This window comes from Mytilus trossulus, chromosome 4 (assembly GCF_036588685.1).
Source record: "Mytilus trossulus isolate FHL-02 chromosome 4, PNRI_Mtr1.1.1.hap1, whole genome shotgun sequence".
NCBI classification, from domain to species: Eukaryota; Metazoa; Mollusca; class Bivalvia; order Mytilida; family Mytilidae; genus Mytilus; species Mytilus trossulus.
In genome coordinates, this window is record NC_086376.1 from 11,762,039 (window position 1) to 11,834,127 (window position 72,089).

Sequence of the window (72,089 nt, forward strand, 5' to 3'; positions counted from 1 at the left end):
AGTTACAATAGACATAACGGTTATTACAGTAAGAACACTAGTCTTGTTTTGCGGCTTGGTCATCCCCTTCAATACAGTCCACACATACTTTAATTTTCGTTATTAATGACACTGTCAAAGTTTCCTTGCTTTGCGATTTTTTCTGAGAAACATCCATCATTTTAATGATTACAATAAGATTAAAACCGCTGATGTCTACATTATGTAACATCGAAATTAATTTTTAAACCTTATCATTACGTATATTGTGACCTGCTTCAAGGCAACCTGCATGTAATATTAATTATCTTACATTTTCCATAAACCGACTATACATGTTGTTAATAAAACGGGTTAAAATGGGATGTCAAAAGAGACATAAAGATATATAATAATTACGCAGTGTCAGCTGACAGTTGTACGTCAAGTAATTTGTCAATTTAATAATATTTCGTCCAAAATGACGTCACATTCAAGTTTTTGTCAAATTCTTCAAAGCAATTCTTATTTTCATGACGAACCTGGGATAAGCAAAAAATAGATATACATTATGCGTTTCTAAGAATGCAAGGTTGATTTTCTTTGACACATTTGCTAGGTATTGTCTATCATGGACAGTGAAAGTATACAACCTTGTGAAATCAAGGAAAATAATGACAATATAATGGAAAAAAATATCAAGGAAAATGATGATAATCTAATGGACAAAAATATAAACGAAGATTCTATATCACAACATTCAAACAGCAAATTAGCATTAGGTACAGAGGATAATGAACTATGCTTATACCAAACTAAGGAAACAGAAGATATACATGAACAATCAACGGAATTATATGATAAACATGACACACTGCCAATGTCAGAGGAAGAATCAGGATCAAACGCAGGAAGTTCAATATGTGAATCTAGTTTTATATCTAAACCGAGGCCGCAAAGAGTATCAGAATCGGCTAAACCTGGGAGATCTATTAAGGAAGCCTTACATTCTCAGAGAAAAATTTCCTTAGACCCAAGGCTGATGTACGGCAGAGGAATTGGACGGGTACTGTATGAGGAAGCACCGTCTAGAAAAAGCTCTTTGGAATCTTTTATGTACCCGTATGTACCGAAAAGCCGAAAATCGTCCTTAGACCCTTTTTTCAGTGCGCCTTATCCACACCATAAAATATCAGTGACATCCAACTCGTTGTATGGAAGCGGCGGTTATCTAGACTATACAGAGGACACATGTGAAACACTGCCCCATGCCGATCACTACAGTGACGTACTCTCAATAATACCAGATATAAGACAACGAGCAACTTTGGACGAACTGCGGGAGGATGATGTAAGTAAATATATATTCCAGGGTGTCGGTGGTCACTATCTGTCATAACTTCTCTTGCTTATTGTTATTGTTTTGTACTCAATTCATGCCTGAGTTTCCCGTTTCAATTGCTTTACTTTTGTTATGTAGGGCCCTTTTATAACTTTCTACAGTATTGGTTTTGCTCATCATTAAAAGTGATACGGTTACCTTTAGTTGCTGATATCTAATTTATTGGGTGGATAGTTGTATCATTAGGATTCCTATTTGATGTTCTAATTTCTATATATTTTGAAGATACACAACTAGACTTAAACATTTGCTACAAGCAAGAGGTAACAATCGTAGAAAGGATGCACTGTCATAAAATCTCTTTTTTTTCAATATTACCAAATTGCATCATTACGATTCCCTCATGAAAAGTTGTCTATAGAAAGACAAATGTTCGTTCGACCTAGCTATCATCATTTAAGATATTCTTAATATTCTTTTATAAAAAATGTCTCTGTCCAATTGGATGTAAGACGAATTTTTAAAAGCTCAATAAAAATAGTAATGTCACAGAAAAGAAATTACAGATTTAATGTACATTCTTATGCTTTAACCATGTTAACAATAATAATAAAAACTCATAAACCGCACATCATCTAGACAGCGCATAAATTACAAGATTTCACAACAACACATGAATCAAGTTGACCTTACATAAAGTAGTAGCTGCACAGTGTTATCTGAAAGGCTAATTACTCTGATAGATAGACTTATCTATAGTTGTTTCTTTTGAAAAAGAGAACGAAAAGTACAAAGGGACATTCATACTCATTAGTCGCAAAAATAAACTGACAATGTCAACCATCATAATTTCCCCATTTTCATGAGTTTTCCCTCCAAATGGTTTTGACAGGCTGGAGCGATGAACACTTTATGTTTTTATCAGATTGATCTTTGTGGACAGATTATCTAACCTCTTTGATTTGCATTATATCTATTATTGCCGTTTTCTATAAAAGCATAGAAACGATCTTTTAGGCATTTATAGCGTTTAATGAACATTTAAAAGCAAACAAATGCAATGTTTAGGATATTTCTAACCCTCCATACTAGTGATCTCCATTTCTTCAAATTGATCCGAAAATCGACTGGTTGTAGAGCAAGGTAATTGAAATAAGTTTTAGCACGATATATATAGTTTACAAAAATTCATGATTTGATAAACACAGCTGCTGTAGCTGAAAACACAAAATGAATCCTAGCAATAACAATCAGAGGCGGATTTAGGGGGGGGGGGGGGGGGGGCAGGGGGCCTGGCCTTTTGAGAAAAAAATTTGGTTGATTATATAAGGAATCACGGAAGCGTGACGGGATCGGGCCTCCTCTTAGGCAGGCAGTGGGCCCCACTTATGAAAATTTCTAGATCGGCCACTAACAATGGAAAAGAATAAAAAAAATAATAATAATAGGCACAAAATTGTATTTACAATAAAACAATATATATATTATACAATTGCATTTTGAAAGTATAAGGAATGAGAAATACATGATAACTCTAACCTTTCGCGGTTTTATTAAATATTATCGTGCGACAAGCGACACAGTGACTATCTGATTTTTTGTTGATTATATTAATAGTCACATCACTAGCTGTTATAAATATTTACAATTCTGGCTTGAATAAATTAAACGAACTAGTATGCTTTACTCATTGTTAAAAGCCGTATATTGAATTATAATATTTGTTTATTTCTGTGTCATTTGTTTTTTGTTTTGGAGAGTTGTCTCACTGGCAGTCATACCACATCTTCCTTTTTATATGCATGTAAGAATTATCAAATCGAAAATTGTTCACCATATCCATATGAAAATATAATGATTTCGATTTTAGGTTTCACAACCAAGAACCCCATGTACAGTAGTGGAAGGATTATTTGACGAGGAATTGAAAGATGTCGAAGAAGAAGAGAGCAATCCGGTGAAGGACACTTCTGTTGTTAAGTTTGGATGGATACAAGGCGTTTTGGTACATACATTTAGAAAGTAACACAAGAGATAAATGAAAACCTTGATAAAAAGTATATTTTTATTTTTTCAAAGCAAACTTGTAAAAATCCTTTTGGCTTATTACTTTTTTTGTTTTCTAAATAATGAAAATTGTAATAATTTCCTAGAAAATAAATAAATATACGAGAACATAATTACGAAAACCCTGGGACATAATATAGTGTAAGTATGATAGTCCTAGGAATACCACAAAGTGACGTCAATGAAATAACTCAATGAACTTTACTGATGGTGAATTTAAAAGGAGTGATTTTCATAACAACTTTCTTGCTCACGGCTGTAACTATAAAAACAAAAGTAATCATACGAAAGCCATGACCAATGCATACCCTACCCTGTTTACTAGAATTTAAAGAATCAAATTATCTTTTTAGAATAGGATAATTTTTGTAATTTTGCAGGTTCGGTGTTTGCTAAATATTTTTGGTGTAATGTTATTCCTGCGTCTGACGTGGATTACTGGACAAGCAGGAACACTATTGTCATCGGTCATCATACTTCTCTCTATGATAGTCACACTCATCACATCAACGTCAATGTCGGCCATATGTACAAACGGAGAGGTCAAAGGAGGTAGGTATCTTACCTACCTGGGTAAAGAAAAAAAACCCAAGTGAAGTTAATCTTCTGTACAAATCGCCATCACTCATGTTTTTCCTTTTTTTGGAGCTTTTAAGCGTGCATATACCCATTTCAGCTGATTACATAATGATCTTTTTTGGTAAACATTTTCGAAAACAATGCTGCCCTGGAAGAAAAAAAACCTCTTTTTTTAAACTGAAACTTCTTGTCAATCATATCAATAAAATATACACATTGTACCCATGAATCTTCCTTATTCAGAGACCTTGTCGAGCAAGCAGTCACCTAATAAGATAGAATGACGAAAATAAGAAAAACAATAAGACATGTTTCGACACACAATATTATATATGAAGATATATAATACGAAGAATTATATTTATAAGTACGTCTGAGTCAGTGCCAACTCTCAACATATTTATCCATCGGATCACTAGCAATGCTGGTTATACATGGCTGTGTACATTATGTATATACAACTCGTCTAAACATCAACCCAGCAATGTTTGATCTGTTTATTTGCTTTCGCAAAATTTTTGTTCTTCCCTCACCGGGATTCGAACCATGCTACTGAGATATCGTGACACCAAATCGCCTGCGCTGTAGCCGTCCCGCTAGGAGAAATTATATATTCAACATTAGGTTAACATACAGTTCAATAAAAATCAAATCAAATCAAAGATGCACAGATAAGCAATATTGTAAAACACTACACACAAAAAATAAAATTGAATAACATTTCTCGCCAAAAAGACAAAGCTAAATTCAAGTGCGCCTGCATGGTAAGCACACCAGGCTATACTAATGAGTAATGACACCCCTTTTTAACAAACACATGGCATTTCAATGTGTACAAAGTGTGTCCCGGGTATTTTTCATTTTTAGCCGTTGACAGCTTATTTTCGTTTAATGAGTTTGACCGTCCTCTTGTATTTTTCGCCCCTCTTTTATATGTTTCAATTGTCTAAAGTATATAAATATTTATTGTAGGTGGCGCATACTATATGATATCTAGAAGTCTTGGACCAGAGTTTGGTGGATCTATAGGAATTGTGTTTTCATTAGCAAATGCAATAGCCGCGGCAATGTATATTGTAGGCTTTGCTGAAACAGTCAGAGACATAATGTGGGTATGTTTGAAAAGAATTTTTTCGTAGATGTACTTTTTGATATCGTTGACTAGGAAAACGTGATATATAAGTTCGGTAAAGAACTAGTATTTATTCTCACATTAGTTCTTACTTCTTTCTTCTATAACTGGTATTGTTAAGATATAGTCCTTAGTTCCAATGTTATGATTAGCATATTTATTACAATGTGTTGTATGGCGAGCATATTCTTGGGTTAAAATGAGGGGGAGGTGGTTTGAATACCACCTACATTCATGGTGTACTCAGTAATACTTACGACAATATGTTGACATGTTTATCTAAGATTCGTCGTTCTTCGGTCTTTCTATTTATTCTGTTGTTCTTCTTTACATTACTTGAGCTTATCACTAAAATATTAATGTCAAATTTGATAGCTATTTTAACAGCACCACAAAAAGGGATAACAAATAGGAGATGACTAAAAATAAGAATTACATTTAATTGAACTATAATGCCAATCGAAAAGCCAAACTGATCGAAAGGTTGTTAAACTCTTTGATGATTGTCTGCTTATTGAAGGAAAATGATGCTGTGATTACTGGCGATAGTTTACATGAAGTAAGGATCATTGGTGGTATTACAGCTGTGTTGTTGGTGGGAATTGTAGTGGTTGGAATGGAGTGGGAAGCCAAGGTTAGAACTAATCAATTTACTAGTTACGTGTATCTCGAAATTCTTTATATCTAGATATTAGTCAATAAAAATCACACCCTATCAAACATATCTTTCTCAAAGCATTCATTGGATTTCAATATTTCTTATTTAGAGCTTTCTTGAGAAAATTCGTCGAAGCTTTAGATTGTTACATAACATTTTAACGTAAAAGAACTATATTTATATATATTAATGCTTTTAAAAGTTAAGAGACTAATGTTATTTTCAGGCACAGTTGGGACTCTTAGCCATTTTGGTGACCGCTGTTATCACTTTTATCGTTGGGACCTTTATTCCTCCAAGTGATGAGAAAATATCAAAAGGTGTTGTGGGATACAAAGGTACGTCATAATTACTTTTTCACGTATGTCATTACATAGTTACACTTCTGATTGGATTATAAAAAATATATCTAATTCTAATTAAACTGTCAATTTTTTAACAGTTTTAATAAAAACAATCTTGACTATTTTAAACCATAAAATCACATTTTTCAGGTACAGTCTTCATGGAAAATATTGGTCCTGATTTCAGACAGGGCGAGAGTTTTTTCTCGGTCTTTGCGATATTTTTTCCTGCAGCAACTGGTATTCTTGCAGGAGCTAACATATCTGGCGATTTAAAGGTAAGAACTGCAGAGTTTCAATTAATATAACTATCTACTAGTATGCATAGTACCACTGTCAAAACACATGAAATAATTTTGACATACACAGAAGAAAATTTAATTTCAATAAATTTACGTTCAGACTACACCATACTGAAATGGTTAGACCTGCATAGACATTTTTTGTTATCGTTTTAAATAACTAAAACTGATTATTTTTCTTGAAATGTTTGGTTAATTAGAATCAAATAATAAGTAAAAACACACAAAATAACAAAACAGAATGATGGAAAATAACAGAAAAGTCAACCTGTCTTTCACGCTTTGTTCAAGAAAAACAGAAAATGGAAGGCTGTTTTTAAAAGGGATTCATACATATTTGTTGATATTTGTATTTGTAGGATGCACAGAAAGCTATACCAAAAGGAACATTATTGGCTATTGTTATAACAGGATTTGTTTACCTCTTGATTGTATGGACAGCTGGATGTTGTATTCTCCGTGATGCAATCGGACCTGTAGCGGCAGCTCAAATGGCTTATCAGTCAAATACGAGTATTGCTCATGTGTTGTCCAATATATCTATCGTGTCAGATTGTTCCCTTGTTAATGGAACATGCGAGTATGGTCTACTGAATGACAAAGGGGTAAGATAAAATGTATGCATGTTGATACATCTTGCATATAAATAACATGTTAGAAGAATATTTTATTAACATTTAATAAGAGTTGTTGACTTCAACTACACATTAAATTTTAACTACGCCCTTCCTAAAATCAAAATTCATTCAAAAAAAAGAGAAAAAGAGCGTCAGTAAATGTAGTTATATCAATGCTTTGCAATATATAAATTGATAACTTTGATGCAATATATAAATTGATAAATTTGACACAAACGTCAAAATCATTCAATCGCGTAGTGGAATCAACTATTTTTGGATTCTCATAAATTCTACCTATAACTTTTGGACTAGTTTGAATCTCGGTCTATTTCTGTAATTTATTCTTACATACTTTTGACATTTTTTAACCCTGTATGCTTACATTGCCTATGTAAATTTTAAAACTGTTTGTATGCACATTGAACGACAAATTTATGTGACGTATAAAACAATTTATAACGTCAGACACTCAAATCAATTAATGTGTTTGTAGATATAAGATGTCTTTGTGTTATGTTAAATTGTCCCTTTTAAAATTGTTATACGATGATGACTGATGTACTCATATTTTGAATATTTTATTAATTGTGACTGTTTATTTAACGCATCATGTAAATATAACGGAATTTGATGAGACTGTTATTAAAGTGAGAGGGTTAGCGCCATAGAACCAGGTAAATCCACCATTTTCTACATTCGAAAATGCCTGTACCAAGTCAGGAATATGACAGTTCTTGTCCATTCGTTTTTGATGCGTTTTGTTATTTGATTTTGCCATGTGATTATGGACTTTCCGAATAGATTTTCCTCTAAGTTAAGTATTTTTGTGATTTTACTTTTGAATATCATCAATAAGTATTAATTACCATTATACTTATACTGAGTATGATTCACCAACACACGTTTGTTTGACAAAACCATTGTAACCAGTTTGTTTCTCCAACCCAAGTTTGATTATCAAAACCTTTATAACCAGTTTATTTCACCAACCCAAGTTTGATTATCAAAACCGTTGTAACCAGTTTACAACTGTTTGAGTGTTGCATAATGTAAAAGATAATTAAATTATTTAGATTTTTCTATATTAACTGATTAAAATAAAAAAAGTTTCAACTTTCCTACTTACGTGTTTTTATTGTAGATTTTTCCTGATTTCACAACTTTAAAAATCATAAAATTGGTCACTTTTATTAAAAATAATAATTCAGGGAGAAACGATTTCCTTATTAGACGTTGTTTAAACTGCTATTAAAACACAGAATTTAATTTGTTTATTTAATATTTTTATCTTAATTCACATTTCGCCTTAGTTCAATACCCATCTGGCCTTAGTATACTTTTTACCAGACGCGCGTCTGGCGTATATATAAAACAGTTAGGGCGAAACGAGAACATACCGTTTTATTCACTAAGCTCATGTTTGTTTGACAAAACAGTTTTACTCAGGATAGTTCAACAATTAAAGGTTGATTCAATTTTTGAGTTGATTAAAATACCTTCCTACATTTCTGACCAATCTTTACGGATTGGTATTGTGTAACGTTAATAACCTCGTTTAATCTAAACAGTATATAGATATTATAAGAAATATTATTTTAGAAAGCATATTACTCCATAACCTATTGTAGCATGTTACATTTTGCACATTATCTTGTTTCTCGTGAAACAATAAAATTTGTTTTGACTCACAGTAGAGCAATTATGATTGAAAAGAAAATTCCAGACAGACTTCGTTGACTATTGCAATTGTTTAAAGAGAATATAAAAATTTCGACTTCTTGTACGATTGTTTTAAGAAAACTCATATACAATGTTTGTGTATGTAGTAACAATGAATAAACTCATCATATATATCATGATTAAACATTTGTGTATGCCAGATTAGCGTTTCGTCTACAAAAAGACTTACCAATGACTCTTGAATAAATAAAGTAATTAAACCAAAAAAAGCACAACGTTTCGAGAGGCAGCTAATTTAAGTACATTTCCTTGCCATTTCAACATAACATTATCAACAGGGCAGATATAACTGGCGATATAGAAACAGATAAACATTTTGGAGATTTTATGATTTTTCGATCACGGTCAAAACTGTATCGTTGAGGTATCTTGTCATTTTGAAATTTAGAAATTATCATGTTTACAAGAAGCAATATCAGCCTAGTAGTCAGCACTCCTGTGTTGATTTTAGTTATCATTTATATGTTCATAATTATAAATTTACTGTTATCAAAATTTAGAATTTTTGAAATACTAAGGTTTTTCTACCTCAGGAATATATAACCTTAGCTGTATTTAGCAAAACTTTTAGGAATATTGGTCCTCAATGCTCTTTAACTTCGTACTTTATTTGGCCTATTTAACATTTTCTGATTCGAGCGTCACGGTTGAGTCTTTTGTAGACGAAACGCGTGTCAGGCGTAAATATGAAATTTCAATCCTGGTATCTATGATGAGTTTATTATCATACAAAAGAAGACTATCCACGTTTACAGATTGGAACACACGCCATATTTGTTATGATAATCCTTAAAGTTTCATGTTTCAGGCAGTTGGAATTGCGTCTGCCTTTCGACCTATTATCCTAGCTGGAATATTCTCAGCTACGCTTTCGTCAGCTTTAGCTAGTATGATAGGAGCACCAAAAGTATTTCAGGTGAGTGTACAGTCAATAAGACGTAGTTTGACTTAATTCTTCTAATATTATTAAATGGATGCTGATTCATCAAAAGTCGCTCCTTTGGAATATTTGTAGTTGGTCAGAAATCGTCAACTTTAAAGTGAGCTCGACATAAAGAGGATAATAGAATTACTAGTAAACAAAAATATGTGTACAACAGACGTTACCAACTATCAAAAAGCCAGATCACCCGCACAATTACACTAACAAGGCATGGTCTAGATAGCCTGACATTGGCACATTTATGAATGTGTTGGTATTTAACCAGTTGTTCGGGCGAAATGAATACCATTCTCTTTCTATACCAATTAACAATACAAAAAAAGTAAACCTGCACAACCAACCTGCCCACACTAAGCCATTCTCTAAAAAAAATTTATAAAATATGGCACTTTATTTCAAATTTATACCACATTTCCTTTTATTTGTAAAAATGCAATCGACAAATTAACAGTTTAACAGGGAAAAGTAAGTTCTGTAGTAATAAAGAAATTATTTTATATTTCAATTTTGCAGGCATTGGCAAAAGATAAACTGTTTCCATATATTCACGTTTTTGCTGAAGGGCAAGGCAAAAGTAATGAACCAGTTAGAGGATACATTTTAACATTCGCCATTTGTGTAGCTGTTACATGTATAGGTATTATTTTGAATCTATTTAACATTTTATTTTAAGACTTCAATGAGTCTATCTGCTGATGATTTTTTTTAATTTGCAATCAACTATGGCAAGACAAATATAATAAAGAACATACATATTATATGTTTAAAAAAACTAGTATTTCTATCAAAATAAAACTATAGGTGGATGCACATTTGTGTCTGTCTTATTTGTTTATTTGCCAATATATCTCTTCGATATTTTAATTAATAGTAACTTAAAATTCAAGTCCTGAGATTCAAAAAACAAACATTTGACTAAAATTGATCGTACGTATACTTAACTGTTCATGGCTTTTAAGTTATTTATTATGTAAAACAAATGGCATAAATGTTCCTTTGAATCTGCTTTTCTTATCTTAGCTCGACCTTCTTTATGGAAGGATATTTTTTTGATTGTGAATATTTACATAAAATGAAAATTATTTTCATAAAAATTTTGTTTTTCTTCTTTCTTGGAAAGTTTTCTTCCTAACTTTTGAGTGTCTTAGTAATTGATATGTTTTGCTTTTTTTTGATAATCGCCATATGTTGCAGGTGACCTTGACGTAATAGCGCCAATTATTTCCAACTTCTTTCTGATGTCATATACCCTGATAAACTACTCTTGTTTTAATGCCTCAGTTGCAAATACTCCAGGTAAGTGTTCTTTAATGAACTTGAAATTTATCTCGGAATTTCAGTATATTTTGACGAAAACCTAGTTGTTTTATGTGGTATATGATGAAATAAATTTTTTTTTTTTTATCTAGCAAAAAGCAAGAAATATTGAAAATAATATTTTTTCATGAAATATTGTCAGTGCTTCCTTCGTTGTCTTGTCAAAATACATCAAATATTTGGTTTCCCATCGGCAGTCATATGACATCTCCGTATAATTATGTAAAAGAAATTACATGTACCAACACTGTTATAAATGACCTATGTATAATAAACCATAGCGTTGAAACAGCGACACAACTAGTTTCTGTATGTCTTTAATACTGTTTTTATGAAATATCTGCACATGATTTTGAATTCATGTGACATTTGTTGTATGATATGCACGACAGAATATGTCTATTTACTGGACTCAGTTGGTTTAAACTGGTCTGGATTTCATTTGATTTATATTGTTTGTGTTCGAAGACTTTGACATTACATAATTGTAGTTAAGAATATTAAATATACTAGTAAATGTACATCGGTAAACTGCATTTATATTTTACATATATAGTTTTGGCCAATTAAGGTCTATCTCACAATCCCAGCATAAATATATTTTAACTGTTTAAATGTAATATATATTTTCTGTTATTTTTTTGTCTATGTTATTTGACTGATAGCTGTCTTTTCAAAAGCATTACATGTCAATTTTTATTTCATTTGAAAGATTTTAATGTAAAAATTAATTTAGAATTGAGAAAAGAAACGGGAAAAAAGAGACAACCTGAGCTAGGAGCAAATAACATCACAAATAGATTTTGAACACCTCAAAACATCGAACAATCGGAGGGGGGTTTCAGATTGCTAGTAAACAATAATTTATACTCAACACTAACTGCAAAACATATAAATGAATAGATAATAAATATAAAACAAAACCCACAAAACTAACAAAAGCTAGTTGTTCTTTACTTGGGACAGGCGCAAAAAATACGGCTGGGTTAAACATGGTTAATGAAATCCGAGCCCACTCTTATAGACTATATAGACGATTAAGAGTGTGTTTGCGACATTTTCCTAAATTTTGGGTAAATGAATGCTTTTTTAAATGTTTTTCTCGTCCAGATTTTATTTGCTTTATTTGGATTTCTTATAATATATATAAATTTTGAGCACTTTACACGAACAATCATTATCTTGTTATTTAGAAATACAATAAAATGTATGTTTTTAGGTTTTCGACCAGGGTTCAGGTACTACAACAAATGGGTTAGTTTAATAGGAAGTTTACTGTGCTTCGCCATTATGTTTATGATCAACTGGTGGGCATCATTGGTAACATTTGTGATTGTGGGTGGTCTGTATATGTATGTCCACACTACTAAACCAGGTATTTATACTATATATATACATTAAAATACAAATGATAATATCCGACATCTCATTTTATAGATACAATTAGATATAGGAAGATGTGGTGTGAGTGCCAATGAGACAACTCTCCATCCAAATAACAATTTAAACAGCAAACCATTACAGGTTAAAGTACGGCCTTCAACACGGAGCCTTGGCTCACACCGAACAACAAGCTATAAAGGGCCCCAAAATTACTAGTGTAAAACCATTCAAACGGGAAAACCAACGGTCTAATCTATATAAACAAAACGAGAAACGAGAAACACGTATATATTACATAAACAAACGACAACTACTGTACATCAGATTCCTGACTTAGGACAGGTGCAAACATTTGCAGCGGGATTAAACGTTTTAATGGATCCAAACCTTCTCCCTTTTTCTGGAACAATAGCATAACATCACAACATAGAAAAACATACGATAAAATATCAATTGGCAGACTTAACTCAATCAAAAAACGTATGATTACACAATGAACGAATAAATTTGATCTGCGATATCTGAATACAAATGCACAGTTAGTTAAATATTAGAGACAAACATTCATGACCAAAAAGCTAACAAACAAATTCAAACACAGGACATCACTGAGAAATATTTAACCAATCAATGTTCACTTTAGAAAAAAAACCGTTTTTTTATAATCTTGAATTTTATTACTCTGAAACCGATATTATCAAGATGCTTGATTTCTTGATTGACAACATATTTGTTACGTTCGGAGGACGTGTTTTTCAACAGACTGTCGGCATCCCAATGGGAACAAACTGTGCCCCTCTACTTGCTGACTTGTTTCTTTATTATTATGAGGCTGACTTCATGCAGGAACTTCTTAGGAAGAAAGATAAGAAGTTAGCAATATCCTTTAACTCTACTTTCCGCTATATAGATGACGTTCTTTCACTAAACAATTCAAAATTTGGTGACTATGTGGATCGCATCTATCCCATTGAATTGGAGATAAAGGATACTACAGATACAGTTAAGTCGGCTTCATATCTTGACTTACATCTAGAAATTGACAACGAGGGTCGGTTGAAGACAAAACTTTACGACAAAAGAGATGATTTCAGCTTTCCAATTGTGAACTTTCCATTTCTAAGTAGCAACATTCCAGCAGCACCTGCATACGGGGTATATATCTCCCAATTGATACGATATTCCCGTGCTTGCATTTCCTATCATGATTTTCTTGATAGAGGGTTACTGCTCACAAGGAAGCTATTGAACCAAGAGTTCCAAATGGTGAAGTTGAAATCACCCGTTCGTAAATTTTACGGACGCCATCACGAGTTGGTTGACTGTTATGGAATAACCATTTCACAAATGATATCGGATATTTTCCTTACGTCGTAACTACAATCCCCTTCCCTTCATGAATTTGACCTAACGAATTAGACTATTTACCGGATTTGTAATCACATAAGCAACACGACGGGTGCCGCATGTGGAGCAGGATCTGCTTACCCTTCCGGAGCACCTGAGATCACCCCTAGGTTTTGGTGGGGTTCGTGTTGTTTATTCTTTAGTTTTCTATGTTGTGTCATGTGTACTATTGTTTTCTGTTTGTCTTTTTCATTTTTAGCCATGGCGTTGTCAGTTTGTTTTAGATTTGCGAGTTTGACTGTCCCTTTGGTATCTTTCGTCCCTCTTTTATACAAATGTTGTAAGAATAAGTGAAAAATTGAAGATATTACAAATAATCAAAGCTGGTATACAGACAAAATCAATTGTTTATTTCAAAGAGATAATAAAGAAACTAAGATTTCAACTCCCTCATGCTAAGTAGACCTTAGATGGATTTGGCTAATTTTAAAAAAAAATCCGTTTTGGTTATTTAGCACCTCAAGGTAAATTGAAAGAAACGCTTCTGACGCATGCACGTTTTATAGTTGATACTAGATAAAGGCAATTGTAGTGTACCACTGATCAACTGAAATAAATCGAATCAACTGAACAAACCTGAGAAAAACAACACATCAACTATTAGAGAAAATAAAACGGCCAAAAAACCCTTACTGATTTATTTCAAATACAAACACCAATATACATAGAAACGGACCATAACTGCCATATCATAACTTGGTACAGGACATTTAAAGATAAAATGGTAGTTGAACCTAGTTTTATGGCTAGTGGAACCTTCCGATTATATTGCAATGTTAAGAATACCTCTAAAATGACAATTTTGCGTGACAGGAATACTTTACAAATAAATACAAGCACATTTAGGACAGAAAAAATACATAGATAAATAATATAATAACACTTTTCAACATGTAAAACACAGAATGAAAATCATTTAGTATCTACCAGACTGGATAGAGTATCTTGTGATAAAACGGTTGAATAAATGTGGTGGCAGTCTAGTTACCACACTCCTGCAATTCCGATTATAGGTTTAAATACAATGAGATAACACGAATTAAAACTATTTTTCAGTTTCTATTCAACTTTATTGTATAAACATTATTCTTTTGTCCACGTCCATTACTAGCAGTATCTTATCATTAACTGACTTAAGGAACTCGTATTTCTTTTACTTATTTGTCTATTTATGCAATTTTATAGCTGTAAATTGGGGATCGTCAACTCAGGCACGTGCGTATAGTAGTGCTCTGACATCTACTCTACATTTACTCAAAGTTGATGAACATGTGAAAAACTTCCGGTAAGTCATTTTTTTTATTCAGAATTTCTGCTTTATTTTCCTGTTAGAGAAGAACTTTGCTACTATAAGAAGAACAATAATTTTAATGTTTTTGTAAACAATGTTATCATTTTAGTTAAGGTCTGTTTTAATACTATTGTATTATTATATAAACATTTGAAATATACATATGAAAAGAAAAAAAAGAGTTAAAAATACAATTTCATTTTAACTTCTGAATGGCTTATAAGTCTTAAAATAATTTTTTAGTCCACAGATATTAGTGATGTCTGGATTTCCCAGAAACAGGCCTGCGTTAACAGATTTTGTATCAGCTATAACTAAGAAGCAAAGCTTATTGGTCTGCGGACACATATTTATGGTAAGACAAACTAATTGATCTTGGTGTGCTTGTTCCAAGTAAGTAGCTTGCAATGGTATAATTATTCATATTTTGACTATTTTATTTACTATGTCTGTTGAGTTCACGCATCATTGTAAACATAATGGAATTTGATGAGACTGTCATCAAAGTGAGAGGGTTAGCGCTATGGTTTAATCCACCATTTTTTACATTTAAAAGTGCCTGTACCAAGTCAGGAATATGACAGTTCTTGTCAATTCGCTTTTGATGAGTTTTGTTATTTGATTTTGCCATGTGATAATGGAATTTCCGATTAGATTTTCCTCTAAGTTAAGTATTTTTGTGATTTTACTTTTCAAAATCGACTTGAGAGTACTGAACACCGGTACATTACTGCTACATATTATATGTTACACTTATCGTTGTCACATTTTCTTATTGCTTTCTCATGTATGGCATCACCAACCTACCCTGAACAATGCAAGCCATTTGGGGCGTAGAAACTGATGAGTTTACCCCTGATTTTTTATTTGGTTCTTTTTGTTTTATCAAGTTTTATTTTGATTGTAAAATTAACCATAAGCACATTCTATGTCTTAAAATAAGATTTTATCAGCATTTAAAACTAAGAGTAACTTATTTTCTCCATGGTTTCACGCAGCCGAAAATAGAGTTGATCTTACCTTGATATCGTAGAAAGAAACCAAATACATTAAAGAGTTATGCGTTCGCTACAAGATCTCGTTTAATAAACATGTTGAAAATAAATATATACAATCAGTCATACATAAATGCATCACATTTTACCATACATCATTCGATAAGTTTACATATAAGATGGTTATATAGGGTAGGAGGGTTGGTAATAGTATACAAAACTAACTGTGTCCTTACTATTTTGTAACAAACGTCGCATTGGTCACTACGCCTAAATTATTTTTTATATACTGACCGCCGTAATCGTCCGTGCAGAAAGAATTAAGTGGGTATTATCCTATCTAATTTAAATTTTAAAAGACCGTTATATAACACATATGACCGTAAAGAAATGTAAATACATTAACAGTAGTTATGTTATGTCCCTTGATATCTTTGAGGAAATGAGTCTAATAAAAAAATATGTATTTAGGTGTCAAAATATGATCCATTAAACTCCTTAAGACCTTCCATCCAGATTATTACAGGACCCATCTATTGCTCTATGATTGCTTTGTTCTAGTCCTGAATTTGCATGCATTACTTGCCACGAAACGCAAATCAACCAACATGCAAATAATACTTGACATTTATATGTGACCCGACAACTGGGAAAGAAGAACGAATAAAATATAAATACATTTTCAATATGATGTTCACTTTACATTATGTTGGCTTATCAGCATCATAATGATTTATTGTTCTTGAGGTTTCTCAAATTACATAATACCTGACATAATTAATAAACATATAATTGTACTTGGTTAACACATTTACTTGATGCACTAGTTACACTCTGTGCATTGAACTTGAAGATTCACTTTCATGTATCTTAAAATAATTTAAATGCATTGCACAAACTTTGTCAATTTATTATAATAACTAGTTGTAACCGGAATAACTGGCCATATCCTATGTTTCATTGATATTTTTTTAAACTTCCTTTTCATACCATGTATGTTGAAAAAACAATGTACATTTTTTGTATGGGGAAGTCTATTGATACCAGTTCGTAATGAATTATAGGTTCATAAGGAGAAAATTAAAATAAGAAAATAATTACTAATCGGGTATAATGCAACATTATACTAGTGACCCAATGCTACATATATGGGATCAGTACATTCCATTTGGAGTGAGAGTAAAACCCCATTTGGAATTTACTGATTTTTTTTATGAATTTGTTTCAATCGTTAACCATTAATTTTTTCGTCTGTTGAAAACTTTCAGAAATTTTCCTCAACAGCGTGTTGTTTTACAGAGGAACGTAATACCCCTACTAGTCGTGTATTGAAATACACCTATAAACACCTACTAACCTAATGAAATATACGCGATCTTCACGAGGTTGCTCTCGACCAATCATATTTCTAGAGATGCATCCGACAATATATGTAATTAATCTTATAATGAAACTATAAATGTAATAAATTTAGATTATAACACAATGTTGCTTGCTGTATCCCTATTTTTTACATTTGTATCCACTTGTATTATGTCTTTTTGTTTGTTCACGCATTGTTGTCAGTATAATTGAATTTGATGCGACTGTCATACAAATAAGAGGTTAATCAAGCTATAAAACCAGGTTCAATTCATTATTTTCGACATAAGAAAATGTCTATGCCAAGTCAGGAATATGACAGTTCTTACACATTCGTTGGATGTTTTTGATCATTTTGGATTTGCCATTATATTAGAGATTTTCCGTATTGAATTTTCCTTGGAGTTCAGTATTTTTGTGATATTACTTTTTTTAATGAAACCTCGCTCAAATTTATCATATTGGCTTATCAAGGTTCAAAATTTTTCTCGACCAATAATGGACTCTCGGTTTAGATATATTTAAAATATAACCTGTTCACAATGACTATAGCACACACAACGAATTGTAAAAGAGATATTGGTAGTGTACAAATTGTTATATATATTACATATATTGTATGATCTGTATAATGGAATATTAGATCGATAATAATATCTATAATATGACAGTTGTTGTCAATTCGTTTGATGTGTTTTATCATTTGATTTTGCCATTTGATTATGGTCTATCCGTTTTGAATTTTCCTCGGAGTTCAGTATTTTTGTGGTATTACTTTTTACCTACCACACTTTTAAATATGCAAACAATGCAGTATAATATTTGCTCTTTCTATATACATAAAACATGTAATTATATGTCATTAAAATATATAAGTATATATTTTCGCTAAATAGATATAAGAAGATGTGGTACGGTGCAAATGAGATAACTATTCATCCAAGTCATAATTTGTAAAAGTACACCATTCTAGGTCAAAGTACGTTCTTCAAAACGTAGCCTTAGCTGACACAGAACAGCAGTCCTCGATTGGGTCGTCTTGCTGCATCTGTCATGCGCCGATTGTTTGATATTACTCATAGTATGTTTTAACCAATACAGGTAAAATGAAATTTTATTTCAGGGAGATATGTCAGACCATGTACAGAAACTTCGATCTACAGCAGCATATAAGTGGTTTGAGAAAAGAAAAATACGTGCCTTTTATAACAGTGTTGTTGCACCAAATTTACGTATTGGCGCTCAGGTGTTGATGCAGGTATTTGATCCAAACTTTCCGTATATTGCAATCCAAATCTAAAACTTAAAAAAAATGTTGTTCTATCGTGATGATTTTGTTGAGCTATTGTAAATAAAAACTGATCATTATTCCTTAAAAATCTGTATCTTCTATAATGATATGCTAATTAAACCTATATCTAGAAAGAAATGTAAAGTTTAAATCAAGTATGATATCTTTGAATAAAGAAAAAATAATTTTGATAAAGCATAAAATAACTGACATTGGTGTTAATATATATATATGTAGGTGATATATTTTGGAAAACTTACATTATACATTTATATCCATTATAGGCTTTAGGTGTAGGAAAACTGAGACCAAATACCTTGATGCTTGGTTATAAAACAGGATGGCAAAATGCTGATCCAATGGAAATGGAAGAATACGTCAATATCATTGAGTAAGGAATGCACCTCTTTTACACTCATATATCAAATGTTAATCTTTTAAGATAGTTAGGACGTTGAGAAGGGCTATCTTATTTTTTACAACCTTCCTTATAACCATTCTCTATCAGGTCTTTGAGATCTAATTTTCTGCGTATCTTTGAGATCTAATTTTCTGCGTATCTTTGAGATCTAATTTTAGCATGAAATCTTCAATCGCGGCTAGAATATTTTGCATACATTTTAAGTTTTATTTTGTGTGTGCCTATTGGTGCAAACTATTTCAAGAAATACCCAAAAGAAATAATAAAATATGTTGCGATTCCGTTTGAGGTTTGCAAAGATCTTCTTTTATTTCAAAAAGGTTTTCCAGATTTCCCATGATTCGTCAAGTATACAATATCAAACTCCATAAAATTTAATGGATCCGAATTTCGGAATCGTTCGACTTATATCATCCGGAATTTCGGTTCTACCAAATTTATAACAGAACCAAAAGAAATTTTTCAAGATTATCTATTCTTTTTTTAAGACAATCTTTTGAGCGAACTCCTAGTTTTATGATCGTCTGTTCCGTTGTCTTTCTCTTTTCATTTCAAACATTTAGATTTCTATTGTAAACATTTCTTCATCCTCACTTATGTCGCAGAATTAAAAAAAAATGACTCAAGCAAATAGAAACCGTAAATATGATGAAACACATTCTTTTCTATATAATATGCATTATCTGCTATATCAAAATCCATGATAAACAAAGACACCCTGGCTACTTTAAAAAGATTACTTATGTATCCTTGTGTTTTAAGCTGGAGATTCATTGATACCTTATGCCAACAATCTAGCTTTTTTCATATCTTTTTATCTTTATTAGAGACGGATTAGATTTAAAATATGGTGTGGGAATACTACGTGTGAAAGATGGATTTGATATAATGAGAGTCCCAGACGACAGTTACACATTAGAGTTTTCTGACTCAGAAGAAGAAGAAGAATCGTCTGACGATGGTAAAATTTTATTATTTTTTAATTGAAAAAATAAAAATATTTCAATACATATAGGGTTTAAGTGAATAAGGTATTGACATAATACTTGCTTCTATTATTTATCGTATACTTAGCATTAATATGATAGCTTTTGCATATGTGTAATGAACGGAAGTACACAAGCAATAAATCTCGTGCAAAAAAATTATAACAGTACCTCTAGTACAAGTTACTTCCGGTTTACTTTTCCGTTGTGGTGTCAGATATTTTTTATTATGACGTAAACAATTGACAGGAATTTTTGTGATGTCTAGTAATGGCGTACAAATAGCGATAAGGTGCATTGAACCCAGTGGTAAATCGGTTTGTACAAAATCCGCTGTTATTGAAAAACAGAGGTAAACATGGCTAAATCCAATGATATAGATTTTCAAAATGAATATAGTTTAGTACTTGCTGCTAAGAATCAACAGGGAGTAACAAATGACATTGATAATTATTAATCATCTCATAGTACAAAATGTAGTAATAATGATCATAGAACTGTAAAGACCTCTATGCTTCCAGCTTCCAATATTTTTCAATGTTTCAAAATGCCTCTATTAGTTATTTCAAATGTTTTCTTGACGTACATAAAACAGTTGTCCGAAGTATACGATAAAGAGATTAATACATGGCCTTTTTCTATATCGGCCCGGGTATCATCCCTCGACCCATATCAGCACCTCAACTACGTCTCGGGCTGATATGGGGGTCTCGGTATGATATCCGGGCCGATATGGAAAAGGCCATGTATAAATATCTATATAATTAAGTGTAATGATGATTTTTATTTCATAATGAGATTGATGCTGTGTTTTATTTTTAGTTGTCATTTTAAGAGTTTAATTGTAGTGCCTTTGTTTTGATGATTGTTACTTTCTAATGGAAATGCCGTTTTATTTAATTTTGAGTCCCAAATTGAAGAGTTAATTGTAGTTCTGAATGTTTATAGCTAGTAATTTATTTGTTTCATTTTCAGAAGAAGAAAACAAAAATGACAAGAAAAAAAGAGCAGATGTGTCAACTATAAATGAAAATGGTAGCAACGGAAAGAGTTTTACCAAACAGAGAAAAATAAATTCCAATCGATTAATGTCTGTACCTGAAGGTTTCGAGAATCTTGGATTTGAAAATGAAAATTCGAAGAGTACAAGTACAGTAAAGTCGAGTAGACCTGTTTTGACATCTTCTGTATCTAAAGATTCTGTAAAAACCTTTCGAAATAAACTCCAGGGAACAATAGACGTTTGGTGGCTTTATGATGATGGAGGTAAAACATGTGGGGTTAAGGGAATGTTGTGTTTTTACGAAGTATAACCTTAATATAGTAATGTATGCAACATTCTTTTAAAATTATCGAGTTTGACTTTTATTTCTCACATTCTTGTCTTTCGGAAGGGCTGGTCTTGAATAAATGGAAAATCAGTTTTCGTTTTTCAAAGGACTTTCATCTCTGTGTTCATTCTTGAAATTTTGGGTCCTCAATACTCTTCAACTTTGTGTTTGCTTGTCTTCTCACTATTTTGATATGAGCGTAAATGAAATGCGCGTCTGGTGTATCAAATTAAAAGCCTGGTACATTTAATAACTATTCTATAATGTTAGTCATTCATTATCTCGTATTTCTATGACTAAACTCACGTTATAACCTTTAATAATTTTAATTATTTGATAGCAAATACAGTGAAGACAAAATATTTTCAGAAGCCTGTATTAAGTTGTTGTCGATGGTTCATGGCTGTCATACTGGTTTTTGTTTATTGTTTTAGTTACAGGACGTTAGTTCTTCAAATTGTCATGTCAGTGCATTTTATATCTGATCTTATTGTATAAATAGTGCAAATTTTAAGTTGATAACCTTTGTCGTTTGAACTCGGTTTGATATTTGTCTCATTGGTATGAATTATATCACCTCTTAATATTGAACATAAAAATCCATCGGTAAAATCCAGCTATTGGAAACTTAATAGCGTTAATTATTTGTAGATGTTTTGCGCATCATTCTCTATACCTTAGATTGGATTGATATTAGAGAATAAAGTATTGTCGTTTTTGCATGAAAAGTTACTCAAAGGGTCATGATCTCTCACGACATAGCTCTGAAGTTTCCCCTTTATTTACTTCACAGGACTGACATTGTTAATACCATATATTCTGTCAAAAAGAAGAATGTGGAAAAACTGTAAATTAAGGGTGTTCTGTGCTGCAAGCAAGAAAGGACAGCACGAAGAAGACGAAGCTAGGTAATTTAGTTTTGTACTGTTTTCTATTATGTTTATGACATTGAAGTCATATTTCCTAAGTAATAATTATTCACAAAAACATAATATTTTCTCCCATCTTGTAGTAGTATAAAAGGTACCAATTTCTCTCTCTGCCTCAACAATTAATGTCTCTTCAGTGATGCTCGAGGTCAAAAAGTATAAAAAGTTAAAATAAGTGGTTTTGAATTGGAAAATAATTAATGGTTGAAGACCAAACTTAACTTAGTACTTTTTGGACATGTATTGTCATAAATTATTAGTACATTTTCTATATGGACAGTCACATAAAGGATATTAGTAAATAACAAGAACAACCCCTTACAAGATGGGACGGTGGAAGAATATCCCAACGAACATTTTAAAAGTCAAGGAATAGTTTACGAAGCACCTTGATTTCGATTTGGTGTAAAGACTGAATATCAATTGGTTTTAAAGACTTTCTTTATACAGCATTCATTATATATTGAAATTATTCTTTGTCCCACTTATTGCATAAGGCATTATCTGCGATATAAACCAATAGTATTGTATAACACATTAAATTGAGATATGTAATTGCATTTTAGGATGACATCACTGCTGAAGAAGTTTCGAATAGACTTTGTTAAATTAACAATTGTAAAGGATCTAACGAAAAAGCCAACACTTGCCATGTAAGTTCAGTTTATATATATATTCAAAATAATTTTCCTCTCATAGTTTATATGTTTCCCTTGGTTTCAGTTTTTAACCCGGATGTGTTTTCTTTCTATTCTCAATAAATTAATGGCGCTTTTGAGCAATGATATTCCCACAGGTTTTTATCAATATGTATGCAATTAAACTCATCATACTGGGCTGGTGAAACCTTTGGGGGAATTGAAACGCCACCAGCAGCGGCATCGCACCAGTGGTTGTAAATAACTCATATACCAGGTTTATATTTTGTATATACGCCATACGCGCGTTTCATCTACAAAAGACTCATCAGTGACGTTCGAATCAAAAAATGTTAAACAGCTTAAATAAAGTACGAAGTTGAAGAGCATTGAGGACGAAAGTTAATATAATAAAAGCTAAGGTTATCTATGCCTGAGCTAAAAAAGCCTTAGTATTTCAAAATTTAAAAGTTTTGTTAACAGTTAAATGTTACTCGCGCAATGCATTATTCTTTACGGTAGATATTTAAGTATAGCACGGTTTTTACAGAATTATAAACTAACGAGTGTTATAGTTATTATTTTCATTTGCTAAATATTCATAAATGTAGTGTTGTTCACTGGTACTTTATTCAATTTATTTCTTCAGGTACAAAAAGTTTGAGGCTATGATAAGAAAATGGAGATTAAAAACTGGAGAATATTCATCGGAATATCCATGGAAGATAAACGATGGAGACCTCATTTCTAATAAACTAAAAGTAAGAAATAATATGTATAGTGTTTATATGGGCGTTTGCCTCTATAACTAATGGTATTATAGACGTCCTATCTTACTTTACCTACGCTTCTACATAGTAACACAGAAAACTTAACATTTCTTTGTTCATTGCTGTAAAATAAAGTATGTCTAGCTATCGTCTTAAAGTCATAAGGAAAACCGATTTCAACCTCCAAATATTGTATAATACGACATTTCTCAACTGTCGACAAACATTGTGCTCGTCTGGAGCGGATAAAAGAGGGACGAAAGATACCAAAGGGACAGTCTAACTCATAAATCTAAAACAAACTGACAACGCCATGGCTAAAAATCAAAAAGACAAACAGAAAAACAATAGTACACATGACACAACATAGAAAACTAAAGAATAAACAACACGAAACCCACCAAATACTAGGGGTGATCTCAGGTGCTCCGGAAGGGTAGGCAGATCCTGCTCCACATGTGATAAATATCGTATCACACTGAAAGTAGTTTTAGAATCAATATTTTCATAATTAAACACCTTAAACTGCTTTCAATAGATTAGTGGGTCAAGGCAAATGAGATGTGATCATGGAAGTTACACGGATATTACTTTGCTATCAAAGTTGTAATTATTAAGCAGAAATCAATTTATAACAATTTTAGAAAAAAAAAAATGTAACCTTCTTTCCATTTAAAATTGATGTCAACACAGTTACCTTGTTGAAATACAAGAGGTAAGATGATTTCAAATAATCAAATGAACATAATTGTAGCCAAAAGTTGTAAAGCTGCTAAATGTGGTTAACTTTACTCACTAGCTTAACACAGTTTATTTACGATATGGAAAAAAAAAATTATTAAGTGATCTTTTTAAATATATAACGTTCATGTTTTGTTTTTATAGACTTACAGATATATTCGATTACGGGATCAGTTGCTAACGCATTCACAGGAAGCATCATTAGTTGTAATGTAAGTAATACAGTGTTACCTATATTGAATGTAACTAGATGTTACAGGTATCAAATCCGAATGCCGAACTTATAATAAAGTATGGCTTAACGAATAAAAACTCAGAATAGTTTTGTAGATGAATTTACAATTGCATTCCGAAAAATTCATTTCAACTTCTAGGATGGTTATTTATATGAACACAAAAACAAAAAATAATTGATATTGATATTTGAATAGAAAACATACTGATGATTTGTCTTATGTCAAACGCATTTGCTATGTTTGTCACTATGTGATAAGATAAACATAATACATGATGGTCTTAATATATATATTCTGCATACTGACGTTGTTTATCATCTTATGAGCGTGTTATATTGTCTTTTATTTGTCTGAGTTCTTGTATTAATATTACGTTTACTGTTTGGTCTGTTTTCTGTAATATCCATTTGACGTGGCTCGGTACTTATACATCCTGTCATTGTGCTTGTATTATCTTTCATTTTTGCTGTTGTGTTTTGTACGGGTGACTTTGTTTTTCTTTGGTACATATTATGTTGCTCTATACTTTTAAAGGTCCCGTTGTTATGTGATTGTTCTATTATAATGCCATTATGTTATTGTCCTATTATAGTATTAAAAAATACTTTGAACGGCAAAATTATTTTAATCGCGTAGTGATATAAACCATATATGGATTCTTAAAAATTATATAGACTTCTGGATAATTTTAAATCTCGGTCTTTTTCTGTAATTATTTCTAACAAAACGTTTGATTTTTTAACCCTGAATAACCATCATTCCTCATGTGAAATTATTATTTATATAACTACTTTGAACGACACAATTATTTTATATTTCTTCCTGTGTGATGTTTACATTTTTCAAACACCCGAAGCAATGAATGTGGTTGTTAAATATGATAGATGTTTTTGTGCTTCCTTTTAAATATTTGTTTGTTTTTAGATTGTGACACAGTTATGATTTCTGTACCCATATTTTGTCAATTTTACCTATTATGTCTGTTTTGTTTACGCATTGTTGTAAATATATTAGAATTTGATGCGACTGTCCTACAAGTGAGAGGTTTAGCGCTACAAAACCAGGTTCAATAAACCATTTTCTACATTTAAAAATGACTGTACCAAGTCAGGAATATTACAGTTGTTGTCCATACGTTTGATGTGTTTTGTCATTTAATTTTGCCATTTGATTAATAGGAACTTTCCTTTTTCAGTTTTCCTCGTTGTTTGGTATTTTTGTGATTTAACTTTTTGTCCTGAAATTGAATTCAATTTAATCATGCCTTAATATTTTTAACTATTGATTGATTGATTGTCCATTACATTTCATCCATGTCCAATTTGAAGTATAATAGTAAGTGGTTCAGGGAATTTCTTGATCTTAAACAAACTAAATATAGAATGTTTTTCAATGTGTTGCTTTGAACGCAGTATAATAAGCCACCTTCACAAGTACAGAAGATTGCATACGTCTAACAGGTATTCTTCTGCTGCTACTATGAATCACACTAATTTTCCTCGCAACATGCCTGGTATAAAAAGAAATTCAATCACGTTTGTGCGAGACAATTGTTATATTTTGAAACCATTAATTTTTATGCCCCACCTACGATAGTAGAGGGGCATTATGTTTTCTGGTCTGTCCTCCGTTCGTCCGTCCGTCTGTGCGTCCGTTCGCTATAGGTTAAAGTTTTTGGTCAAGGTAGTTTTTGAAGAAGTTGAAGTCCAATCAACTTGAAACTTAGTACACATGTTCCCCATGCTATGATCTCTCAATTTTACTGCCAAATTATAGTTATGACCCCAATTTAATGGTCCACTGAAAACAGAAAATGATAGTGCGAAGTTCAGGTTAAAATTTTTGGTCAAGGTAGTTTTTGATGAAGTCAAAGTTACATCAACTTGAAACTTAGTACGCATGTTCCCAATGATATGATCTTTCTAACTTTAATTCCAAATTAAAGTTTTGACCCCAACTTTACGGTCCACTGAACATAGAAAATGATAGTGCGAGTGGGGCATTCGTGTACTATCGACACATTCTTGTTTAGAGGTGATATCATAGGTTACATAGATCGATACGGAATAAGAAATATTTTATTAAAGAAAGCTCAATTATAAACATTATGGCAAAGATACAACAAGGAATAACACCCATACAATATAACTGAAATTAATACTACAAGTATCAAAATAGTGTGTTCCCAGGGGAATAACTCTAGTATATATAGACATAAAAATCACTGGAGACATACATGCACATTATAAAAAGCCTCTGAAAGTTTTCGGGGAGTTTTTTTTTTTTTAATGATTTAAACAAATAAGATATTATTTTTTTCAGAACCTTACCGATTCCTAAAAAGGCCTCCTGTCCAGGAGCTTTATATATGAGTTGGTTGGAAACATTAACAGAAGGATTGCCTCCAACTTTACTATTACGTGGAAATCAACAGAGCGTACTAACATATTATTCTTGAGAATAAAAAATTTCATCATGACAGTGAAAAATGTTATACTAAACATTTTAATGATGTCAAAAAGAGTGAACATTTTGCCTTGTAAATATTAAGTGATGTTTTTAGATATATAACGTTCATGTTTTGTTTTTATAGACTTTGATATTGTTTATAATGTCTGATATTAACAATATGTTGTTTTCAATATTATTTAATATGAACAAAAAGCATTCGATAAACAATGCTAACTTGTAATATGAAAAATACAGATGCTACAAAAAGCGTTTTTTTAATGTTTGATGATATTTTGTAAATACTTTTTGTCCTTTTTTTGGTACATAAAATTCTCATTTTCTTAAAACTTATTGAATTTCCAAAAAGTTTGGCCTTGAGTATCACTATGGAGACAATTATTGCTGAAATGACTTCTGGTGCAAACAACCTTGGCACCATTAATGTAATCATTACCATTTGGTCGATACATCTGGTTATGAATTGTTAGTTCCCGAGGGTATAAAAAGTCCAGTAGCTTGGTATTTACTATGCACATATTGATATTGTGTTTATTTATGGATATTTTAATTTAAAATTTTCTTTTACAAAAGTTTGAAAATTGTTTAAAATGAAGGAACATATCTTTATCACGCGAGCTCCTACCAGGGTTTAACTTGTGTCCTTTTAGGTGTATAGGCTCTTTATTTAAGTCTCTCTTGCGACGAAAGTTGCAATTTGCGAGACATAGGTATTACAATCTGGCAGCGGTTACGGTGTAAACTATTTGTTTCAAGCTTTAGAATTCAGCAGGTAGAAGAATGTCTACCGTTTATCCTATGTCTATTGTCCTTCATCTCATTGTTATGGTTCAGTGACCGCTTGGAAAAAAATCAGATATTTGTTTAGTGACTCACTTATAATTAGTATTAGCATAGGTATATGTGATGTTGGTTCCTTGCAATGTTAACATGCTTGGGGTAACCTGATCTCGATCTCATTCCATAATCCAGTCTTGAAGGGTGAAGTTATTTAGTCAAGTCCTTTACTCATTACATACACCAAATACAAGTTTTTGCAATTTGGTCTATATCTCAGATACTATCAGGAATATGGCAACTATATTTGGTGTATGGTAGAATTATATAGGGTTTCATATAAGCTAGATCTCATTTACATGGTTCACTAGACAACGTATATTGCTCAGATCATATTGGCAATAGGTTAATTATATTTAGTGTATGGAATAATTGTAAGGTATACATGTTTGTCTGGCAGATTTTATATGACTTTAGCCTAATTTTCATTGTTCACAGTTAATGATGATTTTTTTTGTAATTTTGTACGTTAATCAAATACTATTAGCAATAGGTCAAATATGTTTGGTGTATGGGGTGGTTACGGTAGGTATAGTGTCCGGCTAGGATCGTGGTTTTTCAAGTGTTTTGATCCGGCTTTTTCGAGCGTAACCGTTATATTATGTATGATAGTATTTGATATAGAAAGATATTACTAACCCAACATTATTTTTCTTTATAAAACGTTAAAATAAGCCTTAAAATGCTTTAATTCCAATATACCGAATAAAGCCATTTTTATACACATAACACTGATACTGTCGAAGGAAATGCATACATGAAATCTATATATCCTTAGAAATACAGACACTGTACAAAAATTCTTGTTCTTGCATTGAAAAGGACATATTGAGACTAAGTTAATTTTTTTATGTTCGTTTTTTTTCGAGAGCAGTCCGGGATTTTTCGAGTGTGTCCAATTTTTTTCGAGCGATTATACCAATTGGCTTTAGTTAAAAATGCTATTTGTCAGTGTATTTACGATTAAAAATAATAAACAAAATTTGAAGTCTGTGTTGGTTTTTATTCATTTTTCACATCATGTTTTTTTTTGTTGGGGCGGGTGTCGGGCCTACATTAGTAGAATGTGTTTTCTTACATTGCATTTTTCTGATTCTTCTTTGCTGTACAGTACTAAACAGCTGCGGCATGATCGCATGATACACTGTTACCGTTAATTTTGATATCAAAGTTCATTTCTCTTATGTATGGTTGTGTATTATTATCTATTTCTTGCATGAATAGAGATTTCTCGTATCATCACTACACAGAGTATGAAAGGACAAAACGAAAATCTGCGTTAATTTGATTTGCTGGTGTTATACCACCAATTACTCCCTTCAATGTAGAACGTAAGAGAAAGAGCCTGACACAAAATAGTGTTTTCGATGTCCTTGTTTACTTAAACTAACCAACACAAAAAATCAAACTATTGGTTGAAGAGAAATATTTTTATACCATTTTGAGCCAAAATTTACTTGTCTATGAGTTAGAATTAAAATTTGAGGATTATTGCGCGCCACGGTAAGCTTATTAAAAACTTTGAAACCAGGGGTTATTTTTGGAGTGCCTCTATTCGAAGGTAAGTTTTTTTTAAAGGGTATTGGCATGTAGAAAGATGATACATGTACATACATTGTATCAGGATATACCTGGTTTCTAGGAAGTTAAACTTAGGGTAAGATATTTAAAAAGCTGCGAAAATTGCAAAATTAGGTAGAACAGATAGGGAATTTTAATTGGTGGTCTGACATCTTATACATCATCATAAGACGATATAACGGCATTTTCACTGGCTAATCGTTAGGTCATTGTTGACCTTCAAAGGTTACGACGAAGTTCATTTCATGTGCAAAAGGGTAGAACAACAATTCTTGGAATTTTAGTTTAACGCAATGAGAGTGTTGGCCGTATTAAAATTGAAATTAAATAACCCGAGTTGACAAAAAGCGTTATAACACCTATAAATATGTCATCAATGTCAAAAACTTAACTTAAACAAAAATCTTCTAGTCTGAAACTACTTGACCAAGTTCATTATCGAAACAGCACGAATGTTCAGTAAAATAAGATCGACAAACAAGTCACCATCACCAAAACAGATAATTTTGCCATGAATTCTATTCTGTCTTTTATGTTGAAGAGTGCCCTTTGTTTGACATGCACTGCAGCAAATAGACTAAGGTGATGAACACAGGCTCTTAAGAAACTATTTGATGTTTAATAAAATCCCTCAACTCGGAAACGTAAAATCAATAATTTTTAAAAATTCAAAAGGGATAATACCTCAATAGACAATTCACCGAATTTTCATGTAAATTGGTTACATCGTTTTTTGAGTTTTTGTCCGACATGACGACAATGGACAAATGGACAACGGGGTATCATAATACGTCCCGTATAAAAACGTCATGGTTCACCACTAAATTTTTATTTTGAAAGTAGAAAGGGATTAATATAAGTTGCAATAGCTTGTTTCCCAATCAACTATTAATAAGTTTGTTTTAACTAACAAAAGAACCATGAAATAAAGTTAAAAAGATTATGATTCTCCAGCATTTTGTTTCTAAATACCTTTTATAAAGATCCTAATAATTTCTAATGCAATACTGGAAAGTTGTGGTAGAACGATTTCCGAACAAAAAACGTGCATTAAAATTAAAAAGGTTAGTTTTGATCAATGTAGATTATGTCTTTATGATTTATTGAGAATAACTAATATTTTCATTCATCAAATTACAGGTATAAACTAGTAAAGTCATTTTTTAAATCTAGAATAACTTTTTTCTTAATCAAATTTTTCGTAAAAAAACGGACCATTTGTCTCAAAACCCGGACGATTTCACAGTTGCTCTCGAAAAAAATCGGACAATAATAAACACTGAATTTTTGGTTTAAATACAAGGAAATGGTACTCCTTTGTTGGTCGAAACATGTGAAGTATTCAATATAAGTTGGGTAATATGTAAAAAAACTTTTATAATTACGGAATAGCAGTTATTTGAATTTATCGCATGTGTTATCACTCGAAAAAGCCCAAACTACACTCGAACAAAAATGGACTGAATCACTCGAAAAACCTCGATCCTAGCCGGACACTATACCTACCGTGGTGATTGTAAGGCGAAAATGTTTGTCTGGCATTGTTCATATAAGCTTGACCTCATCTTCATAGAGCATAGATAATGATAAGTTTTTTTGTTTTGTTTTTTTTTAACTTTTTTGGATTCGAGCGTCACTGATGAGTCTTTTAGACGAAACGCGCGTCTGGCGTATATACTTAATTTAGTCCTGGTATCTATGATGAGTTTATTTATCGCTATCAAAGAGTCATCAATTAAGAGAAAACAAATCCGGGTAACAAAGTCAAGTCGAAGGAAATACAACATCTACGAGATGAAATCAACGGAAAAACAGAAACACTTTACTGCAAAAAAAAAAAAAACAAACGCCAAGATACATACAAACTGATTACTAGTATTTGATAACAACTGCCATATTCCTGAAGTGGTACAGGACATACGGGTTAAACCTAATATGATGGGTAGACAAAACTCCCGCTTAAATAACAATGTCAAAAGTATCGGAAAAACGACATCGCTATGTGATAGAAATACAGTACAAACTAACACAAGAACACTCATCACAGATATTCATATTAGACACGTAACATTTTTTAATAATAAGACATGCCAGCGTGGGCATGCATGTTTTAATAAGTTAATGATTTTAATTAATTTTGACCCGATCATTGCATTTAAGAGACACTTAATGTCGGAAGGGGACGATAAATAACTGACCCGTGTAAAGAGAGAGCCATATCTCTTGCATATTAAAGACACCCTTGTAGATTTCGAAAAAGAGCAGGTTAATGCCGCTACAAGACAGCACTCGCACCCTAAAAATGGAAAGGGATTAATATAAGTTGCAAAACTGGTTTCCTAATTCACTATAAATAAATATGTTTAAACTAAACTAAACTAAATTAATGTCGAGATGCACATGTTGTGTAATAAAATTTTACTGGTAGTATTAATTATAGCATATATTTGCCTGGCATCAGATAAAATTCATAGTATTTCAAAGTTTCAGCAAACAGCAATTTTTTTTTTTTAGATATTACGCCTTGAATTTATGATCGTTGGTTGTTTGCCCTACAACAAGACACCTAAAATTGTTGTACTTGTTTTTAACCTTTACTAGAAGCATCGACTTCAACATCATATTAACTTCGTCCGGATGCGACCAAGGTGATCCAAATTCTATTAGAAGTTAAATCATGTTTGTTTTGAAATGAAAAAAAAAAACCAAACATTAGTTGTTTTTAATGTTATTTAATGGCTAACCTTTCCGACGATTTTTCAAAAAATGATGACGAATACCATCTGCAGCTAAAAGAATTAATAAAACCTCTTTTAAAGCACAATACGTATTAAAACGAATTCAAAATTATTGCTTCCGCTATAGCTTAGCCCGGAGAAAATTTATTGCTTCCGCTATAGCTAACCATGGAAAAAATTGTAAATGTATGCAGTCAGACAAACGATATTATTATCTATTTGTGCAAAGCTCATGTTTAACATATCAAACATGCATTTAAATGACGTCAGACCTGCAGTGAGTAAGAACATAATATGTGTAACAGAAGTGTAAACGTTGGTTTAAGTATAACTATTATTAGTGAAAAAAAGTCCTATTTACAGACTTGTGACCAAACAATTAAAACAATTGTCATTTCGTTGTTTTCCCCCCAGGTGTATTTCATAAGTTGCAGTCGACAACATCTATTACTTTACGATTAATATAATTGTATGTAGGACTATATAGCACTAGGTGAAAGGTGAAGTGTAATTACATTAAAAACTGTCTGTCTTAAAAATGGTATTCTGGAAATTAAGAAGTAGAGTAAGTCGTGAAATAATAGCGGAATTCATTGGATCTTTTATACTAGTGGTAAGAATCGTTTCAAGTAAAAAAAAAACTATTTATGTATCTGCATATATATCTCTATTTTTTTCTATAATAAGAAATTTCTATTGAGAACATTTTCTTCACTTTTTTGGTATATTATTTTTTTTTCAAATTTGACCATTTACATTCGCTACATTGTTGACTCCTCGGAATATTCGTTTCTGAAATTTTGCTTTTTTTTGGCAAGAACATGTTATAACATAGGGAATACTTTAGATGTGAATACAGGCAACAGTAGTATACCTCTGTTTAATAGTCAAAAATCGATTAAACTAAAACAATTGCGGGTCACACACAAAAATTGATTAAAACGTACACGTTTAAGATGAAAAATTGACTTGTTTTAAGTACTCAGCACTTTGTTGTTGACAAAATATCAATTATATGGTATTTTTCATAAATTTACTGTTTACTAATTTAAGTATGAACTATTCGAACTTGTCGAAAGACTAGAGATTTTCTAAACCAAGGCTTAGATTACCTTAGTCGTATTTGGCACAGTATTGTGGAATTTGGGTCCTCACTACTGTTCAACTTTTTACTTGTTTGGGGTTTTGTAATATTTTGATCTAAGGTTAACTAATATTGCTTTGCCATGCGTAATTATGAATGAACCTTTTTTCGAGAATGATCATAGCTTACGCGTGTGAAAAACAAAGATTTAACACGTGATTTATACTATGAAATTTTATTCTTAATATGTATACTGTGGATTCATTGATATTCGTTGAATACCAATTTTCTTGGATTTCGTGGGTACAGGGAAACAACGAAATTAAATGTTCAACGAAATGCATATTTTCTAAAGGAATGCATGTGAATTTTGTCAAAACCACGAATTTAAATATCCACGAATATGCAAGTTTCCCTATGCCCACGAAAATTGGTACCCACGAAAATAAATGAATCCACAGTACACTGTATTTAAAAGAATGCACTATATGTGATATATATAATTAACACTTTAATACTTTAGTATACTTTACTGAACTTTTCCCTGGAAATTCAGTAACTAATTACAGGGATACTCGGGCTAACGCTGTAATCCGAGTAAATTGTTAAAACAGCAAATATATAATAAAAGATATTTACTTGGGAAAAAAATCTTTAAATCTACATATATTATGAAATATTTTTTCATGACAATAGATATATAATAGTATAATAATCAACAATACTATTTTGCATGAAACTTGTCTCTTTCTACATATTGGTCCAGTTGTATTCTAGTAAAATATATATTTGCTCTACATCTGGGTTTTTTTCGTTATTGAAAATAAAATTGTTCGCTTCATTCTTTATAAAACACAGTGAATGACACATGTATCTGATTAAAAAATATTTTTCTATCATATTCAAATTCGAAAAATCTGTATGGATAACTTTGGAATTCAAAGTTGGCTTTTGTTTATAACACGCATCCACGTTTTTTTTACTCTGATTGTATGTTTGGTTACGTGTAGGGCATGCAATATTTCTTAAATTTTAAATAAATGTCAAGCATGTTTTTTCATGTGGTTGATTTACTTTGTACACAAGGGAACTAACAGGTAAACGGAAGTGTAACCCGACAATTTATGGTTTATCAAATAAAAACTGGACGGTGTTTTTCTGCTTTTCATGCGTATTTATAAATAAATCTGTATAGAAAATAAAGCGTGGGAAAATCAAAGATATATTTACATTGAGTGATGTGTAATTAGAAGTAGTCTATAAAGTAGCAAAACCATCGAAATTGCGTAAACAAATTACATATGTGTGTGTAGAATTATAACATGTTGTTAAAAAGCACGCATTAACCTTTCGAATTGCAATACAATTAAGCACATACGTAACATCAATACATCATTGGAGGGTAGGCCTGTTTTGAACTACTCAAAAAAGATATATTTGCCTAATAAAATAAAATATAACAGTTGCATGTAATCATATTTTTTTCCATTAGCAATTCATCAACTTGAAATAATTTGTTTATGTATTGAACCATACTTATATTTAGAAGATGTTTACAGTATTTACATAGGACAATTAACCTTGATTTATAGAAATGTTTTAAGTGACCTTACAAAACCATTTTATTGAGATTCTGACGATGATTAATTAGATTTTTTAATACTGTTTCTGGACGTGAATGGACTATTTAAGAGTCATTCTATGTAAGGATGAAAGATTTTGAAAATAGGTAGGAATTGCTAATCTTTGATGTAAAATAGTTAAATCCATCAATTGGAAATACAACTTTAAAATTCTGATGGATTCAGTCGAGGATTATGCCAGGCAATGGGCTAAGCGCGAGAAGGAAGACGTAGACACTCTATCTAAGGCAGTGAGGTCGTTAATACAAATCAGAATTAAGAAACTGAATGGGTCCATCAATGCCCATGCTACGTCAATCTTCAAAGATCCAAATGTTGCTAAACACCTATCTGACCTCCATGACAAATATGATGTTGTCCCCGCAGACAAAGACCCAAATAACATCGTTTTTGTCTGTAAAAGTCATTACATTAATTGCTTGATAAACGAATTAGGTATAGACAATTCACTTGGAAACCCAACATATACCCTCACGACTTACCAAAGAGGAAATCCTGGATAATCATAGGTCTGTTCTTTGTTCCTTTGGCATTTCAACCAAAGATGAAGAACTGGATCTTCCATCACTGTATTGGATACCTAAACTACATAAGTGTCCTTACAAACAACGGTATATTGCTGGGTCTTCCAAGTGCTCCACGAAACCCCTTTCTAAATTATTAACATCCATCTTATCAGCAATCAAAGACGGGCTTCAAAGTTATTGTGAAACTGCCTATTCCAGAGTTGGCGTCAATCAGATGTGGATACTTAAAAATTCCAAAGATCTCTTAGAGTACATACAATCTAACTCTCTTTCATCTTGTAACAGTATTAAAATATTTGACTTTTCTACTCTTTACACAAGTATTCCACATTCCAAACTAAAAGACAATTAAAAGAGTTGGTATTACTTTGCTTCATAAAAAAAGAATGGCCAACGTAGATACAAGTAACTTGTCTTAGGGAGGGATAAATCCTACCTTGTAGAGAATCACTCTGATTCAAACAAAAAATTCTCTGAAACCGATATTATCAAGATGCATGATTTCTTGATTGACAACATATTTGTTACGTTCGGAGGACGTGTTTTTCAACAGACTGTCGGCATCCCAATGGGCACAAACTGTGCCCCTCTACTTGCTGACTTGTTTCTTTATTATTATGAGGCTGACTTCATGCAGGAACTTCTTACGAAGAAAGATAAGAAGTTAGCAATATCCTTTATCTCTACTTTCCGCTATATAGATGACGCTCTTTCACGAAACAATTCCAAATTTGGTGACTATGTGGATCGCATCTATCCCATCGAATTGGAGATAAAGGATACTACAGATACAGTTAAGTCGGCTTCATATCTTGACTTACATCTAGAAATTGACAATGAGGGTCGGTTGAAGACAAAACTTAACGACAAAAGAGATGATTTCAGCTTTCCAATTGTGAACTTTCCATTTCTAAGTAGCAACATTCCAGCAGCACCTGCATACGGGGTATATATCTCCCAATTGATACGATATTCCCGTGCTTGCGTTTCCTATCATGATTTTCTTGATAGGGGGTTACTGCTCACAAGGAAGCTATTAAACCAAGAGTTCCAAATGGTGAAGTTGAAATCATCCCTTCGTAAATTTTACGGACGCCATCACGAGTTGGTTGACCGTTATGGAATAACCATTTCACAAATGATATCGGATATGTTCCTTACGTCGTACAATCCCCTTCCCTTTCATGAATTTGACCTACCGAATTAGACTATTTACCGGATTTGTAATCACATAAGCAACACGACGGGTGCCGCATGTGGAGCAGGATCTGCTTACCCTTCCGGAGCACCTGAGATCACCCCTAGTTTTTGGTGGGGTTCGTGTTGTTTATTCTTTCGTTTTCTATGTTGTGTCATGTGTACTATTGTTTTTCTGTTTGTCTTTTTAATTTTTAGCCATGACGTTGTCAGTTTGTTTTAGATTTACGAGTTTGACTGTCCCTTTGGTATCTTGCATCCCTCTTTTAAAGCATGTCACGTTTACTTCAAATATCAGATATGAAAATGAAAAATAAAAATCCGTTTGTTGTTGTTGCAATATATACATGAAAACTGTTCTCGAAAGTAGAAAGTTACTTTCAGAATTTTATATCCTAGCATCGTTATACCAAAAAAGTAATTCCCTTTTTTGCACAATACATAGATTATGGGAAAATCGGTGTTCCCTTTTGAACCATAAAGAAATCATTGGCACTACAAATCATTATGGTCAATTCATTTATTCTAAAAAAGTAAATTATATATTTTTATTGACATGCATTAAGTCTTCTTTTATCATGGCAAACAGATATCAGCTTACATATACATGTTCTATATATTGAAACAAAAAAAAAGGCTTATCCGTGTACTTGTAGCAAACTTTTTGTCTACGAACTGGTTTGATGCGAAAACCACTGATGAGTCTGTGAAGACGAAATACGTACCTGACGTCATACATGATCAGCATGGTGTTTCTGATAAGTTTTATTACCATAATGGTCTTTATAATTCCCATCCGTCATTGCTGTCCTTCATTTACCATTGGTGGTCCATGATTCCTGTCCTTCGTTGTTGTAATTTTTTTACCATTGGTAGTCTATGATTGCTGTCCCTCAATGCTTTCATTCTTTTACCATTGGGGATTCCTGTCCTTCATTCTTGTCCTTTATTTATTATTGATAGTCATTGATTCCTGTCCTTCATTGATTTTATTCTTTGATAAACGTGGTCCATGGTTCCTGTCCTTCATGACCGTCGTTCTTTTACAATTGGTTATCCATGGTTCTTGCCCTTCTTTGCTGTCATTTTTATACAATTGATGGTCCATGGTTATTGTCCTTCATTGCTGTCATTATTATACCATTGGTGGTTCATTATTCCTGCCCTTCATAACCGTTTTTCTTTTATCATTGGTAGTTCATGATTGCTGTCCTTCATTGCTGTCATTTTTTAACATAACGTGGTCTATGATTGTTGTCCTTCATTGCAGTCATTCTTATACCATTGGTGGTCCATGATTACTGTCCTTCATTGCCGTCATTCTTTTACCATTTGTGGTCCATTGTTCCTGTTCTTAATTGCTGTCATTTCTTTTTAACCAAACGTGGTCCATGGTTCATATCCTTCACTGTTACCATTCTTTTACCATTGGTGATCCTTTATTCATGTCCTTCATTGTTGTCTTTCTTTCATTAAACGTTGTCCATGTTTCATGTATTCATAGCCGTCATTCTTTTATCATTGGTAATCCATGGTTCTTGTCCTTCATTGCTGTCATTCTTATACTATTGATGGTCTATGATTCTTGTCCTATTGCTGTAGTTTTTTTTATTACCATTGGTGGTTCATTGTTCCTGTCCTTCAGGACTGTTATTCATTTATCATTGGTTTTCCATGATTGTTGTCCTTTATTGCTGTCATTCTTATACCATTAATGGTCCATGGTTCTTGTCCTTCATTGCTGTCATTATTTTATCATTGGTAGTCAATGATAGCTGTCCTTCGTTCCTGTCATTCTTTTTACATTTGTAATCCATGATTTCTGTTCTTCATTGCTGTCATTCTTTTACCATTGATGTTCCATAATTCCCGTCCTTCACTGCTGTTATATTTTACCATTGGTGGTCCATGATTCATGTCCTTCATTGCTGTCATTCTTTTACCATTTATGTTCCATGATTCCCGTCCGTCATTGCTGTTCTTCATTGCTGTCATTATTTTACCATTTGTGGTCCATGATTCCTGTCCTTCCTTCCGAACATTATTTTACCATTTGTGGTCTATAATAGCTGTCCTTCATTGCTGTTATTCTTTTACCATTGGTTTTCCATGATTGCTGTCCTTCATTGCTGTCATTCTTTTGCCATTTGTGGTCAGTGATTCCTGTTCTTCATTGCTGTCATTCTTTAACCATTGGTGGTTTATTTTATGATTCCTGTCTTTCATTTCTGTCTTTCTTCTACCATTGGTGGTCTGTGATTCCTTTTTTTCATTGCTGTCATTCTTTTACCATCGGTGGTTTATGGTTCCTGTATGTCAATGCTGACATTCTTTCACTATTGGTGGTCCATGATTTTTGTCCTTAATTGCTGTCATTCTTTTATCATTGATGTTTCAAAATTCCCGTCCGTCATTGCTGTTATATGTTACCATTGGTGGTACATGATTCCTGTCCTTCATTGCTGTCATTCGTTTACCATTGATGTTCCATAATCCCCGTCCATCATTGCTGTTCTTCATTGCTGATATTATTTTGCCATTGGTGGTCCATGATTCCTGTTCTTCATTGCTGTCATTCTTTTACCATTGATATTCCATAATTCCCGTCCTTCACTGCTGTTATATTTTACCATTGGTGGTCCATGATTCATGTCCTTCATTGCTGTACATTATTTTACCATTTATGTTCCATGATTCCCGTCCTTCATTGCTGTTCTTCATTGCTGTCATTATTTTACCATTGGTGTTCCATGATTCCTTTTCTTCATTGCTCTCATTATTTTACCATTTGTGGTCAATGATAGCTGTCGTTCATTGCTGTTATTCTTTTACCATTGGTGGTCCATGATCCCTGTTCTTCATTGCTATCATTCTTTAACCATTGGTGGTTTATTTTAGGATTCCTGTCTTTCATTGCTGTCATTATTTTACCATTGGTGGTCTGTGATTCCTTTCTTTCATTGCTGTCATTCTTTTACCATCGGTGGTTTATGATTCCTGTATTTCATTGCTGTCATTCGTTTACCATTGGTGGTCCATAATTCCTGCTCTTAATTGTTGTCATTCTTTTACCATTGGGATTTGGAAGTCCATGATTCTTGTCCTTAATTGCTGTCATTATTTTACCATTGGTAGTCTATGAGTCTTGTCCTTAATTGCTGTCATCCTTTTACCATTGGTTGTCCATGATTCCTGTCTTGAATTGCTGTCATTATTTTACCATTGGTTCTCCATGATTCTTGTCCTTAATTGCTGTCATTCTTTTACCATTTGTGGTACATGATTGCTGTCCCCCGTTGCTGTCCTTGTTTTACCATTGGTGGTCCATTATTCCAATCATTCATTGCAGTCAATTGTTTACCTTTGGTAGTCCATGATTTATGTCCTTAATCGCTGTCATCTGTTGTAACCATTGGTGGTTCTTTAGTCCTCTCCTTCATTGCTGTCCTTCTTTTATCATTGGTGATCCATGGTTCCGGTCCTTTATTGCTGTCATTCCTTAAACATTATTTTTTTTTACCTAAATTGAGTTTCATACTATTTTAAAAAACCAATCTAGTCTTTTAAAATCAACCTGATTATCTTTCTAGAATATGTGTTTTATGAGAAAAATGAAAAATTTAATCCATCATGTATTACAAAATAATATCAAAAGCAGACTCATTTTTAAAAACGAGTATATAGTCTCCTGAACTTATTGAACTGAATCACTGAAATCAACTACAAAAGTATTAACATTAATTATGGTCTGTTTTAATCTCTATTCTGTTAATCCAATATTGGGTTTACAGAGTAGAGATTATTTGGCAAACGATGAGAATAAAGGGACAAACGATAAAAAATAGAAATAGATAGAAAAACGATATATAGAATAACTAGGATCTGAAATATCAAGTATGATAATGGGCAAAAAAAAGAAAAAAAAAGAGAATACATGAATGAAGACCCAATCAAACTCTGATAAATGATAGAATACTTTCAATATAATCAATTTGATGTGTTCTTAAAAAGGACAACTTTTTGCAGTTAAGTATTTAGTACATCAAAAACTAAGGTTTCCTGATAAATGAGCGCGTAACAAATATGTTCCTGGGTTGTGAAGAAATTGTTTATACAGCATATTAAAAACACAAAAAAGTTCAGAAAATAGGAATGGGAATGTGTCTCTAAAATTCTGTAAAAATGAAAAATATAGAAACCTTGAGTAGTGCATGACTGTAGGCAAGCACCTTTTTTTGTTTGATATGCTCGGTATACGAATACTTCAAACAATCATTGCACTTGTTTAACAAACAAATAATTCAGCAAAACATGAAAATAATTATTCAAGAACATGTATTACATATGTGATCAAAATATTATTAAGGGTGTAGAAACATGTAAATAACTGTAAAACTACGTATTTTACAACTTTGATGCATTATGTAACACAGATAAAGTATGTCTTACCACAAAACAGGCGGATTCGGATTATAGACAAAAAATAGTACAATTATATTGTGGACATATGGACATGGCAAAAAGTACGAATTAAAACCAAAATGTTAAATTGAATTCAAAAACTAAAACAAGTAAACATTTGATGAGGAATCTGATGTACAGTAGTTGTCGTTTGTTTATGTAATATATACGTGTTTCTCGTTTTGTTTATATAGATTAGACCGTTGGTTTTCCCGTTTGAATGGTTCTACACTAGTAATTTTGGGGCCCTTTATAGCTTGTTGTTCGGTGTGAGCCAAGGCTCCATGTTGAAGGCCGTACTTTAATCTATAATGGTTTACTTTTTAAATTGTTATTTGGATGGAGAGTTGTCTCATTGGCACTCACACCACATCTTCCTATATCTATTTATAAGTTTTTTAGCACTAAACCCTCGTTCCCCCTAAAAAAACAGATATTCACCAAGTAAAACCGCAGTTGTCTTCAATGTATCTTCAACTAAAGCACTCAGTCCTGACATTTCATCAGTGCTACCAGAAATTTGCATTCGCAACGATCTCGTTGGAAAACCTAATTTTAGGTTCGATTTTAGAACGGACTCAGCAAGAGAGACAGAGCTATTATTATCTCCTATTTCATATCATTACTTATATAGATCTCTTTGGAAAACTCAATTCTAGTTTCGATTTTAGAACGGACTCAGCAAGAGACATAGCTATTATCAACTCCTATTTCATATCATTATTTCATGGAACGAGAATCATTGAAATTCGTGATGGCCAACTTTGATAGTTATGACTTTTAACATAAATTATGCAGAACAAACTAGTGTATCTTTAAACAATTATAAACAATTTGCAGTAATGAGGAAAGAACAATTGGTTGTTTCTAAATGTTCCCTAGGGTATAAGTTGCAGATAACAACATATATCAACTTCATTGTGTATGATTACCTGAGATTTATGTTTGTATTGATAAGAGTTAAGTGACAGGTTAACTCCTTTGGTGGCGATATTTTAAAACTTTCTATCTTTGAAGATGGTGTCGTGTAAATTAACAAGTAAAGCTGGTCGTGAAATATTAGCGGAATTTATAGGAACTTTTATACTAGTGGTAAGAATTGTTACAAATCAAAATAAAGTCCTTTTTTAAGACATGACATTTTTTCTTATATAGTTGCGCATTTTGTAAATCATTTTTATCTTTTTTTTTAACATTTTTTTTTATGTAGATTGATGAATACCAATATAGTGCTCTATTGAATCATTAAAGAAATATTAGATACCTATATGGTATCAAACCCCACATAAAGTTAAAAGAAAATGAAAAAAAGAACAGAGAAACATCTCATGTGAATTTGACATACATGAAAACAATTTTTAATAATATATATGTCTAAAAAAATCTTTATCATGAAGACATATGATAAAAAGAATATCCTTTATTCGTTCTGAAAAAAAAAGAAGAAATATATTAGCAATAAAAAAAACTTCGTCAAAATACATCATATATTAAGAAAAGAATGTTAATAAGGTTTTTTTGTGTTTAATCATCATAAACAATGTTTCGTTATGGATATACGATTTATACACAATGGATCGTATCTATCATTCATATGGACGATTATATTCATATGTCTTGATTCGTTTGATTTTGAAAGTCTAACAGATAAAATCAAAAACACTCTATCACATTAGAAATACATCTCATGCTTACATGGTTTTTTTTCAAATGTATCTTGTAATTTGTCCATCTTATTTTGTGTTTATTAAAGTTCAAAAGAAAATCGAGGGTTGAAGACATGGTCAGATTCTTGGCTTTTCAACTTTGGCATCATCTTTAGTGCTAAGGAGGGAGAAGCGTCCGATTGGCTTTGTTGGATGTATAAATACGCTTCTACGCTCGGTTGAACATGGACATGAAGACCTTGTTAGATGAATACGATTTTGTTTAAGAAATATCCAAAAACATTTTATTTTTTTAATATTGCAAAACAAAGTTATTGCTCTATTACAAGCTTCTCCCTATTCTCAGTGGCAGTTCAAATCTCGTCATTCATCTCGGTCAATCGTAATTGCATAACCTTACCTTACTATTTGTTCGTATTATTGTTATTCAGAAAATGAGTTAATGTTGTTACTGGAGTCTCCCAGAACTTCGACCATTTATTTTTTCATATCTAGAAATAAGAATGTTCTTTATGCGACAGAAAACTTTTTACGATTACCAGTATGTTAAATAGTGTTTTAGGTATAGTTGAGTAAATAAAGGCAACAGTAGTATACCTGTGTTCGAAATTCGTAAATCGATTGAAAAAAACCCAAATAGAGGCTCAAAATACTCAATCTTTGCTTTTAATATATAATGACATTAGCATATAACTTTGGTGCGTCTAAGAGGTTTTCTTTTTGTTTACACAAAGAACACATAAACCCCCAATAACAGAAATCTAAGGATAATAAAAACTTCAATACTAGAAGGAGCATTATGACAAAAAATGAATATAAGTAGCTATAGAACAGTCAAATCCTATTTATTAAATCGTGTTTTATAGGGGAGCTGCATGTTCAGTGTTATTTTCGTCAGGAATAGATTACCGTAGCTGTATATGGCAAAGAATTTTTGGTCCTCAATGCTCTTCAACTTTATTTGGCTTTTTATAACATTTGTGGATACGATCGTCACTGATGGGTCTTTTGCAGACAAAACGCGCATCTGGCGTATATATTAAATTAATCCTGGTATCTATGATCAGTTTATTAGTGTTTTAGTGTTTGACACTTTGACGAATGTCAGTTCAGATTTTCAAATTTAACTTAATAATGTCATCATGTTTAAAATAATAAAACCAAACAAAATTCATTCATATTTGCAATTATTTTATGAAAAATTAAATGGTTCAACATTTTTAACGTGGAAACTTAACTATCCAGGTCATGTTTATAGTATACGTTATAAATACTTCAATGATACTACACAACGGTGACATTTTAATCTTTAATTGATATGCATGTAGGAATTTGGGCACATGATAACCTATTTAAAAAAAATTCTTTTGGCTTCTTCATATAAGTGGCACATTTTTTTCCTTCTGTTTTTCAAATGTTAGCCGTTCACATCATGTCTATTGTATATAAATGATTTTTCAGATCCAGTGTTTAAAATAATAAAACTGTTACGACTGATGGCATACTACGTCATTGACCGTTATTTCATAACCTCATTTTGTTGATTTCAATAATATATCAATACAAGAAAAGACCAGTGATATAATATAACTAACTTGTTTTTCATCTTTATCAGTACAATTTAAACATACTCTGTATCTGTATGGGTACGTTGTAGAATCCCTAGAGGATGGAGAAGGCCCTCGTGCGCAGCTATACATTGCCGCTTTAAAAAGTTTTTGGTGGCTTAGTTGTCTTTGTTCTGTCTTCCATGGTGTTCCAGACGACAGCTGTTATGATAAAGAATGACTTCATTTATAGGTCGGTTGTCGAATGCTGTATTTTGACTGTTTTTACATTTATACATGATTGTCTTTCAACATCTGTTTTGATGCTTGTAGTCTGAAATGTTGTATAGTACCTGAGGAAAGTAGTTCCAGAAACACGTGTTGTACCATGGAAATAACATTTTTAAGTTTCTTTTATTAGATAAGTGTAAATAGTGAAGTTACAAGGTTAGCATGTACCTTTGAAGTATGCTTTGTTACTAAATATGTATTTGCTCTCTTCAAATTGTGTGTCACGAGGATGACACTATTAGGTAAGAAGATCTAGTATGAAGGCCTTTGCGACAACTATCAAGTTAAAATAAAGAGGATGTGAGAAGCTGTGTGTCCTTCAACAATTCGAAAAACCCGGCCTGTATTTTCGTCTATAAAAGACACCAACATGTTTAATGTTTCACAATTGAAAAAACTAACAACTTATTTATAAAATAAAACAATATATCAAGCTGCTCAAATAGTTGATGCATGGGTTCTTATCATGTTTTTCTCTCTACACGAGACATCGGATATTACTCCCCTATTCTGACCTGAATTGGCTGTGTATTTGTACATTTCTACAAAACCAAAAGTACGTCTAACTTGAAAAGATTTTTACTGCCGATCGGAAAAAAACAAAAGCGATCATTTATCTATTCCCCTATCATTCTTTGGTTTGACGGTCTAGAACATAATATGACATTAATCTATGATCGACCTGAACACGAAAGTAATGATTTCCGCTTGGCATAAATCTGCTATGTCAATGGATCAATCATATGTTTCAGAAGCAAAGCTGTCCTTAAATTAATTCATTTCTAACTTTCCTTCACTGAACATTTTTGTATTTACTGGTGTACCTAAAATTATGAATAAAAAGTTATTTGAATGCTTCTGCAATGAAATATATGTTAGTATTTGATACACCACTGGGTCGATGCCACTCCTGGTGGACGTTTCGTCCCCGAGGGTGTCACCAGACCAGTAGTCAGCACTTAGGTGTTGACATGAATATCAATTATACGGTCATTTGTTTTAAAATTTCCTGTTACAAAACTAATAATTTCCGAAAAACTAAGGATTTTCTTAACCCTGGAATAGACTACCTTAGCCGTATTTGGCACCCTTTTTTTGAATTTTGGGTCCTCAATACAACTTTGTACTTGTTTGGCTTTATAAATATTTTGATTTGAGCGACACTGACGAGTCTTATGGAGACGAAACGCGCGTCTGGCATACTAAATTATAATCCTGGTACATTTTATAACTATTTACACCACTGGGTCGATGTCACTGCTAGTGGACGTTTCGTCCTCGAGGGTATCACCAGCCCAGTAGTCAACACGTCTGTGTTCTGTGTTGACATGCATATCAATATTGTGGTAATTTTTATAAATTTCCTGTTTACAAAACTTTGAATTTTCGAAAAACTAAGGATTTTCTTATCTCACGTATAGATACCTTAGCCGTATTTGGCACACCTTTTTGGAATTTTGGATCCTCAATGCTCTTCAACTTTTTACTTCTTTGGCTTTATAAATATATTGATTTGAGCCTCACTGACGAGTCTTATGTAGACGAAACGCTCGTCTGGCGTACTAAATTATAATCCTGGTACCTTTGATAACTAATATGATTCTACATATGCCAATTACGTATAAACTGGGGGAAAAGTAATGTTTTGTATGATAAGAAATTATAAAAAAACATATCAATAATTCCAAATTTATAGCTTATTTATATTAAAACAGCATGATTGAAATCGAATCATAATATTCTTACGTAATTCAAATACTATAATGGCAAATTTAGACGAAGCTAGAATAATTCAATGTTTGAATAAAAATATGAATAGGATAAAAATCAAGTTAAAACAGAATTCAAATTTATAATATTTGGAATGACCTTAGATAGAGATCACGTGTACACCAAAACACAAATAAAAGGTCAAATACAATGTTCGTTATCGTTCAATCTAAAATTGTTCATGATAGATGCTGTTTTTTGCTGTAAGTTTTTGGTTGAAGGTTGATATTTTTGTTGAAACTTTGGATACTCATATTATTGGTTAATTAGTGGCGGTCTGCCTGAATTTTACTAAACCGATTCTCTGAGATGAATTCGTCACACTGATTTAGACACATTTTTAGTTTTTTTTTTTATTACTTTAGATGTAAGGTGTTGAATTAAAAAAAAATAATATCTTTAATGTTTATTCTTATCAAAATAGTTACAGGTTTCAACCTGTTGCAGGTATACAAAATGGTAAAAGAAATATTGATAATTGATTACTAGTATTAAGTCTGGTCACGCATTATCTTTCACGATCAAAATAATGAGTTGCCCGATCTTTCACGATCAAGTTTGATGAAAATTCAACAAAGTCAAGGTTTTCGTAAACAAACTAACGCTTTTAAGGGAAGAATATAAAATTATTTTACTATACTATCAGATACTCCAAAGATTTAATTTCAAATATATCATGATATAATGAAATATGACCATAATAGGTACAAATAGCGTGTTTTTTTTTAATATTTTTATCCATAGACTGTTGTCTCTTTGACACATACCCCATTTCCATTCTCAATTTTACATGCATTGCGCCTTTTGTGTTTTGTCGTAAAGTACTGCATATTTTCGTTTTCTTATTGCACAGTAATGTTAGGATGATTAAACCATCTTGACAGATATATATTTTTATGCCCCACCTACGATAGTAGAGGGCATTATGTTTTCTGGTCTGTGCATCCGTTTGTTCGTTCGTCTGTGCGTCCGTTCGTTCAGGTTAAAGTTTTTGGTCAAGGTAGTTTTTGATGAAGCTGAAGTATAATCAACTTGAAACTTAGTACACTTGTTGCTTATGATATGATCTATCTAATTTTAAAACCAATTTGGACTTTTGACTTCAATTTCACGGTCCACTGAACATAGAAAATGAAAGTGGAAGTTTCAGGTTAAAGTTTTTGGTCAAGGTAGTTTTTGATGAAATTGAAGTCCAATCAACTTGAAACTTAGTACATATGTTCCCTATAGTATAATCTTTCTAATTTTAATGCCAAATCAGAGTATTACCCACTTTCACGGTCCATGGAACATGCAAAATGATAGTGCGAGTGGGGCATCCGTGTACATTGGACACATTCTTGTTTTGTTTGGATTTGTTCCGCGTTATGAAAATTAAGCGATTTTTTCACAATTCTGACCTAGAATTTACCTTAAAATTCTTTCACGATCGTCTCTCAATACTTGACCACCGTTAGATATTCTTTCACGATCATTTCTCTCGTTAAACCGAATGACACCCGTGAAAATATTGTCAATAAAATGGAACATATTCGACTGTCATACAAATAAGCGATTTAGCTACATATAGCTAGCTATAAAACCATTTTAACCTATCGTTTTCTTCATAAGAAAATACTTATACCAAGTCAGGAGTATGATAGTTATTTTCCATTATTTTGATTGTGTTATTTGATAAAGGATTTTCCGTTTTGAATATTCCTTGGATTTCGGTATTTGAAGATTTTACCTTATCTTTTTTTCGTAAATATTTTAAGCTAGGTAAAAAAAACCACACAACCAAATACAAAAGACAAACATAACATCATAGTTTAATAAAAACTGTGCTCATTTCAACATAGCCCATACGCTTTTAAGTCAAGAATATGACAGTTGTTATCCATTCGTTTGATGTGTTTGGACTTTTGATTTTGCCTTTTGCCTTTTGATTTTTGATTTTCCTTTTTGAATTTTCCTCGGAGTTCAGTATTTTTGTGTTTTTACTTTTTAAGTAACTTTTCATTTGTAAGGAAAAATCCCCTTAGTTGCATTCGATAGTATAAACCAGTAAATAAATCATAATGTAGAACATGACACACTTGGAGATTTGTTATACACCATAAATCCATTACGTAAAGTTAAAATCTAAAATTATTAAATTTTCTGCATCAGCAGACGAACACATTCATGTCTAGTTTTGGAGAAACTGTTTTCCGGTAAATGAAAAATGTGAAACCCGTGTTGAACTGTCTTTGAACATACAATACTTAATTTGTGTGTATGTACCATTTTTAATGGTCTTTAATGGGCTTAAATACGTTTGATACACAGACATTAACAACTACAGGTAACGGTACGGCCTTCAACAATGAGCAAAGCCCATACCGCATAGTCAGCTATAAAAGGCCCCGATAAGACAATGTAAAACAATTCAAACGAGAAAACTAACGGCCTAATTTATAAAAAAAAAATGAACGAAAAACAAACATGTAATACGTAAACAAACGACAACCACTGAATTACAGGCTTCTTATTTTCTAATTTTTTTTTCTCATAATTGACAAATCTAAAAGGAATATTATTTTATTTTGTTCAAAGTTTGGGAAAATCGATTTATAACAGATCTTAAAAAACACATACCATGTAGTTGAAGAGATAAAGAGGTCAAGAGAGGACTATTTGTATTTTCATTTGGCTCGGTATTAACGATAATTCCATGGTATGCTGTTTTGACCTTTTCAATAAATATTTACTTAAATTAAATTGAATTATAACAACATTCCCATATTTGATGATATTTAAGGATAAAACTATTTCGTTATCTTAGTGAGAAATTCATTCATAAAGAGCCAAATAATTCTCAATAAACAAAAGCAAAGAAGGCCGTCTATTTATGAAATAAAATTTAAAAATAAGATTTGTTTTAATTGCCAATGAGACATCTCTCCATCAGAGAACTATAAGCCGACGTACGTCTTCGACAATGAGCAAAACCCATGCAGCATGTAAGCTATCAACGCCTGAATATATGAAGGTTAAAACTGGCAAATTTATTGCCGAAATTTTGACAGATTAATTTACAAGTATCAGATAAAAGAAATATAGCGAAATAACATAACCCAAAAAAAAAATTGTTGTTCGGGAGATAATTAAATCGTACTAAATTTGATAATAAGGAAATAATAAAGTCGATGTGGTATGAGAAAATTATCATATCTCAATCTTTTTTTTTCATGGGGTTCAAATAGTTGATTGATATCTCTTAAAGTAAGTCCTACATTTTCTTATGTATTAAACAATATATATAGGGTTGGCTTTTGGATAAACGACCTCAATATATACGATATAAGTATAGTTTTTTTTTGGTTTCAGACCTTTGCCATTGGAGCCGGTGCACAGTTAACACTTAGTAATGGACAAATGGGTAATTTTCTATCTCTTAACATTGCTGGAGGACTTGGGCTGACATTTGGTATTTACTTTAGCGGAGGAGTGTCTGGTAAGCATAGATAAAAAGGGTTACATAAGGACATACTTCCGATGTCCTAAGCTATAAGTTTACGAATTTTAAGATGTTTGCTAATGATTCATTATAAATTTGGAGATAAAGTGAGGATGCACATTCATGCGGCCACTTAATTTTTGATAAAAAACATCTAAAAAGTGACGATTTTTTGCATATTTGGTAGATTTTTCATATTTAAGACTTGAATCGAAGCGTTTTTACTGCCTTTTAAAATCAGTTAAAATGTTTCACATAATCTAGTTGAATCAATTGAAATCGACACTAAAGTGTTTAAATAGTGTTCAAAATATTTCGTTACATGAACACGAAATTTGAGGCAAAAAAAAGCCCTTACCGAACCTACTCTATTATTTATTTAAAATGCAAAAATGTGTATAAGAAATGAAAATATGTAGTTTCATGTTGGTATCTTTCTTTTAGGTGGTCATCTTAATCCCGCAGTTACTCTTGGTTTCTGTATAATGGGGAAATGTGCCTGGTGGAAATGGCCCCTCTACTGTATAGCACAGTTAGCAGGATCATTTGTGGCAGCAGCTGTTCAGTTTGGAATATATCATGGTAATTATATCTATGATTTAAGACTGCCAAAAAAAAGTCACGTATTTCAGAATAGAGCATGTAAAACCAAGCATACATTTACAAATAAGTCACAAAACCTTATTTGTACTACTTTTTGTTATTTTATGGTCGTACGCGGCACTTAGTTATCTTAACATCTTGTCTAGAGAAATACCGAAAAAGCCAGTAAACAGCACTAGTTGCCTCTTTAATACTTTTCATTAGAAAATTGAATATTATGTAGTTAGTTAAAACAATTTACACGGTGTTCGTGTCACAAACATTTGTAATTTTGAAATTTGAATTGAGTGACTAAGTGACGCGTACGACAATAAAATAACAAAATGTAGTATGTTTTAACCTTTCTAAATTACGTAAATCGTCCTTTATTATTATAGTATTAAAGGGGATGATATAGTCTGGTCATTTTAGTCCATAAATGAAGTATGGGATGACACTGTAAAGTCGTATACATGTCTAAATTGACAAACTTGAATAAAATGGTTATTCCTGTATAAGGTGTTTCGTCTAATAAAATGTGACCAAAAGCCCTGTCAAAACAGGATATTTCACATAAACCCACATATTTTGTATAAGACACCTTGGGGCAAAATGTTTTTTGGTTAAGTCCGTTGCTTAGATCTAATTGTTCACATGCAGTAATTAAAAGTTATGAGAATATTGATATTTTATCCTTTAAATACGAAAACTGAAGGTCTGATCAAAGATATAAGACAAATAAATGAAATATCATCACATTCACCTGACTTTTGATATGTTGTCGTCTGCAGGACGTTTTTTGATACTATTACATTATTATTTTCGAACCCAAAGTGCAAAACGATTCCGTATCATACAGTATTATTCTTCAAGATGAATTGATCATTGAACTTTTCTTGGTTGACTTCCGATTTTATTTTTTATGGAAAATGAAGGCATCTTTACCTGTAGATGTTTTTTTGGTTATGTATGTCGTTTGGTTGGTGTCTCGTTGACGTACATTCTATCTCTCTATATATATGTATTCAAGATTGACAAGCATAACATTCTCCTTTATTACAAGTTTTATAGGATAGACGTAGATAGATTTGACCTGAGGTTGATTTGCCTATATTTTAAGGTCCCTTCTGGTCTGATGTTCAGGTTTCAGGGTTCTTGGTGGAATTAAGAGGAAATCGCGTCGGACGCACACATAATGAAAGAAAGGTCATTAAGTTCAATGTTTGACCTTGATTTTAGAAGTTATGGGGAACTACAATTTTCTAATTATGTAGGGATATACACGAAATTAAGAAATACAAATGAATAAGACAATATTAAAAATGTTATGATGACATACCTACGTCATAATATACACGTATTGTTCACGAAAATACATAGTTTGAGAGAAGGTTTCTTTTAGACTCAGTTTAACATTGTCCTACCTACTTTTGTGTACTTTCACTTTTTCAATCTTGAGAGTTGATAAAAAACAAGGATTATTAGGACATTTTACAAATGTACCAATTTTAATATATTTCGCTGCATAATCTACTACTTTAAGGCATTATTTTTATTGTTATACAGACGCAATCAACCATTTTGATGGAGGTGTACGGTCCACATATGGTAACACGTCTACAGCGGGAATATTCTCTACATTTCCACAGGAGTTCGTATCTACAACTAATGCATTTTTCGATCAAGTAAGTGTTGTTTAAAATAGCGTTTCGATCATACATTAGATTCAGTTTTAGATTAATGAAATGTTTTTTTTTATGTATTGAGACATAAAAGAGGAACGAAAGATACCAAAGGGACAGTCAAATTCATAAATCTAAAAAAACTGACAACGCCATGGCTAAAAATGAAAAAGACAAACAGAAAAACAATAACACACATGACACAACATAGAAAACTAAATAACAAACAACAAAAACCCCACCAAAAACTAGGGTTGATCTCAGGTGCTCCGGAGGGGTAAGCATATCCTGCTTCACATGTGGCACCCGTCGTGTTGCTTATGTAATGACAATTCCGGTAAATAGTCTAATTCGGTAGGTCACATTCATGAAAGGGAAGGGGATTGTAGATACGACGAAAGGAACATATCCGATATCATTTATGAAACAGTTATTCCATAACGGTCAACCAACTCGTGATGGCGTCCTTAAAATTTACGAAGGGATGATTTCAACTTCACCATTTGGAACTCTTGGTTTAATAGCTTCCTTGTGAGCAGCAACCTTGCAATAAAAGAACTTAAGAAACATATAAATTCAATTTGCTGTATTTCCAGTGGACCACTTGTTTGTATGCCTAGTTATATGCAACAAAACTATAGAAAAGAAAAGCATTCGTTCAAATAAAGCAATCTTGATACCAAATATTTCCCCACTTTTTCTTCAGGTGTTCGGAACATTTTTGCTACTTGGCTGTATTCATGCTGTAGCAGACGAGAAGAACATGATGCCACCTAAAGGTGTTATACCAATAGCAATGGGAATGATTGTAACGGCGATCGGGACCTGTTTTGCTTTTAACTGTGGTTATGCTATAAACTGTGCAAGAGATTTCGGACCCCGACTGTTTACAGTAATAGCTGGCTGGGGATTGGAACCTATCAGGTTGGTAATTTTAGTCACGTGTATTTTCGAATACTTAGTTCTATTCTCTTAATATTTTCATGAACTTGGTATTTCTGTTTGATTTTAGAATCAGTTATGTTTAATTTAATCAAAAAGCATCATCAACAAAAAGTACTATAGGTTTACACAAGCCACAACAGTCACTAACTTTGTATACAAAGAAAACCGAGACTACCATAACGGATGTGTTATAGTTGTCTCAGAAAGAACCCACATGTATTGACACATAGGTTTACGACTAATGCAAAAGACAAAGTAAACGATTGAATACAAGCAAGCACACTTCGATGTAAGTAAACGATATGAAAGATATAGGAAAAGCAGATGTGACGTTATATATCGATAAAGCAATGACCTTTTTAAAATTGACTTTGAGCGATTCGTTTGTTATTTTAAAAAATTGAATAATTTAGGCACTTATTTTTATCCCCCACCTACGATAGTAGAGGGGCATTATGTTTTCGGGTCTGTGCCTCCGTTCGTTCGTCTGTGCGTCCGTGCGTCCGTGCGTCCGTTCGCTTGAGGTTAAAGTTTTTGGTTAAGGTAGTTTTTAAAGAAGTTGAAGTCCAATCAACTTGAAACTTAGTACACATGTTTCCCATGATATGATCTTTCTAATTTTAATTCAAAATTAAAGTTTTGACCCCCAATTTCACGGTCTACTGAACAAAGAAAATGATAGTGCGAGTGGGGCATCCGTGTTCTATGGACACATTCTTGTTTTACAGTTTTTTTTTCTCGTTTTTGAACAATGTTATGAATAAGTTGAACTTATTGATTTTTGAACGTTTTATTTACAGTTACAGAAATTACAACTGGTTTTGGGTGCCAATTGTTGGACCATTAGTTGGATCAGTCCTTGGAAGCTATGTTTACATTGCGCTCATACAATATCACTGGCCGAGAAAGGAAGACGAAAAACCGGAAGTAGTGACAATACATGTCAATGGGAAAGACAATGTTGCATTCGAACCTGAAAAGCTTTTGTCTGAAAAGTTTTAAATCACAATACTCATTATATTAGTCCCTATCAACTATTCTGAATACATATGTGATCATTTTTAAATCATGGATCATTATTGTCAAAAAGAGCCTAAGATAATCGTCGACAATTTCAATGTGCAAAACTCAGTTGACAGTGACATTTGAGCTTACTAGGAAGAACCAGCGAACATGATGATTCAGTAATAACATATCTTGCTTTCAAGTTTTTAAACTTTAAGATTTGTTATTCTTTGTATATAATGCGCCGATGCACTGTCTGCACATATTGGACCACCAATACTCTTTGAAAAGTTGCAGTGATATGGAACTGTTCGGATGCATTATTGTCTAATTGGCAATCATATATAGCACATCTGTACATTTTGTATAAAAAGGATATGCAGAATGTGTTACCAATAAAATATGTTGTCCCTTTAAATATATTAATATGTATAACTCGCATCTCATACCATCTATATTCAAGATTTATATACTTTTATGTATACATTTATTTCTTTTATTTTATAAATATTAATATATACATGTAGTTGTATTATTGACATAAATAATCAATAGTGTTATCATTCAACATAAAGGGGCTTAAAGGGGGTATCTGCACGGAAGAAAGCGAAATGAAATTGCCATTTCACGATGAACGAACAACTAAAATTTTCTTGCACTTTAATCTATTTACCAATTTCACGACACACGGTGAATAACGAATCTTTTTCACGGCTGCACGTTAAATAAAAATGGCAAAATAAGTTGCACGAAAAAAAAACCTTACCACCCTCAACATAGAGTTTCGTGCAATTGATAGAATCTTTAAAACTACAACTGTAGCCTTTTGTAAAATATTGCCTCGTGCAAGATTGAACAGATTAACTATTAACACTGGACACTTTTAATTTGCAAAACACTCATTTGCAAATCCGCCGCCGCCTCAAACAAGAGCTACAATATCATGTATATAACCAAAATGTGCGGAATTACATGGGATTCAATAATTTCATTGGTTTTATACTGTTACTTTCATATTTATTTTGCAATTTGAATTATAAAAACTTGGGATTTTCAATATCCCATGGGACAGGGCAAAATCCCATGGGATTTTTTTTGGTCCCATGGGATTATTGTAGTCCCATGGGATATTTGTTGTCCCATGGGATTTTTATTATCCCATGGGATTTTTAATATCCCATGGGACAAAATAAAATCCTATGGGATTAAAATTATAAATATTTATACATTGTATATAAATATAAAGTTATGTGTATGTTACAATGAATGCTGTTTGGTAGTAAAATGTTTTAAATGTATACAAGTTTTTTTTATATTTTTCATATATATATATATATATAATTTTTTTTAAAATTTTGTCACAAACATGTTTTTTATTTGTTTATATGACAATAAAGATTATTCTTATTTTGGAATGTTTAATAATAATATTTTACAGTCAAAGAATAAAGTTCTTTCACTGAAACAAAATGATGAAATTTCTAAATAAATGAAAAAAATATTGTTTTGAAATCTTTGTCTTGTTTATTCTATTATGAAAAATAGAACTGAAAAAATATTTCATATTCTGACTGAATAGTTCACTCTTTTCATGAGGTAAGATTTTCTTTGTTATAGGTTCATTGCAATACTTGTATAGGCAAACAATTTGAATTATATATACCTTTGTGGTGTACATAATGGTATGCTTATATTTGCAAATTTATAATATAAACACTTTTTGTTAAAGTTTTTGCTTTCTTTATTCACAGCTTGCTATGTACAATTATTCAGTCCACTATATAAGAGTGAAGTCAATAAATAATTTCATTCACTAGAATATTCCTGCAATTCTTAGACAAAATATTTTTTCAATCTGTTCTTCAAAGATCTTCCTCTGTACATCTTTATCATGTTTATTGAATGGAGAGATTCAAATGAGTTTATTTGGACAACAACATTCTAATATCTTGTTCATTCGTTCCATCTTTCAATTGATAATTACATTGTTGTATTTATATGATCAAGTTCTTGTGCATCAATGATCGTGATGATGTGACTCCTTTTTGTTTATAGTCATCATGTTGAAATTTCCTCTTTCAAATAAATGTAGGAAAAAACATGTTCCGTTTCAAATTAATAAAAAATTCGCACCATGGAGAAAAATATCAGCTTTAAGTTTTCCGTTCAGTATTGATCTGTGAATGATGACCATGAAAATTGAGATGTCTGACCTACAAATACACAAACTCAAAAATTATCAGTGAAGAGATCAATAAAATGGCTATTTTATCATGTTTATGATTAATATGATAAACTTTCATTTTAATATTCAAGTACTAAATTACAGAAATCGCTTAAATTTTATAATAGTTTAGTTAAAGTACAGCTTATTTAAAATTATAATGAAAAATATAGGCCACCGATGAGTTAAATAAGATATTACATTTCTAATGCCAAAAAATGGCATTTTTGCACCAAAGGGAGATAATTTGGAGCTTTTTCAATTATATATGCATTTTAAAAGTCATCTGGGGCCAAACCCAATTGATTGTTTTGAATGATTTGGTGTACCATATGATAAAGTTATAAATAAAATGAGTTATGAAAAAAAAAATATTAAACATTTTTCTGAAATTGTTATACCCTAGAGCCTCCTTAAATGGCATTTGATTATTATACCTGTCTAATATCAGGAGCTTGTACATAGTCCAGTGGTTGATGTTGGTTCATATCCTTCATTTTTATTTTTCATAATTTTTTGTTTTTATAAATTAGTCTGGTATATTTGACGTTTGAATTGATGCTCTGTTAGTCTGTTTCAAATTTGGTTAGTGTTGACTTTTATAGAATACTATAACATGTATAGGGTATGGGTTTTCTCATTACTTACAGGTCATCAATGGCCTCTAATAAGTAATAACAATGCTTACATCCACTAAATTGAATTCTGGTGGATAGTTTTCTCATTCATCATACCACATCTTATTTTAATAAATATTTAATCATGTTTCAAGGACAAAAACTTTTATAACAGTGGACTTACCATTTAGGCTTTGTTGACCTCTGTAAATCTTATTTTGTTGATAATTTCTTCTGTTTATAGTTTCCCCTTTATCTTTCATGTTCTTGCCCTACACATAAAAGGGTAAACATCATTTAATGACAAAAATAACTACTACATGTATTACATAATTAGTAGGCAACTGAAAATTTTGTCTTATTTGTATATAACATGAAATTACTCATCATTCTTGCCGTTCAATATCATGAATATTATCATTATTCTATGAATATGAGGTCACAGTAAAATTAACCTTGGCAGTCAGACTTATTACATGCAGAACTTGATATTGATTGGAATCGCAAGTTGAGACTACGACGTAAAACTTTGCGCGTGTAACTTTCAATCTCAGTTAAAATACGCCAGGATGACCATAGCCAATATGCGAGTTTCTCTCAGGTACTAGTATCATGTCAAGTTCCATTGTCGTGCATGGATGTGTTCATACATTTCGGTTCAATGTGTTACATGTAGCAAAAAAAAGAAATGATAATTTATTGAAAAAATATTTTGTATGAAAACATTTTGAGCGTCTTATTTCATAATACATTTGATATTAAGAATTGAGTTAGCTTAAAATCCAGTATAGTTCAAAAACCGCACAAACACTACTGCCGATATAATTCTTAATACGCAGAAAAATACGCACTTAATGCTTTTGTTTGCGATATTTCAATTAAAGTTTAATAAAATTAACGGTACCAAATTTCTTGCACCAGATGCGCATTTCGACAATACATGTCTCTTCAGTGATGATCGTGGACAAAATATTTGTAATCAAGGCCAAAGCTTATATAAAAGATGAAGAGCTATAATCCAAAAGGTCTAAAAGTATAGCCAAATCCGTGAAAGGAACCAGAGCTTTGCATGAGGGAGATACATTCCTTGATTTTTAATAATTTTTAATATTTTGTAACAGCAAAAGTTCTAATCTGGAATTAAAATGTTTCAAAGGACTCGCACCTCCAAAGAAGATAATTTTGGTTATGTTAATGTTCCAAATAACCAGTTACGGAATGAAACTTTACACCTGCCAAAGTCAGAGACTAATTTTATGATGCACTATAGTAAACAAATATGGAATAATTTGCATTCAGAGGTGAACGTATGAAACTCGTTAAAACAATTTAAAAATAAATGCTATAATTTTGTTTTAACGAGTACATGTAGACTCTGGATAATTTATTTATTGACGCATTTGCTGTAAATGAAATAAAATTTATGAGAATATAATTTATTTGTGTAGATACTATTCTTGCCGATTATTTATGTATTTGTCTATTTATTTAAGGCGATGACTTTTATTTATTGGGTGCAATAGTAAATGTTAAATGAGTATACTAATCAAATAACCCTGATAATAAATAATGAAGGGTATTGTTACCGAACTGTCACGAGGTATTATATGATAAGTAATAAAGGGTATTGTTACCGAACTGTCACGAGGTATTATATGATAAGTAATGAAGGGTATTGTTACCGAACTGTCACGAGGTATTATATGATAAGTAATGAAGGGTATTGTTACCGAACTGTCACGAGGTATTATATGATAAGTAATGAAGGGTATTGTTACCGAACTGTCACGAGGTATTATATGATAAGTAATAAAGGGTATTGTTACCGAACTGTCACGAGGTATTATATGATAAGTAATGAAGGGTATTGTTACCGAACTGTCACGAGGTATTATATGATAAGTAATGAAGGGTATTGTTACCGAACTGTCACGAGGTATTATATGATAAGTAATGAAGGGTATTGTTACCGAACTGTCACGAGGTATTATATGATAAGTAATAAAGGGTATTGTTACCGAACTGTCACGAGGTATTATATGATAAGTAATGAAGGGTATTGTTACCGAACTGTCACGAGGTATTATATGATAAGTAATGAAGGGTATTGTTACCGAACTGTCACGAGGTATTATATGATAAGTAATGAAGGGTATTGTTACCGAACTGTCACGAGGTATTATATAATAAGTAATAAAGGGTATTGTTACCGAACTGTCACGAGGTATTATATGATAAGTAATGAAGGGTATTGTTACCGAACTGTCACGAGGTATTATATAATAAGTAATGAAGGGTATTGTTACCGAACTGTCACGAGGTATTATATGATAAGTAATGAAGGGTATTGTTACCGAACTGTCACGAGGTATTATATAATAAGTAATGAAGGGTATTGTTACCGAACTGTCACGAGGTATTATATGATAAGTAATGAAGGGTATTGTTACCGAACTGTCACGAGGTATTATATAATAAGTAATAAAGGGTATTGTTACCGAACTGTCACGAGGTATTATATGATAAGTAATGAAGGGTATTGTTACCGAACTGTCACGAGGTATTATATAATAAGTAATGAAGGGTATTGTTACCGAACTGTCACGAGGTATTATATGATAAGTAATGAAGGGTATTGTTACCGAACTGTCACGAGGTATTATATAATAAGTAATGAAGGGTATTGTTACCGAACTGTCACGAGGTATTATATGATAAGTAATGAAGGGTATTGTTACCGAACTGTCACGAGGTATTATATGATAAGTAATGAAGGGTATTGTTACCGAACTGTCACGAGGTATTATATAATAAGTAATAAAGGGTATTGTTACCGAACTGTCACGAGGTATTATATGATAAGTAATGAAGGGTATTGTTACCGAACTGTCACGAGGTATTATATGATAAGTAATGAAGGGTATTGTTACCGAACTGTCACGAGGTATTATATGATAAGTAATGAAGGGTATTGTTACCGAACTGTCACGAGGTATTATATGATAAGTAATGAAGGGTATTGTTACCGAACTGTCACGAGGTATTATATGATAAGTAATGAAGGGTATTGTTACCGAACTGTCACGAGGTATTATATAATAAGTAATGAAGGGTATTGTTACCGAACTGTCACGAGGTATTATATAATAAGTAATGAAGGGTATTGTTACCGAACTGTCACGAGGTATTATATAATAAGTAATGAAGGGTATTGTTACCGAACTGTCACGAGGTATTATATAATAAGTAATGAAGGGTATTGTTACCGAACTGTCACGAGGTATTATATGATGAGTGTGATTAAGATAGGACAAAATGCAAATTCTATAAATCATGTAAATTTCATGGGAACAAAAACAAAATGTATATAAAGTTTTAGTATATTGATGAAAGGATAGAGAAGTCAAATGTTTAATTAGTATCAAAAGTACCAGGACTATAATTTAGTACGCCAGACGCGCGTTTTGTTTTCATTGTACTGTTGCTGGAGGAAAGAGTCTTAGATTGTATGTTCTCCAACAGATCTTTGATTTTTATAGTATCTAAATATATAGTTTACACTACGATAGAACAGGTGAAAAGTAACTGAAAAGTCCAGTTTCACATGTTGATGACATATTTGTGTTGATAATTTAGAAACATGTTTCGTCGAAAATTTGGTAGGCCTAGCAACGAAATGTTGCCCGTAAAAAGACTCATGAATTTGGGAATGCTGCACAGTGAAGGATGGATCTAAGGTTGATATTTTGGTAGAAATTAATCAGAACATTAAATGGCTTTAAGATTGTTAAGGATTTCGTTTGAAGAAACTGTCGAGGAAATATTTGTTCCGTTACAAATGAATTGTCAATACCTTGTTCCATTAAGAAGCAGTTTATGTTATGTGATTTACAAATAAATATACTGACCTAATCGAAAACTTAAACATGTAAACAATACAAACATTTTAAACGTTAAATGGACGAGTATTGAGAGGTGGGTCAGATAGGCTACATTGGTATGACATATATGAAATTGATGCTAATACAACAGAACAGCAGCTATTTCAAATCATTGGTTCTTTTCGCAACATAATATCGACATAAACAATTGATTATGTCGTCGACGACACCAGAATCCTAATCTCAGACAACCAAATATAAAATCAGTCAAATTTGAACTCGGCCACTGTTCAGTACAGAGCCATTATTACTGAAGTGAAAATAGCCAAACTCACACTAGTTGATGATAAGCGGTAACTAATAGTTTTCAATTTTCAAATAGTTTGATTGAGGTATCTGAAGTTATCGTCTGGAAATCATGGATTTTTATATCTTTCTGCTCTATGATGGTGCATATCCATTGTAATATATGTCTATATTATACGAACAATTCCAACAATATCTATGTTTACTGGTTCATAAGACTATTTATATTGGATAATTATCAACTTTATCTTAAAAGAGGACCAATGCAAAGAGCTTATAAATAATCGTTGGGTATAAATCTTAAAGAAAAAAATTAATCAATCGGTCAAATTTTAACTGCATTTGTATTTAAAGGTCACCTCCAACTGTTTTAACTCTAGCCCCACCAACGAGAAGACGAAACGCTCGTCTATATAGCTAGCGTACCAAAATACAAGCCTGGTATCTTTGATGAGTTTTTACAAACCCTAGGTCGAATTATTCAAACCACTCTGGTTTTCTATTCTAAGGTATGTATTGTATACTTATTGACTGGGTATGAGTGGAATAGTAAATTTGTTGTCCCGAGGAGCAACTATTGTCCTGGGGCGTAGCCGAGGGCAATAGTTGTATTGGAGGGACAATAAACTTACTGTACCACGATTATCCAGTAAGTAAGCGATTTATTATATCGAAAAAGACAACAGACAATAAATGGCGGTGATAAACAACTATCGTAAAAAACTATTTATATTAAATAGAAGAAACCAAACCATATCGTTTACTTCATAGATATTTTCAAATGCTTTAGGGCTACGTATTGCACTGTCGTCAACCCTATACTAGATACAATAAGTAAAACACTTCCGCGTTATTTTCAAAACCCTCCAATCGCGTAGCTGCATTTAAAATTACGCGAAATATAATGACGCTTGGGGTCAAATAATTTTACCCAGGTCCAATAGTTTTTGACAGATATAATAAAACACTTACTGACTGGATATTCGTTAAATAGTAAGTTTATTACCCCTCGAATACAACTATTGCCCTCGGCTACGCCTCAGGACAATAGTTGCTCCTCGGGACAATAAACTTCCTATTCCACTCATACCCAGTCAATAAGTATACAATGCCTACTTGACATAATTGATATGTTCAATTCATGTTATTCGAAACACAAAGGGGTTTCTACCTTCAGGTTTAGATTGCTTTCGCTGTATCTAATACAATTTTTCGGAATGCTTGGTTTTTAAAGCTCTGCAACTATGTTTTTAATAAGGCCTTACTGTTATAATTTAAGCGCCACTGATTAAACAATTGGAAGAAATACCGACATAGCTAGATAATACAATTAATTATCTAACTACAAACACAATTTTATAGAAATACGTATTGATATTTTCATTTTTATCAAATACATGTAATATCAGTATTACAAACCTCATCTTGAACTCTATACCATTTTTGGATTTTTTTTTTTAAAAGAATTTACCTATGAAGATACTTTTGTGCGTGGATCTATTCGTCTGACATACAATAAATTGTTCGGCTGTGCTGTTTTTATGTGCTGATCTAGGTTGTTTCACGTATTCCTTTTTATTCTGCAGTTTTTTTTTTAAATTTTACATATCTACAAGAGTGGCTATTTCAATGCGATGTTGAAAGGTCATGTGACGTAAAGTCACGTTGATAAGCGGGAAACGAGAACCAGATCCGAATGATGCAGTAATCATTTCTCTTTAATTAAATTGGTTTATCTTATAAATTAGATAATTTAAAACCGTAATATAGTCATTTTTATAAACTTACTGTTTGCAAAACTATGAACTATTCTAAATACTAAGGATTTTCTTATTCCAGACAAATAACCTTGGCCGTATTTTGGAATTTTGGGTGTTCAATGCTCTTCATCTTTGTTTGGCTTTCTTTGCCATTTTGATTTGAGCGTCACTGATGAGTCTTAATTTAGACGAAACACAATTATTAATGAAAACGTTTTAGTGACATCATATAGATAGGCATTTTGTTAGACCAATAAACTGAACTTCCTCAAAATAATCTCATCTTCTACAGCTACATTCTATCATCATATACTTTATGACAATTTCGTGAATTGTTTCAATCATGACTGGCTGTTAAGCTTTCATATTGAATTTTTTAATTTATCTGGAAGACAACCCATTTATATTTATTATGTCTCTGCATGAATAAAAGTAATATTATAAGAAATAATTTGCAATGTATTTTTTTTGTATGTATAAATTTTTTTTGATCCTTAAGGTAACATTCGCATATAATTTTGTATTTATATTGTACTTTATTCCTATTTTCAATGCTAAATAATATTTAAGAAGCCGCTTGTCATAATGTACTTTTGTATTGTTTATTTATGTGTATCCCTGTCCTGTATGTTCTTCTATTTATTTGTATCGTAGTCCTGTCATGTAGTGTTGTCATTTTAGTGTTATATTTAACATTGCCATAAACGCATAACGCAGGAGGTTTGGCTAGCCATACAACCATATTCAACCAACCATTTTTTCTTCACATCAGTCAGTAAAAATGGCTATTGTTAACTTATAGTTCATTTCTATGTGTGTTACATTTAAGTGTTTCTGTTGTGTCGTTGTTTTCCTTTTTAAAATTGTAAATTAAACCTGTTAATTTTTCCTTTTTGTCGTTTAGATAATGTTTTGTTGGTTGCAGATTACCAGACTTATTCACGTTTTCATTTTTCTATCATGAGCCGATGTATGAGCTTTGCATACTGTATTTTGCACACTTTATTAGGGTTGCAGACTTAATCGGTCTTAAAACACATGTCTCTTTTTATTTTCGCTGTGTTGTAATTCATTTTAAGTTTACTCAACATCAACTTGTATATTCAATTACAGAAGTCATGGTGAGAATATTGTAATGATGAATTTCCAATTTGGTTATTGTGGTATACATTTAAATTAAAGTTCATAAAAAAAGACATATAACATTATAAAATTCACACGACGAGGTGTATCACAATAACTTGAAGGACAACAACCTCATCCATCATCTTATATCATAACTTTAGTATTGTTTGTTTAAACAAACAATTGTTCAATAAAAAAGTGTGGTCTACATCATATTTGAAATCTTTGCACATCTTATTGACGCATAACCCAATCACCTTTTATTAATATTTATTACATTAAACTATACAAGAAAGCTCGACCGTTTTCTCGGTTACAAACTAGTAAATGTTTGGTAGATTTGTCATAATACACTGCTGATGGTAGATTAATCCCTTGCTTATCATCCAACAGTTTTCGTGTATTTGCACCGTCCAATGATATAGCTACTATTTGATTACTGTCGGTCTCTGTCAGAAAAACATTGCCGTATTCATCAGCAGAAATTGCTTGGCTGATATGCAACAGAGGTGAAGTCAACCGCCAGACTAATATTCCCGACGTATAACAACACAAGGAATTTGATTTTAAATCTGCGCAGTATAAGCGACCACCACCGGAAGTGATTACAAATGACTGTTTAACTGGCAATTCTAATGAAGTAACAGATTTATTCGTCAAATCAATTTCTTGAATTCCATGTCCGTTCACAAGAACAAATAGTTTTCCATTAACAAGGGTGAGCCCGGAACAAAATCCCTTCAATTCCATTCGGCTCTCGACTTTCTTATCTTCTATGTTTATTACTTCAATATACTTTGCAATTCCATAGGACACAGCAATTTTGGCAAAATCGATAGGTTCAATATCAAACGGTTTCTGAGAAACTATAATATCACAAACATGTTTACCGTCGGTTCCTACAACAACAAGTCGTTGGTTGTTCTCGTCAGCAAATATCAGTTGTTTATTTGGAAGTATTGTGCAACTCCGGATGTAACAACACTTCTGACCAGCTTTTACATCAAAACGCTTTACCGACCACAGTTTCATGTCATCAATTGAACGATTGTTTGGTATATTAGACATGTTATTCTAAAAGCATAAAGATGTGTAACTTAAAGTAATATAAATATAATATACTAAACGAAATAAAATATCTCTCTCCAAAAGCACATACAAACGTACTAGATAGTTTAGTTTTATTTTGGAAACATTTCAAACGATTAAAAAACAGCAACTTATGATAAGAAGTAGAATAACAAAAATACTGAACTTCGAAGAAAATTCAAAATGGGAAGTTTATAATCAAATGGCAAAATCAAACGCTCAAACACATCAAATGAATGGATAAAAACTGTCATATTCCTGACTTGGTACAGGCATTTTCTGAATAAACCTGGTTTTATAGCTAGCTAAAAATCTCACTTGTATGACAGGCGCATCAAATTTTATTATTTTTACAATGATGGGTGAACAAAACAAACAGACATACTAGGAAAAATGTAAAAAATAAAGCAGTCAACATTGTGTTACAATCCAAATCACTAAAAAAGCAAACAAATATGTAATAAAGGAGCATAAAATGACATATAGACTAAGCACATCAACAAAACAAATCGACCATAATACAATAACAAAATGACGAGATGTATGAGTACAGAGCCATGACAGATATGTAACAAAGAAACATAGACAAATCACAAAACAAAAATTAAAGACAAGCAACAAAGAAGTTTTACAATAGCACAAAAATAAAAGACAAGAATACGAGAATATAATAAACAATTTCAGTTTTGTTTTGTTTTGTATCCTTTTGTATTTTTATCGTTTTAATTAATGGCCGTGTTATTGTCAATATGAAATTAAATAAGGAGATATGGTATAATTGCCAATGAGAAAACCATCCATCAAAGACCTAATGAAGCGCATCTTAACAATTATAGACAACAATAAGACAAAAACATAACTATTGTTTGTAGGTAAAAACAAATATATAAGAAACAAGAATAAAGATTAATATAAATATGTTTTAATGACTTACATTTAGTTTTCATTCCTCGAGATATATGGCAACAATATACTTTGTTTTAATATTGTATAACAATACACAAGGTATGATCTTTGATATGGCGTGTTACACCTGAACGACTTAAAAAAAAGTGAAATATACCATACTATTGGTTTCATTTATATATTTCTTAACGCAGGTTTCGATAAACTTCATAAGTCTTATTTATAAACGTTAACATTCTTTGTCGTTTGAAATTTATATTGAAAATTTTAAATGAATTAAATGGTTAAGTAATTCTTTTACATTTCTTTAATCAGTAACTGCACTACTTTTAAAATATAGTTTACGGTTCACTTCAGATTTCTGACATGTCAGTTTTATGACAGATTAATATGACGAGATTCTTGTAATATTTTTTACGTTTATTTATAAGATTATCTATTAAATATTCTTTTCAATTATAATGACGATACGCATTTTGATGGTTTTATGTAAAGAAAGAGAATAAAATTTATGTTTTATATTAATATCAATAACATGACTTTGATAATTAGAACAATTATGATTGCAAAAGTAAATATATCGTCACATAATGCAACACAAAATAAAAAATTCAAAGTTCTAGCGTATTATTATACATTTTTTTAGATACATTTAAAAATGTTATTGAATAAAAGGGAATAAAAAATTAAAGACATTGAAACTGTTAAAAATACCGTAATGCTGTTAATTTTACTTTAGAGGAAAAATGACTGCACGAAACTTTAGAAAAATGTTTTTGTAGACTCAAACGTTTACTTACAGCACTTTCATTATCGGGAAGGAAATATAACTGTAGCAGTTGTCTTTCTTGATACAAGAAATTAAACACTAGTTTTGAGAGTTCCGCTCAAAGTTGTACATTACATAATGCACAGATTAATTCAGAACAAACATTTAATCATTTTAGACGACCTCTTCTTATTTTCCTTCGGAATTCATTCAGACACTTGTAAACAACAAGAAGATCAAAGAAGCCATGTCGTGTCATATTCAGAAATATTGATGATGTTTTTCCATTCACAGCCCAAACTTTTCTGATTGGATTCTATAAATATATCAACCTACAAATTTAAGAAACAACATACACGACTTCCTCTGCCTCATTTTTAAAAATTCTTCCTCGGTATACACGGTCATTTCAGTACCAGAATTTATGACAATCGAGACTATTTCAATATGGAAATTATTAATTCCCCTAACCCAAGTAGCAATATACCAAACTTCACCTGCATATGGGATAAACATTTCATAACTTATTCGACATTAAAGAGCCTACAGCTTTTACTCAGACTTTGTAAAACGTGTCCAGAATTTAAGCAGAAAGTTGATATACTAAGGTATGTCCGTTCTTTTTCTAAAAAATAAAGTTCATCGATAAGTACCAATTACTATTTGATAGATATTCCGTATCAACATCACAAATAATTACTTTTTTTGTGTGCTTCTTTGTGTGCTTTTTTGTTACATATTTGTTTGTTTTTGTAGTGATTAAGATTATTGCACAATGTTGACCGCTGCACCCCTGTTTTTGACATTTTGGCCTGTTATGTCTGTTTGTTTAGTTCACACATCGTTGTCAATATAAACAAATTTTATACCATTGTCATACCAGTGAGAGGTTTAGCTAGCTATAAACACAGGTTTAAACCAGCCTTTTCTACATAAGAAAATGCCTGTACCATGTCAGGAATTTTACAGTTGTCATCATTTTTTTTGATGTGTTTGAACTTTGATGATTTTGCCATTTGATTGGGGACTTTCCGTTTTTGGTTTTCTTCGTTTTTCATTTTTTTTTGTGATTTCAATTTTGAAATCCATGTCTTTAAAGTTTACCAAAACAATTTGAAAAATTCTACAATTATAATCAGATAAAAAATCGCTTGCAAATTTTACTATTATCAGATACGATTGAAATGTCTTCAAAACGAAATGAACAGTATGATTACACAATAGCACCAATCTTAAGTAAAAGTTTTACACATTATTTTTTGTTTGGTTGGGAAGAGGGGTACGTTAAACTATCGGAAATCTATTTTATCAATCATGATTCAACCTTTATGTGATCAAAAGAAAAGGTTACATGCTACAAGTTTGAAGAAATTATATCTTTCCAATCATGAAAGTGCATCTTTAAAACGAATTTAAGAAATAAATTTAAACTAAGGTTGATTCATTATCTTTTTTTATAAATTTTACACATAATGGGTGAAAATCCCCATTTGATTAATTAGATTGTTACACGTATTGCCATAGAAATATTGCAAAATTATCATTGAGATCTTATAATTATTTTCCTCTGTGCCATAGTTATCAAAAGTACCAGGATTATAATATGTGCTGCTCGGATGCATTTTTAAAGCATCAAACTGACAAACTATATTGACAATTCTGTACATTGGTTTATTTAATCCTATATGTATTGTGTCATAAAAGTCAAAGGATTCTACTGAGGATTGATAAAATTAGTAGAAGTTATAAAAATTTAAAAAGTCATTAGTATTTGGGGTTTATTTTCTGTGAATACAATATTAGTAATTACAGATTTTTTTAACTTGGTTGGACATATTTTTATATCAATGATTTAAATAGGTGGTATGTTGTATAGACACATGTTTTGTTGAAGATTGAAGGAACGCTGACTTCTAGTTTAAGCTATTTGATTTTCGTTTCTCTGTCTCATTGACTTATGACAAAATCAGTTTTCTCCGTGATAAATTCATTTGCCACAGAACAGAAACAGGAAATATTGTTATTATGCAGTCATAGTGTCAAATAGACATTAAGTACAGTGACTTATAGCTGTTTATATCCTTACCTGTTTGATCTGTGGTGATAGTTCTCATTTGCAGTCATTTACCATCGCCTTATTTTCATATAAACCACTATTTATTACACTAAATGCAGCGCACATATGAAATAAAGTGGCAAAATTGAATTATAATTGCGACAGTGCAATGTAGCTGGTTTTGTTTTTAAAGTGACGCGGATGTCATTAACACTGAAACCACTAACAATTAAAACAGAGAGGTACTGCATTGCCGATAACAAGTTTGGAACAACCAAAATAATGGTTTAGTTAAAAAAATATGACAACTCGGAATAATAACAAATTAAAGATCTCTAGCACATAACTTTGTGGTTTCTTTTGATGTTTTTAAACGAATAGTACCTCCTCCCCCAATTTTTTTTTAATAATTTGCTTTTGCTACATGAAACTAAAAGAGGAACGAAAGATACCAGAGGGATAGTAAAATTCATAGATTGAAAATAAAATTACAACGCCATGGCTAAAAAAAAAAAAAAAAAAAACAGAACAGAAGACATGTTTACCTATTATGTCTGTTTGTTTTGTTCACACATCGTTGTCAATATAAATAAATGAAGTTTTATGCGACTGTTATACAAGTGAAATGTTAAGCTATAAAACCATGTTTCATAAGAAAATGCATGCACCAAGGCAGAAATATGACAGTTGTTATCCATTTGCTTGGTGTTTTTGAGTGTTTGATTTTGACATTTAATTGAGGACATTCCGTTTTGAATCTTTCTCGAAGTTCGGTATTTTGTCATTTTACTTTTGTAGGAGATAATTGTTTTGTATTTTAAGCTGTGACGGCACCAAATCAATAATTTGTGCAGTCGAAGCTTAAAATATAGTATTGATATCTCTTTTCTTATGAAACTGGCAGAAAACAACGTCAACTCATACATTTAAAATTTCGCATACGTCATCTGCGCTTGCGCGTGCATTTTTATAACATTTGTGATGTTATCCAATCAGAATGAACTTTACAAACAGTGTTGCATTATTATTCATTTTATCAATCTGAAAATGTATTAAAATTAACTTTCCTGAAGAAAAAAAACGAAGATGAAATATCCATCACATTATTGTTTTTAAAATCTTCTTATAGATTCGTGATGGTATTTTTTTTTAAAGGACATTGCTCAAAACTATGAATTTCTTTTTTTCTTTTAAAATAATATGAACTATGACCAATGCAAAGAGGTCAGTTTTACTATTGTTTACAATTATGCGTTTGAGTGGCATAGTCTATCACATTTACATCTTGAATTTGATTGGTGAAAAGACGGTATAGTTTTTTTTCTTTTTTCTTTTACTTTTTCCCTAAATCTGCAAAACTATGTAAGATTTTTTTATAACCTCTGTTTGAGTATGGTAAATTCTTTCTACTCCGTGATATTTTGCCAAAAGTAATACTCCCTTTTTACCCCCTTACAATCAGAAACCTGTTAAATGTTACAAAATCTGTTTTTCAAACCAACAGGATAAATAAAACATTATTAATAGAATTAATCCAAATACACGGATAACAAAAATGTGACATCGCAGCACGACAGAGAAAGTGATTTATCTTAAAAGTGATTAGATATTCGTTGTTATTAATGAACACATATCCCTTTAACATTACACATCTGTGCTTACCCATTTAGATGGCGCCCACGTTTTCGAGTTGAAATGATAAAAAAGTAGATTTTATTTATGACGATTTCACAAATTGAGAAGAAATCTTAACTCCTAATTAAATTAGTCTTCTATTAAGATTGTTTACCTATATTGCTTCAAATGTCAGAGGCCAAAAAGGAATGACGGACAATACAGATGTGTTGATCGTCACAGCGTCACAGTTATATCGAAGTGACTAAACTTGCAAAAACTACGAGTTTCGATTCAATATGTCACTTATAGTCCATTTATCATATGTCTATATGCTCTGACCATTGCTATTACTCAACTGTATTTTAAAATGTAATGTAAAGCAGGAAATACATGCAAAAACTTATTTCGTTTACGTACCAACATTGCCGACTGCTTTTACTCGAAAGTTTGTCATATTATGGACGAGCCAATATGAAATATCAAACATTTCGGAAGGTGTGGATAGATCTTGGTGAACCTAAACGAAGGAACTATATACTGTGAGCTGAAAAATAGGATATGTTATTAGGGAACATAAATTTAAGGACTAATTTAATGTTGTTATGAAGAGGTGTAACGAGTAATTATACCTAAGCGACATAGTGGTCGATTTTTCTTTTATAAGAAGAAATGATGGAACGATAAGTTGAATAAATTGTTAAATGTTATTTATTATATATTAATCGCTAGGCTACGATATGTCCTACTTGCATCATCAAGTAAACATGACACTAATTAAGTTATTGAATTGTAAATGACGAACGCCAATAAATTGTCCATTAATCGCTATCGTAGAACATCAAACTGTAAAACATATTTGAATTTATTTTTACGATAACTGACGAAGCCAGATAACACTTCATTTTACATAAACTAATTAAGATAAGACAGTAGTCGGTTTATCTTACATAAGTTATGAATGTTATTTCTCTTTGTGGAAATTTTACCGTTCTAATATGACATCTTTTAAAAGTTACATACAGGTCCATATCCGTGGTTGAATCCATTTACATTGCTTGACAGGTGATCAGCATCGTCACAATTTGTAAGTTTGACTGTTTCAATCACCCCCAGTTATGAATAATCTAGGAAAAAGTAAAATCACAAAAATACTGAACTTAGAGGAAAATCAATTCGGAAAGTCCATAATCACATGGCAAAATCAAATAACAAAACGCATCAAAAACGAATGGACGAGAACTGTCATATTCCTGACTTGGTACAGGCATTTTCAAATGTAGAAAATGGTGGATTAAACCTGGTTCTATAGCGCTAACCCTTTCACTTTATAATGACAGTCTCATCAAATTCCGTTTATTTACATTGATGCGTTAAACAAACAGACACAATAAACAAAATAGTCAAAACATGGGTAGAAACCACAAACAGGCTATATATGTTACAAAGTTG

General features: G+C 31.8%; 3 protein-coding genes across 4 annotated transcripts; 2 read left to right on the plus strand and 1 right to left on the minus strand.

Moving 5' to 3' along the window:
• The first annotated feature begins 374 nt into the window (after positions 1-374).
• Positions 375-29,071, plus strand: LOC134714690 (solute carrier family 12 member 3-like). The gene is made up of 23 exons (XM_063576167.1): positions 375-1,309; positions 3,171-3,305; positions 3,748-3,919; positions 4,919-5,058; positions 5,599-5,712; positions 5,963-6,074; positions 6,231-6,358; positions 6,742-6,987; positions 9,551-9,658; positions 10,199-10,322; positions 10,880-10,981; positions 12,222-12,377; positions 14,978-15,077; positions 15,327-15,438; positions 18,564-18,698; positions 19,016-19,122; positions 19,980-20,113; positions 21,114-21,404; positions 22,263-22,377; positions 22,965-23,051; positions 23,686-23,797; positions 24,692-24,759; positions 27,106-29,071. Exons 1-23 carry the CDS (start codon positions 590-592, stop codon positions 27,239-27,241), a joined length of 3,654 nt encoding a protein of 1,217 aa, XP_063432237.1. The 5' UTR covers positions 375-589; the 3' UTR covers positions 27,242-29,071.
• Positions 29,072-32,825: 3,754 nt separating this feature from the next.
• Positions 32,826-55,328, plus strand: LOC134713731 (aquaporin-10-like). 2 transcript variants are annotated; one of them, XM_063575021.1, is made up of 6 exons: positions 32,826-33,021; positions 49,947-50,073; positions 50,521-50,658; positions 52,225-52,343; positions 53,047-53,264; positions 54,086-55,328. In XM_063575021.1, exons 1-6 carry the CDS (start codon positions 32,947-32,949, stop codon positions 54,285-54,287), a joined length of 879 nt encoding a protein of 292 aa, XP_063431091.1. In that variant the 5' UTR covers positions 32,826-32,946; the 3' UTR covers positions 54,288-55,328. The 2 variants fall into 2 exon arrangements, with proteins under 2 accessions (XP_063431091.1, XP_063431090.1); XM_063575020.1 differs by lacking the exon at positions 32,826-33,021 and adding an exon at positions 42,261-42,412.
• An 8,911-nt stretch (positions 55,329-64,239) lies between these two features.
• On the minus strand, positions 64,240-66,336 carry LOC134713732 (uncharacterized). Its single transcript, XM_063575022.1, has 2 exons — positions 66,227-66,336; positions 64,240-65,277 (listed from the first exon to the last, which is right to left on the minus strand). The coding sequence occupies exon 2, from the start codon at positions 65,269-65,271 to the stop codon at positions 64,477-64,479; it is 795 nt and encodes a 264-aa protein (XP_063431092.1). The 5' UTR covers positions 65,272-65,277; positions 66,227-66,336; the 3' UTR covers positions 64,240-64,476.
• Between the last annotated feature and the right edge of the window lie 5,753 nt (positions 66,337-72,089).

Excerpts from the sequence above, each read along its gene's own strand:
- LOC134713732 (XM_063575022.1), bottom strand. The coding sequence starts at position 65,271 with ATGTCTAATATACCAAACAATCGTTCAATTGATGACATGAAACTGTGG.
- LOC134714690 (XM_063576167.1), top strand. The coding sequence starts at position 590 with ATGGACAGTGAAAGTATACAACCTTGTGAAATCAAGGAAAATAATGAC. Across the intron at positions 6,359-6,741 it reads ACATATCTGGCGATTTAAAG|GATGCACAGAAAGCTATACC; the intron begins GTAAGAACTGCA and ends TTGTATTTGTAG. Across the intron at positions 18,699-19,015 it reads GCGCTCAGGTGTTGATGCAG|GCTTTAGGTGTAGGAAAACT; the intron begins GTATTTGATCCA and ends TATCCATTATAG.
- LOC134713731 (XM_063575021.1), top strand. The coding sequence starts at position 32,947 with ATGGTATTCTGGAAATTAAGAAGTAGAGTAAGTCGTGAAATAATAGCG. Across the intron at positions 50,659-52,224 it reads TCAGTTTGGAATATATCATG|ACGCAATCAACCATTTTGAT; the intron begins GTAATTATATCT and ends ATTGTTATACAG. Across the intron at positions 52,344-53,046 it reads CTAATGCATTTTTCGATCAA|GTGTTCGGAACATTTTTGCT; the intron begins GTAAGTGTTGTT and ends CTTTTTCTTCAG.